This window comes from Eschrichtius robustus, chromosome 6 (genome assembly GCF_028021215.1).
Source record: "Eschrichtius robustus isolate mEscRob2 chromosome 6, mEscRob2.pri, whole genome shotgun sequence".
Taxonomy (NCBI): domain Eukaryota; kingdom Metazoa; phylum Chordata; class Mammalia; order Artiodactyla; family Eschrichtiidae; genus Eschrichtius; species Eschrichtius robustus.
This window is the reverse complement of record NC_090829.1, coordinates 130,411,242-130,483,330: the sequence shown is the minus strand read 5'-3', so window position 1 is coordinate 130,483,330 and position 72,089 is coordinate 130,411,242.

Genomic DNA, 72,089 nt, shown 5'->3' with positions numbered 1-72,089 from the left:
AGGCTCCAGATGCGCAGGCTCAGCAGTTGTGGCTCACGGGCCCAGCTGCTCCGCGGCATGTGGGATCCTCCCAGACCAGGGCTCGAACCCGTGTCCCCTGCATTGGCAGGCAGACTCCCAACCACTGCGCCACCAGGGAAGCCCAGTGGTCAAACTCTTGATTAAAAAAAAACCTGAAAAAACCCAATGGCCATCCTGAGACTGCTCTTAGTCTAGGAGTTGTTAGGAATAGAATTCCCTCACGTACACACAGATCCCTTATGGGGCTGCCGCATGAAGATGGGACACGACTAATGCTTGTCGACCATTTCGGCTGAAATTTTTCTACATAAAATGCATCATTTTATCTTCAACCTTCTTGTACTCTTTGAATCAGACTGTTTCAAATAATAACATAAGTGAACTATTAATAGTATAACCTTTTTCTTAATTCAAAAAATTTATTTATTTTATTTATTTATTTTGGCTGTGTTGGGTTTTTGTTGCTGCATGCGGGCTTTCTCTAGTTGCTGTGAGAGGGGGCTACTCTTCATTGAGGTGTGCAGGCTTCTCACTGTGGTGGCTTCTCTTGTTGAAGAGCACGGGCTCTAGGTGTGTGGGCTTCAGTAGTTGTGGCACACGGGTTCAGTAGTTGTGGCTCGTGGGCTCTAGAACACAGGCTGAGTAGTTGTAACGCACGTGCTTAGTTGCTCCTCAGCACGTGGGATCTTCCCGGACCAGGGAAACCCATATCCCCTGCATTGGCAGGTGCATTCTTAACAACTGAGCTACGAGGCAAGCCCAATAGTATAATCTTAATGTTAAGATCCCAGGCCCAATGTCTGAAGACATTCATCTCCTTTTCTCCACAACATCCATTTATATGCATTAAAATGCATATCAATAAATGGAAACAAAAATTGAAATTCAGAGGGAGAGGTCATGGAAGGCTGCAGTTTTTAAATATTTGGACTTGAGAATGACAAGCAGAGAGGAAGAAATAGGACAAGGGTATCAGTGTCCTTAGCTTCTGATTTACTTCAAATTCAGCTGACTTGGGAGTATGATCCAGTTCTTCTCAGTCTACATTTGTCCCACAAATGTTTCCTGTGTTTAAAAAAATGGGATGCATCTTGGCTGTGTATGTGTGGGGGAGGATGGTGGAGAACAACATTTCCAGAGTGTTTTCTTTTCTGCCTTTCAGTGTTTTACAATCCATGTTATGGTTATTAAGGGCTGATATGCCAATCTCATTTGTTCTCGAAGTGAACTATTTAGAATGTTCATCTTAATAGTTCAATAGATTTTTTTTGGCCACCCCACCTAGTTATTGCCCCAAGTAAGTATCCCAAGTAAACGCATATGGAATAATTGCAGACAACTGTTTTCAGCAGTCCCTTTAATCTATAAAACAGATATTTTATTCTGTCACACATTTTCTACTGACATGTATTTAAAATTTTTCATCTCTAGTGAATATTTTAATTGCTATAAAGTGAAGAATTCAAAATGGATGTATGATTTGATTTTCTCAGAGTTAAGCAAAGGCCTGTATATGACTCATTGGGTTGTTCTATTCGTTGAGAGACTTAAAATTAAGAATTTGGAGAAAAACTAGAGATTTGGATTATTTCCAGCCAAAGACTAAAAATTTTTGTTACTGTAATATATTGATTTTTGGTATATGATGTCCATAAATGGGAAAAGGAAAGAATAAAGAATCTTTAGCCCTCAATTTGAAACTGTATGGACCATTTACTACTAGGCTGATGAGAATTTTATCACCAGGATGTGGATATGCTTAGAAGGAAGCAGCTGATAAGGTTTACCAATTTCAGCCCTTCATCAACCTGTTTTCAGCCTCTGGACATTTAATTCCAATTTTCTCTACTTCAGAGGTCTCTCTAAGCTGAGACTCAGATTGAGAAGTTTCTTCTCTGGAACTTTTGCCATCTGGAACAGACTCTTTGCATTTTCATCCCTTGCTCCAAATCTCAGCTGGGATCAATCATGTCTCCCTTATTTTATGTCCCTTATCTTCCTGTGTGTGTTGAACAATTCCCACAACTAAGCAAATGACCCCAACTTGAGTCAGGCCTGTGTGCTTTGAAGGGAGCCAGTCTAGCACCAGCCTTGACCCACAGGTCCTGGGTGAAAGTGCTAGATAGTTTAGGGCTTCTCCTTGGGAAGCACTCCTCACCCCATACTTTTGGGAAGTTAGTTAATAGGACAAAATTTACTTAATAGGAATTAATGAAAAGGTTTTGTAAAACCAAGAGTTCTGCTTTGTTCCAGGCCTCCCGGGAGCCCTCTGGTTATTCAGACATTAGAGGAAGATGCATCTGCTTTACTCTGAGCCTGCCAATGGCAGTTCTGCTTCTGTCCTTTGTCACACACTCACCTCTTAGATTTCCTCTGGTTTTGAACATACTTTCAGCTTTTCCTTCCCAAGGTCATCCTGGGTCTGCTCTTGTTGTGTCTTTCTTGGCCATTCCAGGTCCCTGCACATTTCATAGGGATATTCTTGGCTTTTGCTGGTGAAGACATTCACTTCCTGCCTAGTTGCACACATATCCCTCTTCCACCTGCCTCCTGGAGCCTCAAGTCCTGAAACAGCATTTCAAAAGTGCCATCTGGCAATATTTTTCCCTCTTCTTTTTATTCTGGCTACAGATCATCAAAATTTACTGTTTATCCCATTTGCAATCCCTCTTCTCTATAGTAGTGCTTCTCCACGAATGTGCATGTGCATCACCTGGTGAGGTTGGTGAGAAGCAGATTCTGAATCTGTCGGTCTGGCCTGGGCTCCACAGTCTTCCCTGGTGGTGCAGGTGCTGCTGGTCCCGGGATCACACTAAGAGTAGCAAGGCTTTACAGTTCTTGATTTTCATTTGTTGGAGGCTTGCTAGGTTTCCAGGGCTGCCATAACAGAGTGCCACCACCTCGGTGACTCAAAACAACAGAAATGTATTCTTCCACAGATCTGGAGGGTAGAAGCCCAAAATCAAAGTGTCTACAGGGCTCTGCTCCCTCTGAAAACTGTAGAGGAGTCTTTTCCTGCTTCGTCTTAGCTTCTGGTGATTTTCTGGCAATTTCTGGTGTTCCTGGGCTTGTAGATGCATCATTCCAGTCAGATGGCCATCTTCTCTTCATGCGTCTTCACATTGTCTTCCCTCTCTCTATCTCTGTGTCTACATTTCCCTTTTTATAAGGACACCAATCATATTAGATTAGAGCCTACCTTAAGGACCTCATTTTAACTTGATTAACTTTATGAAGATTTTATTTGCAAATAAGGTTACATTCTGAGGTATGAGGGTTAGGATTTCAACATATTTTGGGGGGAGCCACCATTCAACCCATAAGAGAGGCCTACCTTCCCACCCCTAGCCAACTTTATGTTATTTTTTTCTTAAATAGAATTCACTACTTCGATCAATAACTAAAACATGAGAAACTAAGTATCTTTAATTTAGAGTGGGCCAAAAAATATGTAGATCTGGAATCACTAAGAAAGAAACAGTAGAGTAAGGATATTTAAAAAGAAAAAAAAAAGGAGCCCTGGTGCTCTGTTCTTTTAGGTTTAATAGTGGGAGAAAGCATGGACTTTTGAGTAGGCCAGTTCTAAAATTTGAATCTTGACCTGTTACTTATTGGTTCTGGATTTGGGGGGCAACCTACTTGCTTCTGCTAAACTTGTTTCCTCATAAGAAGAATGAGCATAATGACACTTGGTAAATGAAGGATGGTTGAGGAAATCAATAAGGCTTCCAAAGCACCTGGCACGTATCAATAGTAGACATTGAGTATATGTGATCATTAGTTTTGTAAAGTCTGTATTCTGAATATCCCAGCAGAACTGTCAGTGGTACCCAGCCAGGTCATCCAGTGGACCCCCCCCAGGGCTGCCAGATCAGCTTGCAGTAAGTCACTGCCTTTCTCTCTCCTCCCTAAACCACAACAGTGATTCAGAAGTGCAAAAATGAGAAAAGGACTACAGTTCATTGTGTTTCTGTGTGATTTTCCATCATGGATCTAAAATGCTGTTTTCTCCCATGTTTCTATATTTCAATGTATATCATACTTTTCCTTGTTGCATTCACTATTTTTTATAAATAATTTTCCCTAAGTGGATGCTGTATAAAGATATTTCCATCCTTTGATTATTGTTTGTGTATAAAGGTGGGCATATGAAATGTGGGTGCTTCTAAAAGGAATGTAGCAGAACTCACTTGAATAGAGGCCATTCACTTTGGTGTTTGGATGGAAAATGGCATCATCTGTCACTAGTCCGGCATGTGAACACTCGTCATTGGTCATTTATGTTAGATATAAGATTTCCGAAGTAGAGTTTGAATGAAAAATGAGAATAGTTGAGGAGGATATGCTATAGTTGCAAATTCGTTTGTTTTCTAGGTCTCTGTGAATCTTATAGTGCAAAAGCAAAAAGATCTTGCTTAGGCTAGGTTGAGGTTCCAAGTTGAATTTGGAGCAAGTATCATTCATCTCTCATGTGCCAACCGTGTTAGAAGCTTACATATCCAAACAGTAGGGTATGAGACAATGGAAAACTTTGTCCTCACGTTTCTGTTAATGTTAAGGCAGACATCATTCCTGAACTGGCCTATTATTATAGGTCCATATAAACTACAGTGAACTAAGAAGATACTTGGTGTGTGTGGGTGAGTTGAATATGCAAACATTACACATACATGTAATGTGCTTACTCCTATATTTCTGTATTGTTTTGCAATTGCCAAAGGGGGGATTTTTAAGGAATTTTTTTTAAGGAATAAGGGCAAAACTTTTTTTTGAAGATTGTTTGATTTCCCCCCTCCACCCTGCCCGGCAAAACATCTAGTAATGGTGGAGGAGTTCGAAAGACCTTAGAGGAAAGTGGCACTCCAGATGAGAGTTTACTTGAAATGAAGTGAAACTCAGTTGTTTCACAAGTGAAACAGGCTTAAAGGAACGTGCAGGGCATTCTGAATGCTTGCATCTGGTTTGATTCAAATCATCTCACATTCGTAGAGTTTCAAATGAAAATAAAGTTCATAGCAAAACAAAATGCTATTTAAACCATGCGAACTGGAGCCAGTGAAAAATTCATCCTTATAACTGCAATGTGTGAAGTTCTGGTTGGTAAGTCATTTTTCAGAGAAGGTATGCAAAATTAAACCAGATACACCTTCATGCTTGGGTTAGTTCTTGGGGTTAAATTAGGTCAACCTTTCTCATCCAGTGTCTCAGCAAACAGTTTCCTCAATTTTCTATCCTCTAACAACTATTTATGGAGCTCCTACTATGTGTGAGTTTTTGCCATAGGTGTATTGGTGTTACAGTGTTGGTGTGTGTAGCATATGATTCATGCTCTTGAGGAGTTTACACTCTAGTGGTAAAGATAAAAACACATGTTTTTATGTGGTAGAATAATTTATTGAATACTAATGAAGCTGATAAAAGAGGGGAAGGAGGTAGAATTTGTTGTTCCACTCCTTAGGCTAGAGAGCTAGAAACACATGGTTTCTAGACCCTCCTAGGACTTCTGTGTTGGGGCTAAGGAGATTATCACAGCTATGAAAAGCCTAAACTTGCTACTTTGCAGGGTTTGGGGGAGAACTTTATCATGGTCAATCACAAAGTTATCTGGATCTGGCACCTCAAATAGGCATTATCTACCTGTATTAGTCAGGGTTCTCCAGAGTATCAGAACCAACAGGAGATAATAGGAGAGAGAGAAAGAGAGACAGAGAGAGACACACACACACCACACACATGCGCATGCATGCACACACACACACACACACACACATGGATTTTAAAAAATTGGTTACATGATTGTGGAGGCTTGGCAAATCCAAAATCTGCAAAGTGGGCCAGCAGGCTAGAGAGCCAGGGAAGAGTTGCAGTCCAAATCCAAAGACAGTCTCCTGGCAGAATTCCTTCTTGATCAAGGGAGGTCAGTCTCTGTTCTATTCATGCCTTCAACTGATTGGATGAGGCCCAACCACATTACAGAGAACAATCTGCTTTAGTCAAAGCCCACCAATTTAAATGTTAATCTCCTTCAAAGCCACCTTTACAGAAACATCCAGAAGAGTGTTTGAGCACAGTTATGGGCACTATGACCAAGCCAAGTTGACACATAATTAACCATCACACTGCTCTTGATGGTCTGGAGTACACATGGTGAAATGTTGTCTCAGCAAAGATCAGACCCTATGATATACCTAGAAAGAGTCCTGTCTGGTTTCAGAAGAATATTAAGAGGTTTGGACTTATCTTTTCTGGAAGATGGCACCCACAAAAGAAAACATGGTTACCGGAGACAGTAACATAGAAGTAAAATATTAGTGAGGTTTCTCAGTGCTTAGTACATAGTAGGTACTCAATAAATACTTATTGAATTAATAACTTAATAACTCCCCTGGTTGGAATGTAGCTAGTGAGAGTTAGAAAGAATTTCTCCAAGGGGACATAGATGTTTTGAAAGGCAAAAATCGTGCCTGGCACCCAAGCTTACCTACCTGGTGCTTGGGAGAATTAGGGCAAATAGACTCAGCCAGCTTTCGAATGAGTGCTACGGTTACTATTCTTAATTCAGGATAGAGAACGGGTTCCATCTTGTTCTGGATGGGCTCTGGATCAAAAGTAAATTTTCCCTGTGGGAAGAAAATATTTGTTTAGTAAAAGAATAAATAAGACTAAAAAACTGAGGTACCTAATTGGTTCATTTTTCCATTTTCCTCTTTCAAATAGATAGATAGGTCTCTCTATGCCAAGGGGACATGCATATTTTAGAAAAGTCAGGGTCCACTTAAAATATTGTGATAGGTATCCTGAGGGGAGAATGGGGTGGGATAGAGAAGTGGGGAGACCTTTGAGAATCAGGTTGGGATAGGGAAAATGGAGAATTGTCAAGAATTAAAAGAAAATGATAATTAAGTAGTGGTCTCCAGACAGAACATGGATCCAAGCCCTTCTGGCTGGTTTTGCCCTTAGGTAGGATACACTAGAGGCTGGATCTCAACCATAGCCTGGGATAAGAGATCCACCAAACTACCACTGAGTAGAAACCACAGATGTCAGTCATGCCCATGATTGGTAGGGAGTGAGAACCTCCTTTTCCATTTTAGGAGTCCCATTAGCATCCTGGATTCTGGAGCTGCCCTGAGATGGTAGGGGTTCCAGGACTGTTTGAGATAGACTTTCTTAACATCTTTGTGGATTAGGAACTCTGGAACCGTTAAAGTTAGATCTAAAGTTTTAAAAAATATTGGATTTAAAGTTTAAAAAATTAAAGTTAAAAAATGGGTCTGTGAACTGAGATTTATAGCTACTATATTTATTAAACTAGTTAGAGAATAAAGTACTGGAGGTAGACTGAAGGACAAAAGATATCTTTGATCTGAACATCAAGGAAGACTGTGTTAAGAAATTAACATCTGAGTTCACCTTGATGACTTGGAAAAATAGGGCAACTCGTTATTGCTCATCCTCTCTGGGTAGAAAAATTAGGTCTTTTTCTGCAACCCTAGCTTATGTTCTCTCCTCCTCTGACTTCTTGGAAGCAATAGAGGCCTATAGGTCATGCAGCCTTCACCTCATGGTCTCTCATCATCCATCATGTTCACAGTGCTCTGAGGTTGTATACACCAGAGCTCCTACTTTAAGCCCTAAATACAGTTGACATATACAACCTTTGAATTTCTAAAAACACACATTCTCTTTTCTCTCTTTTATTCCTCTTCCATCTACCTTCTCCTTTTCCTTTTCATTTATCAGTTTAGCATGTCTCTATTTAAAACATATCTCTCCTCTCCAACCTCAACATCAATTTTTATTAGTGTGAACAACTAGAACCCTACAGTAGACTTAAGTCTTGGCATGGAAATGAGGCAAGAGGTACATATATTAAAAAAATTATAGTATATTATTACATATCCACATTTTAAATACACCAAATAATATTTTTCAGATCACAAAAGAGACAATTTAACAAAAAAACCATATGAGGTGGTAAGGGATTCAAATGAAACGGGAGTTTAGTGGTCACTGCTGTATTCATAACTTTGAACCATACATTTTTTTAAATTTATTTTTTTATTTTTTTGAATTATATATTTTTTATACAACAGGTTCTTATTAGCTATCTTTTTATACATATTGGTGTATATATGTCAATCTCAATCTCCCAATTCATCCCACCACCTCCCTGCCCCACTTTCCCCCCTTGGTGCCCATACGTTTGTTCCCTACATCCGTGTCTCTAGTTCTGCCTTGCAAACCGGTTCATCTGTACCATTTTTCTAGATTCCACATATATGTGTTAATATATAATATTTGTTTTTCTCTTTCTGATTTACTTCACTCTGTATGACAGTCTTTAGGTCCATCCATGTCTCTACAAATGACCCAATTTTGTTGCTTTTTAGGGCTGAGTAATATTCCATTGTATATATGTACCACATCTTATTTATCCATTCGTCTGTCGATGGGCACTTGGGTTGATTCCATGACCTGGCTATTGTAAATAGTGCTGCAATGAATATTGGGGTGCATGTGTCCTTTTGAATTATGTTTTTCTCGGGGTATGCCCAGTAGTGGGATTGCTGGATCATATGGTAATTCTCTTTTTAGTTTTTTAAGGAACCTCCATACTGTTCTCCATAGCAACTGTATCAATTTACATTCCCACCAACAGCGCAAGAGGGTTCCCTTTTCTCTACACCCTCTCCAGCATTTGTTGTTTGTAGATTTTCTGATGATGTCCATTCTAACTGGTGTGAGGTGATAACTCACTGTAGTTCTGATTTGCATTTCTCTAATAGTTAGTGATGTTGAGCAGCTTTTCATATGCTTCTTGGCCATCTGTATGTCTTCTTTGGAGAAATGTCTATTTAGGTCTTCTGTCCATTTTTGGATTGGGTTGTTTGTTTCTTTAATATTGAGCTGCATGAGCTATTTATATATTTTGGAGATTAATCCTTTTGTCCGTTGATTTGTTTGCAAATATTTTCCCCCTTTCTGAGGGTTGTCTTTTTGTCTTGTTTATGGTTTCCTTTGCTGTTCAAAAGCTTTGAAGTTTCATTAGGTCCCATTTGTTTATTTTTGTTTTTATTTCCATTACTCTAGGAGGTGGATCAAAAGAGATCTTGCTGTGATTTATGTCAAAGAGTGTTCTTCCTATGTTTTCCTCTAAAGGTTTAATGGTGTCTGGCCTTACAATTAGGTTTTTAATCCATTTTGAGTTTATTTTTATGTATGGTGTTAGGGGGTGTCCTAATTTCATTCTTTTACATGTAGCTGTCCAGTTTTCCCAGCATCACTTATTGAAGAGGCTATCTTTTCTCCATTGTATATCCTTGCCTCCTTTGTCATAGATTAGTTGACCATAGGTGTGTGAGTTTATCTCTGGGCTTTCTCTCCTGTTCCATTGATCTATATTTCTGTTTTTGTGCCAGTACCATATTGTCTTGATTACTGTAGCTTTGTAGTGTAGTCTGAAGTCAGGGATTCTGATTCCTCCAGCTCCGTTTTTTTTTTTTTTTTTTTTTCCCTCAAGATTGCTTTGGCTATTTGGGGTCTTTTGTGTCTCCATATAAATTTTAAGATTTTTTGTTCTAGTTCTATAAAAAATGCCATTGGTAATATGATAGGGATAGCATTGAATCTGTAGACTGCTTTGGGTAATATAGTTATTTTCACAATGTTGATTCTTCCAATCCAAGAACATGGTATATCTCTCCATCTGTTTGTATCATCTTTGATTTCTTTCATCAGTGTCTTATAGTTTTCTGAGTACAGGTCTTTTACCTCCTTAAGTAGGTTTATTCCTAAGTATTTTATTCTTTTTGCTGCAGTGGTGAATGGGAGTGTTTCCTTAATTTCTCTTTCTGACCTTTCGTTGTTAGTGTATAGAAATGCAAGAGATTTCTGTGCATTACTTTTGTTGTTATACAAATGTAATTTGTATCCTGCAAATTTACCAAATTCATTGATTAGCTCTAGCAGTTTTCTGGTGGCATCTTTAGGATTTTCTATGTATAGTATCATGTCATCTGCAAACAGTGACAGTTTTACTTCTTCTTTTCCAATTTGTATTCTTTTTATTTCTTTTCCTTCTCTGATTGCTGTGGCTAGGACTTCCAAAACTATGTTGAATAATAGTGGTGAGAGTGGACTTCCTTGTCTTGTTCCTGATCTTAGAGGAAATGTTTTCAGTTTTTCACCATTGAGAATGATGTTTGCTGTGGGTTTGTCATATGTGGCCTTTATTATGTTGAGGCAGTTTCCCTCTATGCCCACTTTCTGGAGAGTTTTTATCATAAATCGGTGTTGAATTTTGTCAAAAACTTTTTCTGCATCTATTGAGATGATTATATGGTTTTTATTCTTCAATCTGTTAATATGGTGTATCACATTGATTGAATTGTGTATATTGAAGAATCCTTGCATCCCTGGGATAAATCCCACTTGATCGTGGTGTATGATCCTTTTAATGTGTTGTTGGATTCTGTTTGCTCGTATTTTGTTGAGGGTTTTTGCATCTATATTTATCAGTGATATTGGTCTGTAATTTTCTTTTTTTGTAGTGTCTTTGTCTGGTTTTGGTATCAGGGTGATGGTGGCTTCATAGAATGAATTTTGGAGTGTCCCTTCCTCTGCAATTTTTTGGAAGAGTTTGAGATGGATTGGTGTTAGCTCTTCTCTAAATGTTTGATAGAATTCACGTGTGAAGCCATCTGGTAATGGACTTCTGTTTGGTGGAAGATTTTTAATTACAGTTTCAATTTCATTACTTGTGATTTTTCTGTTCATATTTTCTGTTTCTTCCTGGTTCAGTCTTGGAAGGTTATACCTTTCTAAGTGAAACATACATCTTAAAGCAGCAATAATGCACAGTTTTACTTTGAAGTGCTGATGATAGAAAGTTTATTGATTGCAACTCTTCCAAGTTCTCAAGAACCTTTGTAGACTTCCTTGTCTTCTTATCTTCAGTCACTCAAGTTTCTTGTAAAGTGTTAGGTAGAGAGCAGTTTCCTCTTTACATATATTAAAAGAAGACTTTCACATAAAGATCAAAAAGATTGTTCCTTGATTTTTTTTTAACTAGGAAATCTTTACTTTTTTTTAAACCAGCCTTAACATTAAAGAAGAATTCATTCCAATGCTTCTCAAACTTTTCCAATAAATAAAAGAGAGAACAGTCCAAAACTGATTTTACAAGGCTAGTATTACCCTAATACCAAAGCCAGGTAAGGATAGTACAAAAAAAGAAAACTACAGGTCAATATCTCTGATGAATACAGATGCAAAAATTCTCAATACAATTCTAGCAAACCAAATTTAAACACATATTAAAATTATCATGCACCATGATCAAGTTGCTTTTACCCTTGTGGTGAAAAGACGGTTTAACATATGGAAATCCAAAAATGTGATATACCACTTTAATAGAGTGAAGATTAAATTATATGACACTTTTGATAGATGCACAGAAAGCATTGACAAACATCAATACAGTGTACCCTTCCATGATAAAGCTCTCAACAAATTGGGTATAGGAGGAACATACCTTAACATCATAAAGGCCATATATGACAAACACACTGCTAACGTTGTAGTCAACCACGAAAAGCTAAAAGTTTTTTCTCTGAAATCAGGAACAAGACGAAGGTGCCCACTCTTACCACCCCTCTTCATCATAGTGCTGAAAGTCCTAGCCAGGGCAGTTAGACAAGAAAAAGAAAGAAAAGGCATCCAAATAAGAGTGGAAGAAGTAAAATAATTGTCTCTGTTTGCAGATGACAGTTATTGATATAGAAAATCTTAAAGCTCCACCAAAACACTGTTAGACTTAATAAATAAGTGAAGTTGTAGAGTACAAAATCAAAATACAAAAAAAGGTTGCAATCAGTTGCATTTCTATACATTAATTCTGAAAGAGAAATAAAACAATCCCATTTACAATAGCGTCAGAAACAATAAAACACTTAGGAATAAATTAACCAAGGAAGTGAAAAACCTATACATTGAAAACTACAGACATTGATGAAAGAAACTGAAGAAGACACAAATGAGTGGGAAGATATCCTGTGTTCATGAATCAGAAGAATTAATATTGTTAAAATGTCCATACTACTCAAAGCCATCTATAGATTCAATGCAATCCCTATCAAAATTCCAATGGTATTTTTTCACAGAAAAAATGGAACTGAAAAAGACCCCAAATAGCCAAAGCAACCTTGGGAAAGAAGAACAAAGCTATAGGCATCACACTTCCTGATTTCAAACTGTGCTACATTGCTATAGCAATCAAAACAATATGGTACTGGCATAAAAAAAGACCAATGTAACAGAATTAAGAGCCCAGAAATAAACCCACACATATATGATCAACTAATATTTGGCAAGGAAGCCAAGAATACTCAATGGAGAAAATATAATCTTTCCAATAAATGGCGTTGGGAAACCTGGATATTCACATACAAAACAATGGACCCGTATCTTACATCACCCACAAAAATTAACTTGAAATGAATTAAAGACTTAAATGTAAGACCTGAAATTGCAAAACTCCTAGAAGAAAACATAGGGAAAAATCTCCTTGACATTGGTCTTGGCAATAATTTTTTGCATATGACACCAAAACACAAGCAACAAAAGCAAAAATAAATTAGTGGGACAACGTCAAACTAAAAAGCTTTTTCATAGAAAAGAAATAATCAACAAAATGAAGAGGCAACCTATTCAATGGGAGAAAGTATTTAAAAGCCATATATAAGGTTAATATCTAATACATATAAGGAACTCATATAACTCACTAGCAAAAAATAAAAATAAAAAACAATCTGAAAAAAAATGTGCAGAGGACCTGAATAGACATTTTTCCAACGAAGACATACAAATGACCAACAGGTACATGAAAAGATGCTCAATGTCACTAATCATCAGGGAACCACAAATGAAAACCACAATGAGATATGACCTCACATCTGTTAGAATTGTTGTCATAAAAAAGACAAGAGATAAGTGTTGGCGAAGATGGGGAGAAAAGGAAATCCTTGTGTATTGTTGGAGGGAATATAAATTGGTACAACCACTATGGAAAACAGTATAGAAGTTCCTCAAGAAATTAGAAATAGAACTACTATATGATCCAGCAATCCCGCTTCTCGATTTATATTTGAAAGAAATGAAATCACTATCTTGAAGAGATATATGCACCCTCATGTTAACTGAAGAATTATTCACAATAGCCAAGACATGAAAACAAACTAAGTATCCATTGACAGATGAATGGATAAAGAAAATGAGATATATATGCGTATGTATGTGTATATATGTATACATATATATTATTCAGCCATAAACAAGAAATTCCACCGTTTGCAACAACATGGATAAAATTTGAGGGCATTATGCCAAGTGAAATAAGTCAAACAGAAAGAAAAATTCTGTATGAGCTCACTTATATATGGAATATTAAAATAATCGGCTTCTCACAGGAAGCTTGAATATTTTGGCATAATTGACTTGGGGGCTGAGCCCAAGTCCACATCAAGGCAGGACTAGGATGAGACAAGAAGGAACTGGAAAGGTCTGGGCAGCCCGAGGGCAGAATCTTGACAATTGCCCCGCCAAAAAAAAAAAAAAAAGAAAATCAGCTTCTTAATCTTTTGGTTTTACTTAAAATCTGGCACATGTCTGTTGGAGGATAGAGCAACCAGATGTTTGGACTCAACTTCTTGTCCTTCCCTTTTCTTAGATCCTGATACCTCAAGGCTTGTCTGTCTCAGTAGTTCTTCAAATATTTAATCATGCATATGTATATTTACATATATTTATGCATATATAATGTATAGTTATATCCATCTGTATAGTTATAATACTTTATTCATCTTTTCTAGTTGTTTTCAGTGGAATGGTTAGTATAATATGAGCTAGTGATATTGCCAAGTGTTACATTTCTGTTTTAAATGGTGAATATTTAAGGATACTAAATCATAAACTAAAACTTTCAAAATAGTGATACTATTGGAAAAATAATTTCAGTCCTAGGAATGGCTTATTCACAACGATGAACTCTTAAAATGGGGTTAGAAATATAAGTGTCCTTGATGATTTCATATGTCTTAGGCTTTCCTGTATGAGAGCAAAGCAGATGGCTAAAATAATTATTTAGGAAATTTCATGCAAAATGTTTAAAAGTTATCTGTAGGTTATTTGCTCACCAAAATCATATATTTTCTGTTGCTGAACTTTAACACTTAACATACAGGCCATGACTGTCCATTTAGAGGGGAGAAAAAATATATAGAGTTAATGTAAATTTTCTAAAAATGATCCAAGAACATATAGTTTCATTTCATTTTTCATGCAGTGCTGCAGTTAATTTTTTCATATATGAATACAGTATTCTAAAAGTTTGAACATCCTAGTACATAAGACTAACACAGCATATGGTTGTGGTGATCGAGATAATTAAAAATGGTAGGCATTCTGGGAACACATAGTCACAAAAGCTTTTTAAAAAGGTCAAAATGAAAACATATTTTGGAAGATGGAGATTCAAAAATCTCACTTTCCTCGAATAACATCTGTTCTTTACTTCAATAAAGACTCCTTTTCTAAAAAATAAATATTGCTCTTCAGTCAAATGGTAGAGGCTTTTATAGAATCTTCTTTTGCAGTAAGAGAGTGCCTTGAAGTGGAATGGGTGAAGGTAGGATAGGCAGAGGAGTGGGAGAGCACATCCTGTATACCTGCTTTATTATAAGATTAGTTTTTTTCTACAATGTCTGTGAATACTGGACTGAAATGCTCTATGATACCAAGGGGGACAGAACATAGAAGACAGTTCACATCTACTGAAATGATCCAATAATTACACACCATTTTTATTAAAAATTTATTTATTTATTTATTTATTTATTTATTTATTTTTCAGACAAGAGCTGTACTTAATTTGTGTATTTGGTGCCTAAATGTCCTTTCAGAAAACTAGCATAGTATATGTTCTATAGCTAATGGAAACCTATACTTACAGGTCATAATGAATATTTCCTTCTCACAGGTCAAGTACACTGAAAAATATGTTGATTTAAAAAATAAGTAAATAGGGTTGTTTGGCTTGAGGTGACCCAGCACAGGAGACAACAGGCTCTTTGGTGGGGCTAATGGCAGACTCTGGGAGGGCCCATGCGAAGGAGTACTTCCTAAAACTTGTGCTGCCAGTGTCCTTGTCCCCCCGGTGAGCCACAGACACCCCCGCCTCCGCAGGAGACCCTCCAACATGAGCAGGTTCACAGGCCAGGAACATGCAAGAATCAAGAAGGAATGTATTTCCATCCGTATGGCTGACAGGGTCTTGGTGCTCTGGCTGGGTGTCAGGCTTGTGCCTCTGAGGTGGGAAAGTCAAGTTAAGGACATTGGTACACCAGAGACCTCCCAGCTCCATGTAATATCAAACAGCAAAAGCTCTACCAGAGATCTCCATCTGAACACTAAGACACAGCTCCACTCAACGACCAGCAAGCTACAGTGCTGGACACCCTATGCCAAACAACTAGCAAGACAGGAACACAACCCCAGCCATTAGCAGAGAGGCGGCCTAAAATCATAATAAGGTCACAGACACCCCAAAACACACCACCAGACGTGGTCCTGCCCACCAGAAAGACAAGATCCAGCCTCATCCACCAGAACAGAGGTACCAGTACACTACACCAGGAACCTACACAACCCACTGAACCAAGCTTAGGCACTGGGGGCAGACACCAAAAACGACAGGAACTATGAACCTGCAGCCCGCAAAAAGGAGACCCCAAACACAGTAAGTTAAGCAAAATGAGAAGACAGAGAAATACACAGCAGATGAAGGAGCAAGGGAAAAACCCTCCAGATGAAACAAATGAAGAGGAAATAGGCAGTCTACCTGAAAAAGAATTCAGAGGAATGATAGTAAAGATGATTCAAAATCTTGGAAATAGAATGGAGAAAATACAAGAAACGTTTAACAAGGACCTAGAAGAACTAAAGAGCAAACAAACAGAGATGAACAGCACAATAAATGAAATTAAAAATTCTCTAGAAGGAATCAATAGCAGAAAAACTGAGGCAGAAGAACGGATAAGTGGCATGGAAGATAAAATAGTGGAAATAATTATAGCAGGGCAGAATAAAGAAAAAAGAATGAAAAGAACTGAGGACAGTCTCAGAGACCTCTGGGACAACATTAAAAGCACCAACATTCGAATTATAGGGGTCCCAGAAGAAGAAGAGAAAAAGAAAGGGGCTGAGAAAATATTTGAAGAGATTATAGTTGAAAACTTCCCTAATATGGGAAAGGAAATAATCAAGTCCAGGAAGCACAGAGAGTCCCATACAGGATAAATCCAAGGAGAAACAGGCCAAGACACATATAAATCAAGCTATCAAAAATTAAATACAAAGAACAAATATTAAAAGCAGCAAGGGAAAAACAACAAATAACACATAAGGGAATCCCCATAAGGTTAACAGCTGATCTTTCAGCAGAAACTGCAAGCCAGAAGGGTGCGGCAGGACATATTTAAAGTGATGAAACGGGAAAACTACAACCAAGATTACTCTACCCAGCAAGGATCTCATTCAGATTCGAGGGAGAAATTAAAAACTTTAGAGACAAGCAAAAGCTAAGAGAATTCAGCACCACCAAACCAGCTTTACAACAAATGCTAAAGAAATGTCTTTAGCATTTTCAAGAGAAAGAAAAGAACTACAATAACAATCCCAAAACAATTAAGAAAATGGTAATATGAACATGCATATAGATAATTACCTTAAATGTAAATGGATTAAATGCTCCAACCAAAGGACACAGACTGGCTGAATGGATACAAAAACAAGACCCGTATATATGCTGTCTACAAGAGACCCACTTCAGACCTAGAGACACATACAGACTGAAAGTGAGGGGATAGAAAGAGATATTTCCTGCAGATGGAAATCAGAAGAGAGCTGGAATGGCAATTCTCATATCAGACAAAATAGACTTTAAAATAAAGACCATTACAAGTGACAAAGAAGGACTCTACGTAATGATAAAAGGATCAATCCAAGAAGAAGATATAACAATTGTAAATATTTATGCACCCAACATAGGAACACCTCAACCCATAAGGCAAATGTTAACAGCCATAAAAGGGGAAATTGACAGTAACACAATAATAGTAGAGGACTTTAACACCCCACTTTCACCAATGGACAGATCATCCAAAATGAAAATAAGTAAGGAAGCACAAGCTTTAAATGATACATTAAACAAGATGGACTTAATTGATGTTTATAGGACATTCCATCCAAAAACAACAGAACACACTTTCTTCTCAAGTGCTCATGGAACATTCTCCAAGATAGATCATATCTTGTGTCACAAATCAAGCCATGGAGAACCTAGGGACAGGACAGGACTAAAGATGCAGATGTAGAGAATGGTCTTGAGGACACCGGGAGGAGGAAAGGTAAGCTGGGAAGAAGTGAGAGAGTGGCATGGACATATGTACACTACCAAATGTAAAATAGATAGCTAGCGGGAAGCAGCCACATAGCACAGGGAGGTCAGCTCGGTGCTTTGTGACCACCTAGAGGGGTGGGATAGGGAGGGTCAGAGGGAGATGCAAGAGGGAGGAGGTATGGGGGTATATGTATATGTATAGCTGATTCACTTTGTTATAAAGCAGAAAGTAACACACCATTGTAAAGCAATTATATTCCAATAAAGATGTTTTTAAAAAATAAGTAAATAAAAGGATATTCATAGATGGTTATTTTCTGTAGGCAAACTCAGTATAAATGAATCATCTCATTCTGTCTCTAGCCTTGAAGTAGTTAATACAAGTTTATGAAGGCTGTAAAAATGATTTCTGGCATATAAATGTGATTGAGTTGTGATTCAATCAACATAGCTTTAGACTATCCCCAGGCAGATGTTAACCGTCAAGCCCTAGTATTGTCAAGTGTCATGTTCTTTTACTTTTGTTAACCAAGACATAGACTTTTTATGTATTAATCATTGTATCTCTTGGCATCCAGGGAAAAAAAAAGAGCCAGAAACACAAAGCATAAAATGAATGGCAATGAAACAGAAAATTGCTAAATACAATTTGGTGGTCAAATCATGCTTTAGAGGGAACATAACTTTCAAGGAGTTATACAGCAAATTGAAACCATATCTTGTCACCGTAATTGGTAAGCATGGCTCTAACATCCCCCTGTCAAAGGTAAAAGGAAATAACAAAATTTAAAAAAAACAACACTTGTACCTTGCGATAAATAATAATAAAAATGTCAACTACACAAAAACAGGGTTTTATCATATTTGGACAAACAAGAGATGTACCATATCTTTAGTATCAAATAGTAAAATGCCTTATTAATATTTTCTGAAACAGTGTCCTGACGCCCTAAACATTCCTTCCCCCATTACTTTACCAGGCTCTTCCCTATTCATGTGAAATCTTTTCTTTCCTTCAAAGAGGCTGGAAGCTTTTCTTTGATGCTCCCAGTATATCTTGTACATACCTTTATTCATATGTTTAGCATTTTGATGTAAATTCTCAACTCTTTCCCTCATTATATTATGAACGATGAGGATTATATCTTATTTTTTTAAACATCTTTATTGGAGTATAACTGCTGTACATTGTTGTGTTAGTTTCTGCTGTATAACAAAGTGAATCAGCTATACGTATACTTATATCCCCATATCCCCTCCCTCTTGTGTCTCCCTCCCACCCTCCCTATTCCACCCCTCTAGGTGGTCACAAAGCACCCAGCTGATCTCCCTGTGCTATGCGGTTACTTCCCACTAGCTATCTATTTTACATTTGATAGTGTATATATGTCCATGTCACTTCTCTCACTTCGTCCCAGCTTACCCTTCCCCCTCCCCATGTCCTACAGTCCATTCTCTACGTCTGCGTCTTTATTCCTGTCCTGCCCCTAGGTTCTTCAGAACCATTTATTTTTTTAGATTCCATATATATGTGTTAGCATATGGTATTTGTTTTTCTCTTTCTGAATTAATTCACTCCGTATGACAGATTCTAGGTCCATCCGCCTCACTACAAATAACTCAATTTCGTTTCCTTTTATGGTTGAGTAATATTCTATTGTATATATGTGCCACATCTTCTTTATCCATTCATCTGTTGATGGACACGTAGGCTGCTTCCATGTCCTGGCTATTGTATTTAGTGCTGCAATGAACATTGTGGTACATGACTCTTTTTGAGTTACGGTTTTCTCAAGGTATAGGCCCAGGAGTGGGATTGCTGGGTCATATGGTAGTTCTATTCCTAGATTTTTAAGGAACCTCCATACTGTTCTCCATAGTAGCTGTATCAATTTACATTCCCAGCAACAGTGTAGGACGGTTCCCTTTTCTGCACACCCTCTCCAGCATTAATTGTTTGTAGATTTTTTGATGATGGCCATTCTGACCGATGTGAGGTGATACTTCGTTGTAGTTTTGATTTGCATTTCTCTAATGATTAGTGATGTTGAGCATCCTTTCATGTGTTTGTTGGCAATCTCTATATATTCTTTGGAGAAATGTCTATTTAGGTCTTCTGCCAATTTTTGAATCGGGTTGTTTGTTCTTTTGATATTGAGCTGCATGAGCTGCTTGTAAATTTTGGAGATTAATCCTTTGTCAATTGCTTCATTTGCAAATACTTTCTCCCATTCTGAGGGTGGTCTTTTCATCTTCTTTATGGTTTCCTTGCTGTGCAAAAGTTTTTAAGTTTAATTAGGTCCCATTTGTTTATTTTTATTTTTATTTCCATTTCTCTAGGAGGTGGGTCAAAAAGGATCTTGCTGTGATTTATGTCATAGAGTGTTCTGCCTATATTTTCCTACACACCATTTTTAGCTCCAAAGATTTGAATGTATTTTTATTTTTCTTTCCCACTAAGATTAGAAAGAAGCCAATCTTCTAATTTCACATGTTGGAAGAATTAGTCTTCAGAATTCTAAAACAGACTGAATAGAATCAGATGATTAGTGCCCTACATTGCTGACCTAGTTTGTCTTCTTTCTGTTTAGTTTCCTTATAATTATGAACTATCAGAACTGCGTGTGACTTCAAAAAGCAATGTTTATGATTCTGTAAATGGAATTTTAAGCTTCACATGGGTATGTGGTCATAAGATTGTATTATTTTTCAACAAATATATCCTATTTGGTGGAAAGTTTCATATTGCCCACTTTTATTGAGAAATGTTTAAGTAATTACTTTAAAAAATAGTCTGTTGAAAAATAGTTTTATTTTGTGAAGGGTCATGGGTGACTTTTTCAGTGCCTCTTTGTCTTTCACAAGAGGACTATAAAATACCTTTCCAGCCTTGTTTCCTGACACCGTTCTTCATCTGTTCTGTGCTGCAGCTGTGGACCTTCCAGCCAGCACCTGAATAAACTGTGTTTGCTCAGTCAGTTCTGACTTTGCACTTGAAGCTTCCCTTGTGTGAAGGCTCATCCCCCACTTTCCCTAATTTTTCAAGACTGAGCTCAAATTGTATCTTTATGAGAACTCCAAGGCTTTATGTAAAAAATCATTCCTATATTGTGACAATGAACACACACTGTGTTATAATTATTTGTTAATGTGTTTATTTCTCCCTATTGATGTTGAATTTATGTGGGGGCAAAGTCAGTACTATATTATTGGTCTTTGAATTACTGATATTTAATATGGTATTAGGCATGAGGGAACAATGGATACATCTTTACTGAATAAAAAAGAATGAATCTAAGCTAAAATACCAAGCACCAGCATTTCTTTCAACATAATGTACCTTATATTCCAGTTTTTCCTCTTCTTGTTATTGTTTAATTAAACATCTGGGAAGAGCAAAAGTCTATTTTTATTAATGTATGAGTCTATGAAATATCTGATACTTGATACTGTATTATTTCTAAAGATTTTAATTAACGACTATAATATATGCCTTTGAAAGAATGTCCATATTGGTGTGCCTACAAGGAGTAGTTTAATCTCTCATTCCTGTAGAGGTTTCTGGCATTTCTGAAGTGAGTGATGGCATATATTGATTCAGTCTTAGCAGACTGTGACATCAGCTCACTCAAGATGGAGCTTTTTGATGCATCAGAGGTGGATGGACGTCAAGTGTCCCTTTGATCGGATTCTCTTTCTCTTTGGAATCTTAGTGCACAACTGTATATAGGGAAAGAGGGAATTGACTGCCTTTTCTCAGCATGAAAAAGAATTTACAACCTTTTCCCCAAAGTGAGAACCAACCTCCAGTCAAAGGATTGCATTTGGAAATTATCACCACCTTGTCTGATACAATAGAAACTAATATGCTGTTCAATTCTTGTGTATAGTGTTGACTCAGAGGAATTTCACCATAGATGCAAATTACCCAGATCAAGAAATAAATATAATTTTTGCTAGCAAAGAGATTGTCTTTATAGGAAAATAATGGCTTGTTTGTGAAGAAAAATGTCGTGAGATTACTTAGAAATTTTTTTACTCATGAAATAGATACTGTCTCTTTACTAGTATATTTATTTGGTACCATTGTGCCTAGGGCATTGCTCACCAATTTATTAACTCTGGATGTTACTCAAATGCAACCTACAGCCAGATTCTTCAATTTTGAAGGAATTCTTCAGCATCATTAATATTTCTCTTAAGTTCTCCAGTATTTCAAGTAATCATGCATGTCCACCGCACAGGCAAGCAAATCTCTGAAGGTTCTATAGACTTCCAGCTGTGTTTGTTAGCACAAGAACATTCAGTTCCTAGAAGTTAAAAACATATCTCTAAGCAGCTCATAAATTCTGGCTTCAGGTTTAAACTGATGTCAGATGTCAGAGTCAATAACCCCCACAGTTGGTGTGCTCTCAATTCCATATCGTGTCATTAATTCACTTGATCTTAAAGTGTGAATCTGCTCCACAGATGGTTACCTGAGCCAGGATGACTCCTATAGTTAAGCAAGTGACCTTCAGTTCAGCTCTATATAGAGAGACATTCATTACTTTGAAGTCTGAAGGTCATTTTCTTTAAAATACTTAGAAATACTGGAAGTAGTCAAGCCTGTGGATCTCAATGTTGAGTGTGTATAGTAATCATCTGAGGGAGTTAAGATGGCATTCAAGAGATCCACCCCAAGATAATCTGGTTTATTGCATTGAGTTGTGGATACACACGCTGGTGATTATGATCCAGGTGGTCCAAAGATCATACTTTGGGAATCACTGCCTTGAGCCTTATAATCCCTCTTCTTGGTAGGTTTGTAAGCCAGTTGTAGAACAACAGGAGCTGGTAGAGATTCTTCTCAGGGGAGAAAACTTTAAGAGAAGACTATGACGACTGAGGAGCAGAGTACCAAAAAAGAAGATAGAGGGCCTAAAAATCTTCGGTTCAGTTTAAAAATAGTACCTCTTCTTTGTGTTCATGATTGATAAAGAGGAATCATTTGGGATTATAATCACGTTCTAGTGAAAAGAGACTGCTGAAATATTGATAATTAAGGGAAATGACTTTATGTTAATGAGCAGTGGGTGACTTTTTTCTTTGGTGACACTGAAGTGATGTCCCAATCACTGTACCAATCGAGTTTGTATCCCTGGATTGGACTCTCTCTATTTTATCCTCCATGCACCTCACAGAGGATGAGGATGTCAGTATGAAGACCGTAGTTGGGGTCACATTAAAAAAGGGCAACAGGGAGCAGTGTAATCCTGCTTATTAGGAAAGAGGTTGGAGCTGGACCGCTCCTTGCCCTCAGCCAAAGCTAGAAACTCAGTAGGAGACCTGCACGGTCAGGCATCAGTCTGAAGGAGTAAGTGCAAATGTACACCTTGCTATTATAGTCCAGGAGGAGGACACCACCATGTGTGAGCTCAACCCACCTTGAGGCTGAGGACTGGAGAACAGACATGAGAAAACCAAGTGAATGCTCAGATCTGTCATTTTTTGGTGTGTAATTCAACTAGCTGGTGTCTTCTATGCCTTTTCTTGTTCTATGAACTTATTTATATGTTTATTCATTCTCATTTGTTAATTCTACTAACATTTTTTAAGGGTCTACATGTGCCAGGCACTGAACTAAATGAGGGAAATGAAACATTAACTGTGGAATTTGGTCTAGTGAGGGAAACAGATGAGGACAGGTCATTACAATGTTGGATGGTAAGTGCTATAACAGGGAAATATGGGGTGCCATAAGGGCACAGAGGAAGGGAAGCTTGCTCAGAGTTGGGGATCCAGGAAGGCTTCCTAGTGGCAGGAGAATCTGAGCCCTGAAGGATGAGTATTATTTGTCAGAGAGTTGAAGAAATAGTGTTGTAGACAAAGGGAATAACTCGTGAGAGTCATGAAGAGGGAGCAAGAATGGTGTGATCACAGAACCAAAAACTCAGCACATGCATGGACCATCCTGAAACCTGGGCATAGGGATGAGACTGCAGAGGCAATTGTGGAGAAAATGGAGCCTCACTGGCTTTAGGGAATTGTATAGATGTATAAGTTCATATTTGGGTATTGTCTTCCTGTTCCTTTCTTACAAATTTATGGACAAATTGGGACTATATATTGCCCAAATTCAATACATTCCATCCATCATTTTATTTCAATTTTTTTTTTTTTTTTTTTTTTTTGCCACGCTGTGTGGCTTGCGGGATCTTAATTCCCTGGCCAGGGATGGAACCTGCTCCCTCACCAGTGAAAGGGCAGAGTCCTAACCACTGGAACACCAGGGAACTTTCCCATCAATCATTTTAGACCCCAATATAAACAAATCAAGCCATATGTTTTATTGAAATTGTTATTCTGTAGTTAACCTTAAACTTAAGTTAAAAAATATCAAAAATACTGAAGTTTTATTTAATAGGTGATAAATAACTTTCATGGACTCTGACCACATGCTGAACACCTTTCAGAATTCTTTGCAAATATTAATATATTTAATCCTTATAAATAACCCTTTATGTAGATATGATTACTATTTTCCTATCACAGGTGAGAAAACAGAAGCAACGGGAGGTTAAGTCACTTGCTCAAAGTACATTAGAGCTACCTATTGCAGGACAAGTCTAACTTCAGAATTTATCCTCTTCACTCTTATGTTTTACAGACTTTTTGTTTAAGTCTATCTATTCATTGTCTTAAACTGACTTAACCAACACAGTTTATTTCCTTACAGTTCTTTTTTTTAAAATTTATTTTTACAGAGTTTTTGATTTAAGAAATAACTGGTGCAAAGAAGCAGAGTGATAGCATTTCTCTAGTGGGTGAGAAGTATGATTAGGGCTCAAAGTGGCTGGTTTCTGATCAGAAACAGAGAGGCTACCATTTTTACAACAGAAAACGTATACAGAAGAGGCACATTTTAGACAGCTCATGGACACCACTCTCAGTCCTTGCAGCCCCACCTGTTATTTCAGGCATCGTTTTGGAGCACTGTTTTCACCAGCTGTGTGCAGATGAGATAGACTTGACAGCATCTCTCCTTGCATCTCTTGTTTCCTACTGTGGGGATTCTTAGGTGTTGCTGTGGGGGCCCTGTTGGTCTGTACACATGTGCAACCTGGAGATTCAGGGAGAAAATGCCCATGGCATCACCTTGAACCAGGGGGAGCTGGGGGACAAAAGTCTAGAGCTCAATATTTTCTCCTAATTCTAAGCTGCATTTCATAAGGCTCATCAGAAGTCCTGTTGGTTTGAGCTGGATCAGTTGTAGCAGTTGACCATCTGGATGATGCAGCCTTGTACTGGCTTTCCCTTGTTCCCTGGTTCACTTTTCCTGGCCTTCATTTCTGCTCGTTGGGGTCACATTTGCATATAAATTCCTGGCATGCAGACCTCTGTCTCACTCAGACTCTGCTTTGGAGGAACTAAGGCTAAGATGATGAGTTAGAACATTGGTCCCAATGTGAGAGTAGTTTGATAATTAATTATGGTGTAAATGGTAGAATGTGACATTGCTATTCTTATAGGAATAAAGCAATGGTGATTCCCTTTTTAGGTTTAAACGTTGGAAGATGAGAGGTGTATAAAAGTCTCCAAACTGAGCTCCAGATGCAAAACTCCGTAAGATTTTCCTCTGAAGTACAGAGATCAGAAACACTCATCAGGCAGAACTCATCATAGTAAAGTCAGACAAGCAACATTTAGCTCTGGGTTCCATCACAAAATAGTTACAAGATTTGGGAAAGGTAATAGTTTCATGGTTTAGTACCTCCCTTTTCTGACTGGAACACAGGCATGTGGATGATTGTTACTATCTGTCTTCAGTGTTTTGTACAGTGGTGTTTATAACACTCTTGCTGCTGTTTGGAATAAATCCTTGGCATAATCACATAAAGAAGTGTCTGGAATTGTGAAGATGGTGAGATTTTTATCCTACTTGCAAACTAACAAATTAGCCTGCTGCAGATTTTTGGATGCTGGTACGAGATACAAGACCCCTGGGTCAGAGATAAAGAGCAGTTTATTACTCACAGTAATAGCAGTAGCCAGAGTATCAGCATTTTTGTACTGGTACTTCAGACCCCAGTTCTCATCAGGTGATGCAAACAGGTCCAGGTGATACCTATACATGTAGTGGGTTGCATTACAGGAAATGAACTCTGAATTTAGGGAACTCAAATCTTTAATAATGGGAAGCAAGATACCTGCCCTTTGCTCTGGGCACTCGTCTTTTTTTTTTTTTTTTTTAACTTAATTTCCGCACATTTCACGTTCATAAACATTTTACTAGTATGTATGTATGTATGTATGTATGTATTTATTTATTTATTTATTTATGACTGTGTTTTGGGTCTTCTTTGCTGTGCGCAGGCTGTCTCTATTTGTGGCAACTGGGGGCTACTCTTCGTTGCGGTGTGCGGGGTTCTCATTGCGGTGGCTTCTCTTGTTGCGGAGCATGGGTTCTGGGCATGCAAGCTTCAGTAGCTGCAGCACGCATGCTCAGTAGTTGTGGTGCACGGGCTTAGTTGCTCTGAGGCATGTGGGATAGTCCCAGACCAGGGATCAAACCTGTGTCCCCTGCATTGGCAGGCGGATTCTTAACCACTGCACCACCGGGGAAGTCTCAGACATTATCTTTACTAATCTGTACAGTAATCAAACATGCCCTTTACTGTGGAGGGAAACATTATATTAATTTTCTAAGGCTGTAATCAAACCTTCCTTTGGCTCCAGAGGGAGATATCTATCTCTATTTTCCAAGGCTGCTAAGTACACAAACATCCTTGAAAATATAATCTGGATAAAGGGCAGGACATGAAGAAATTTGACCCATGGAATATTACCTCCCAGTAGCTCTTCAGAAACTTTGTGTGAAGAGTATATGGAGTATTACACTTGCATGAGACCCATGCCTGCTGCCCGGGAGGGAAGAGTTTTGGATGCCAGGAAATGGAAGTAGTCATACTGATGCTACCCTGCACAAGGTAAGGAGAATATTTTCTTATCTCATTTACACAAGCACCAAAATTATCTATTGTTTAGAATTGTTATATAAATACATATACATGTATATTTATAAGTAAATAGATGTATTAGATATATAGTCAGAGCTAAGCATAGATATATAGATATATAATTGAACTCTTTTGATCTTAGTATAAATGATACACGTGACTTATTTTATTATTGCCACTTGTATTTCAAGTAGTATTTCCTTGTATTAGATTTTGTTTGGAGAGTTATTAAAATTGTCATGATCATCAGAAAGAAAGATAGTGCAACACGACATGCTTATATTGTAATGATTTCACAAAACTTTCACTAAAGGGGCATATGAATATCATCTGGGTAATATGCACTAGAGAAAGACTATGTAGACATTTCAAGGATAATTGGACATAGGGTCTGAGCTGCCATTTATACCCAGGGCCAATCGTATTCCATTATTGGAGAGGGCATATAAATGGAGAGCTAGCTTGGGTCAGGTTCATTGTGGGTGGGCTCATTCCTCATATCCATATGGCAGTCATATCCCTGGTTCCCCAAATGTATAATTGGAGTGGTTATACTGTACCAGCCAGAAGCTCTTAGCCTGAAAGTGGAATGGGATACCTTTTTTGGTACAACTATGTCAACTTTGTGTTGGCACCTGGAAGGATGAGGTGCCATCCTCCACGGTGTATTAAATAACCTAAATCGGTGATCATAAGATGGTGTTGTTTTCCCAGCAGGTGGAATAAGAGGGTCTAGAAATAGGAATGGAGTGGCCCAGCTTGCCACCACTCCTACGACCCACTTGAGGGAAATTTTACCTTTTTCCTTTAATTTTAGGCTCTGTGTGTTTGGAGGTCTTTGATCCCAAAAGGAGAATGGTTTCACTAGGAGACAAAATAAAAATCCTATTGAACTTTAAGTTATTATGGCTGCCTGGTCATTTCAGTTCCCTCATATCAACAGAGAAGAAGGCAAGGAAAGAAGATATGTCAAGGTAGGTGACCCCAATTATCAAGTGGAAGAAAGTTTGCTGTTTCACACTGGGGCAGTTTGGCACCACTGATCCACTAGTGTGTTTCTTGGTACTCACATACTCCATTGTGATGGGGTGTAATGTACAAGTACAGCAGCCATGACCCAAGAATTACATGGTGACCAGGGACTCAGATCCCTTAGGGATGAGAGTTTAGGTCACCCCAACAGGCCAGCTACCTAGACCAACAGAGGCACAAACTGAGGATGTGGAGAATCTAGAATGAGTAGTAAAGGCAGGCACCGATGAGTATCACTTAGAGCCTTGAGAACAGCTGTGGTGGAAAGGGCTGCAGTAGTTCATTCTACTAACCTTCCTTTTGTGAGTTTCACTGGAAAATGAGACCAATTAGAATCCTGAAGAAGATGTTCCTAGATGGGGAGAACTTATTACCAGCAGCAAGTAGATTCAAGCATCTTAAATTAGGGTGGACTGTAGTGAACACTATTATGTGCCATCCAGATCACCCTCTTCAGAGCCAAGGTGCTCATTCTCCAAGCCTGAATATGTTGGCTGCTGATGGCTCTGAGCTCTGCCCTTCTCTGAGAATTGCCCTTGGTAGACAGACAATCCTTCCCTCAAGGTTATGCTTCCTTGCTGGGAGAACTCAGCACCCAATAACTAGTCAGTTGGGGGTCCAAAATCCTGACCCCCTTGACTTAGCTTGGGATAATTCTCAAGGGCCATCCTCAGCTCAGAACTCTCCATGCTGAAGTTTTGGTGTAACCGCATCACAGTTCAACTTTTCCCTCTGCAAAATCCTACTTCCATCACTCCCTTACATGTATTATTCTTGTGAAGACTTGTCAATAAACCCCCTGTGTGCAGATCTCAGTGTCTGTATTCAAGAAATCTGATTGAAGACAACCTGTACATCTATTTCCGTGTAGGACAGTTTGGGTGATTTAAATTAATAACAGCATACCACCTTTGGTTTAGTATTTACTTAGTTTGGAATGAGGGTGAGAGATTTCAGGTAAGAGAGAAAATATGTAACATAATATTTTTCCATGGTAGATGACCAAATACAGGGAAAGAAAACAGTACCTTCTCCCTTTGTAACAATTATAAAAGAAGAGATACGGTAGGGTGCCATCACTTTTCTGAGGCTCTGATGCCTACAGAAACTTGAAAGGGAAAGGCCACTCCAATTCTGGTATGGGCTACTTTGTCTTTGGCCTTGTAAAGGGCAAAATTGGGACTGCAAGAGTGAAAGTGAAAGAGTAATAGTTTGCTTCTCTCTCAATTCCCTTGTTATTGGATTTCACTCCGGGCTGGCTCGCCCAGTACTGTGAAGTTCATGAGCTGTCTTCTCATTCTGACTCAGTGTGAAGCCACACACTTTTCAGGTCACTTTAGTAGGACAGCAAAGAGGGTTAAAGTATTATTTGTAATCACCTCTTTTGTGTTCTTGCAAGTTAAGCAATGCTGGATAAAAACCCTCTTTTTACTCATTTCTGGACAATTTCAAATTGAAGCGTATTTTTACCATGAAGAGCAGACTAGAAATCCTGATACTTGACTGAATTTATTTATTATTAGACATTCTCTCACTATGGCAATGTGGTGAAGTGGCCGACAGCCCAGCACTACTCACTTTTCCCTTGCTTCCAGGAAGTAGTACAATGATGGTTAGCAGACATGGCTGTAGAAACCTTTTCTTTTAAAAATTCCTGTGATGACATTGAATTGTATGTCAAATATATACATATGTATAACCAAAAATATGGAAGCATGTATTTTTCCAGTCATATTTAATTGCATCAGCATAGAGTTCATATTGACTTCTGCAGCAATAGCTAATGAGCCATGTGTAGCAGAATCCAGATGTTTAGATTACATGCTCTGCCAAGCCATTATACAAAGGTTCAATTATGACAATGTCTTGCATCGTGTGGAAAGAAGAGCTGCATCACCAATAAGGAAATACAATTGAAGGCTGATTACATTGCTGCTATTTACAAATATGGGGGAATTTTCCTACTGACAGTGTTATTTTCAGTAGGAAGTGGTGAGGTTGGGCAAAAGGATTCATGGCTTGTGTTTCCATGAAACCCTTCTAATTGTTACTACTTATATGACAATGTGTTTGTTTCATTAACTCCAGTCACAATCTCACTCATACACACACACCACAAAATACATGAACACAATGAATGCTTTAAGAGAGATGTAAAGTGCTCAGGGGCAGGGTGATTGACACCCATTGGGACAGAGTAGGGACAGCTTCCCTAAGGGATTCCTGGGGCTAGATACTGAAAGATGGGATTTTGGCAGTTGCAGACTGGGGAGAAGGTAAGTGAACAGAATTGAATGAGCCAAAGACAGATATGAGGAAAAGGCAATGTGTTTTAAACATTTGCTGTATTCCTGTCAGTATTTACATATTTAGGCTCTTCTTTTTAGGACAGAGCAGGGATGGGACATTTCAACAAATCAAGTTGAATTCATTTAATGATATCAAGCTGTAAAACTCAGTGTTCTTTAGTGGGAGTCACTATTTTATTTGTCCCAACAGCACTAAAACATACATGCCTCCCCCACAAAGCTCCCACCTGATTTGACACAGTTGAGAAATAAGTAAGAGTGACAGGTTCATGGACATGACTGTAGGATAACATGAACATATGGCTCTCAGAGGAGTAAGGAGAGAGAATAAAGCATAGAAATGGTTTTATCAGGGAAAACCATAGAAAAGAAACAGTTCTAAGATCATGGTCACTCTTCCTGGTCCCTCAGCTGCAAACATCAGCAAAACCAGTATTGATTTTGCTCTTGCAGTTGTTAATGTTTAAGCAGAAAGCAAGACAGGGTGGTCTTACAGATGTGTGCTAAGGGTCTTTTTAAAGTCACAACTGTCAGTGATCGTTTTGTTTCTTCTCTCCTTACTGTCGTATTCACGTTTGGGACTTCAACTTTGACCTCAAGGTGAAAGTCATCTAAACCGATGTCTTCGGACATCTTTTACTGCAAAGCTCTAGTACCCCATTGCAAGCTACGAGGTGCCTCAGACTCAGCAGTGCAAATCTTAGCTCCTTGTTTCACTGCTCCCCCTGTTCACATCCTTGCATCTCCCAGCCAGACCTCCTACCTCCTGTTGATCCACCTCTTTGTGGTAGTAGTTTGCTATTTGTTCTCTGTGGTCAAAGCTTTGGCTTCATTCAATTCCTCTCTCTTTTGAACTTTAAAAATCAGTTGCTTGCATCAGTCTTTTTCATTTCATTTTCTTTACAATTGAAGTGACTCATGAGTCATCCCTTCTTTTCCATTCCAAACACTAGCGACATACTCTGGAACTTCAATTTCTCCTAGTTTGTGCTCTGCAGCAAGCTTCTTAATCGGTTCTTCCTAATCCATTTGCTCATTCCTTTACCTGTACACTTTCTAAAATGCAAATCTGATTATGACGAAGAAGTTGATAACAGTAGCTAAATAGTAGGGAAACTAAAACCTCCCACCTTGTTGGTTTGTGATGAAAATTAATCAAGATGCTATTCATAAAGAATTTAGCTTAGTTCTTGGGATATAATATATTCTGAATAAATATTGACTAGTATGTCTCTCTTTACCTTAGAAACACGATGTATATATTCCTCTTCTCAAATACACCTGATTCTCCCTCACATATGGGGCTTCTCACATCCATTCCTTTAGCTGGAACACTCCTTTGTCCCATCTTCAACAGGGTATTTCCTATTCGTTCTCCAATGTCTGTTCAACATTATATGTTTATATCCAGGTCTTCCTTGAGTAGCCAGACATGTTTAAACCACTCTGATGTGCACTCCAGCAGAACTTTGTATTTCCAATCTCAAAGTTCTTGTGTTCTGGAATAGAAAGTCTTCAAACCAAAAGGTTGATGGGCAAAGAATATGGAGCATATTTATTTTCTATAACTGATAGCATCTTTCTCAATGACCCTTATTCTAGTGAGGAATTCTAACATGCCTTTAGGTTATTTCCATTTTTTTCTATGTAACTTATTGGGTGTCATTTGATTTCTTTCGGGTTTATGTCCAGTCTTCCATATTTCTTCTCTGATCTCTGTTCCTCCTTGCAAGGACACCCACAATGGTCCTTTCTTGGGACTTGACACCTCCTTGGCTCTTACAGGCTTGGCAGACCTCTCTGAACTTTAGCCACATGTTACATTAGTGGTCCACTGCAGTCTCACCAGTTCTTAATTTTTCTGCCTTTGGAAACCTCCACATGGCACACGAAGACTTCTGAGCCACCCTCCTGCCATGCAGAAGCAGAGAGAGGTTCAAACCTTCCTTCTGCTTAGCCATTCTTGCAATACTCTGCAAGGGTGAATAAATTTACTGGGCTCCAGGAAAGAAGAGGATGTGGCATTAGAACAGTTTCATTCAGGGGAAAAATGAACTGAAAGGGATATTTGAAAACTATCCCTTTCAATCCAGGGGAGGGTGGAAAGGATAAGAAGCCAAGTAGGAAGGTCCTATTTGGGGTTCTAAGAAGAGATCACCTCATGCGATGCCTCTCACCCCAGCCTGGGTAGTTTTACCGTAGAAATAACAAGTGCACTTAGTCAGAAAGAAGATCAGTGATCACACTCCTAATCCTTTTTCTCCTCAAAGCCTTTCCTGACACTTTGCCTCCATTTTATCCTATGTATTTTTCTATTATTGTACCCATGTCATTCATTGCATTTTCAATATCTATCTCCTCTTTCTCAACCAGTAGACCTCAGTTGGAGGTTATCTTGCCTCCAAATGACAGCTGGTAATGACTGGAGACACTTTTCATTGTCATAACTCTGGGTCAGGGGTAGGGGGGTGTTATTGGCATCTAGTGACTAGAAGCCAAGGGTGACGTTAACATCCTGCAATGTGCAGGAAGGTTCCCCACAACAAAGAATTGTCTAAATATCAGTAGTGTTGGGGCTGAGAAACCTTATTCTAGACTGTAACGTCCTTAAGGCAGGAACTATGTCTTATTTATCTCATCTCTATTACCTCACGTATTGTTTAGTACACAGTAGAGACTTAATAATTGCTTTTTTAATAAGTAACTGCATGAAGAGCATGAATGAATGAAGAGCAGACATGTAATTTTTGAAACCCCCAAACCCTTTTGGTTTTGGTTCTTCTGGTTAGTATAAGATTAAGTTTGGTAGTTGAGCAGAATAAATGTTACACCTAATCTCTTTTGGATTCCAGACACTGGTAAAATTTTTAAAATTCTTATGTCTTCTGAAGGAGAGGAGGGAGATAACATGGCAGCAACCCCTTGCTTATTCCTCCTCCAAGCCACCTCCCCTAGCAAATAGATGATGTCATGACCCTGAAAGACTTTATGAGGCTGTATCAGAACACAGTATGCTGTTGGATATTTCCATCCAATGATTAAGAAGTTTGACTAGAACAGTTCTACGGGCATGCAGCATCTTCTTTCAAGAATGGGAATTGGTAGTGAATTATGGTCCACATGACGCATGTGTGCCACTGCATGGTTTGATTGTTTGAAGGGCATCTCCTGAAACAAACTCTGAATGAGAGAAATAGTGCAAAAGGGTGGATGTGTCAATGGCAGAGTTCTGGTAAGAAGTATGCAAGTGATCCAGGGACTCTGGTTTTGTAGTTTTCTAAGATGGAGTATTCAGTTATCTACACCCAGCCAAGTCCTAGCTCATGCTCACATGTGTACAGTGTTCACTCTTAACTAGCTGGTACAGTTTTTTTTTTTTTTTTTTTTTTACCATGTTGTCTTTCTGGAAATTTTAGATATTCTTCAAAATATTTGACATTCCAGTTGATCCTGTGATAAATTGACACGAGTGAAGAAAAAAGAAATGAAAAGATTAGGAATTACCATGTTTCTGATTTCCAAAATGGCCCTTTATACGAAAGAATAAACTTGGTTGCAAGAGGTCTATTTTTATGTGAGGATTACTATTTTAAGGGTAAATGTCTTATTGATATACATTAGATAATCCAAGACATATTTTTAGATGATTGCTAATAGTAGATGTATTAAAACTTGGTTGTAGAATGAAGAAATTTGCAAATATTTGTTTTACTGTATCCCTAAAAATGAATAACCACTACTTCCTTTTCATGAGAGAGCTGTATTTGGTAACATGGAGTGAAGCAATAATTTAGTCCATGAGGACTTCTGTCAGATCAATAGCAGAGGGAGAAAGAGAGCATCCAAATGGGAGGGAGCCCTGGCTTACTCACTTGCCACTTGCAAGCCACTCTGTGAGTTTTTGATCCTCAAACAATCCCAGAGGGGGCCTGAGGGAAAATATTTATCCTCCGTATTAAGGATGAGGAAAATGAAGCATAGAGAGACTGAGTCACTCACCCAAAACCACAAAAGTGGTACCTTGTGTAATTACAGATTGAGTTCCCGTCTGTGAGTGTATTCCCTTCCATCACCCCACTGCCTTTCTCATAAGCAAATAGGCTAGTGGTTCTCTACTTAACCTGCTGCCTATAACAATCACATGAGCAGCTTTCAAAGGACACTGATGTCCAAGTCCAACCCCAGAATATCTGCTATAGTTGGTCTGAGGGAGGCGGCCCAGAAGTTAGTTCTTTTTTTTTGCTCCCCAGGTGATTCTAAATTGTTACAAATGTTGAGAACCACTGGCCTAAGTCCTAATGGTCCTGCAGTTGGTTTTGTCCTTTGTATCTGAGCAAATCTGTTTATTTTGGACTTTTTCATGGTATGTTTACAAGAATTTGACAAGGAATTAAATATGCCTTAATTTGAGTGACACAGAGCAACTTGATTATTTTCCATAAGAAGGCAGGATGTTATTAAACCAGCTCTATTAAGTGGGGTTTATAATGGAAGATCATAGGGTTAATCATGAGTAAAAAAACGAAGTTTAGCTGTGTGAAAGGTAAAAAAATCTTTTCAATTTACTGCATCATATCTTTGGAATCAGTTACCAGTGGCCTGGCTCATCAGTGGAGCATTCTTGAGCCAACTGCAAAAACACATGCAGTTCACCAGGCCATGAGCTAATTAGTCCTGGCTCCAGGCCAGGTAACACTTAGATTAGAGGTCACTGTTTATCCTATTGCATTCATTTGAAAAGTGTATTCCTTATATTGGAATGCCTTTGTGTTTTCCTCTCTAGGTTAAAGTGTTTGAAAGCCATAATGTGATGTTTTGCATTTTGAAGTCTAGATCCAAGGACAATATTGTCTTCCATGAAGAATGGGTCCCTTGACTATGTCTTATTGTACATGAAATTTACATGACCCCTGAGACATCTTTAGCTCATTCTTAGAACATGCTCTTCTTTATTTTCTAAATTTCTATTCTCACTGTTATTTTTGTCTTTTTCTACATTGTTTTTCTTTTCTCCCTATCTACATCTTAGGTCTACCAAGGATTTGTGACATCACCAATGAGTCTCATCCATGCTCAGTGTGTACTGTCAAACTAAAGAGGTCAATTGTCTCTGGACTTACGTACCAAATTCTTTCTGTTTTACATTCAGTAGTTTTGTCTATTAAGGGAGTCATATACCTGTTTGCAATTTTAGAAACAAACTACGTAAAACTAAACTTAACAAAGGGTGAAGCTATGCCTCAAAACAACGGCCTATAAACTAATCTTTGAAAGAAAGTCAATTTAATGTGTCCATCTTTTAAGGAGAAACCCTAAACTAAGTGTGTCTCTCAACTACTAAAACTTTGATATCCACGTTGATGTCCATTTGATATCCACATTGGATGTATCACCTTTATTTTGCCTTCAGACCTTTTAGACTTTGTAAAAAGGTGGAAGAATTGTGCTGTGAATTCAAGGCTTCTGTTCACACTTTTCCTATAATATGATATGCCTGAAGATGATACTAAATCAGATATCAGGGAAGATAAAGAGCTATGACAGATCAAATTTTAGCTCTTCCCTCCTGTACCACTCCCACAAATATACGGTCTCTAGAATAAGGGCCAGGATTTGCATTTTTATCATTTAGATAACTCTAAGACATCCTTATTAGCTGATCCTCTACAAATAAAAATAATTTATATAAATGCAACCAGATTAAAAAAAAATTGACTCTTCATGAAACTTGAGAGGACAAACTGTCACATTGACCTCACTGTAAAGAAAATGCAGCACTACACTTTTTATTGTTTTCTAAGGAAGGGAAAACCTAGGTAATATTTTGGACTCTTCCAGCCTGGCTGAGCCCACTGAAGGCCTAACTGCCAAGGGTGCTGAGAGCAGAGAAGTCTGCCTCTAGGACATGCAATCTGTGCTTTCTTACCAATGCACATCAAGTCACAGATCCTTCTCCCCGACTAGTTTCCTCCTCTGCTTGTACATTTGTCATGACCTCCCTCATCAGCCTAGTCTTCATTTCATTCCCTCACCTTCCATCTGAAGTTTCCAGATACACCTTTATGTTTTATGCATATGGTAGGCTAGATGTATGATTTGATTAAAGTTTATATAATACAAAATCTCTTCATTGTCATGATCATTGGCTTTGTTTGTTTCTTTTTTTGAGCCTAGATCAATGGTTAGCTTTGATCACTGATTGTAAAGTTCCTGCTGAAGAAACTGTTACTGAAACACAATCTCAAAGAGTATAAAGTGCTACTGTTTCAGAATTTTTTGACAGAATTATTTCCCAGCAACGTTTTCCTGGAATTGTTCATTTTTTTATTCGTATGAGGACTCACAGTTACGGGGCATCCATGAATGATGTTACACTTTTTTTCTTTTATGCTTTAGAAACTGTTGCAAATGAGCAGTGCATTGTGACCTCATTGGCTGTACTTGATAAAATTGATGTGACGTTATGGGTGAGGAGTGAGAGGGAAGTAAGCCACCTCCATAATAGGCACACAGAGGTGTCAGATAGTTTTGTGCCTTTCGTACGTGTGGCCCCTGCTTGTGTGGTGTATAAGGAAGAAATGTAGAACACCTCACAGGATGTATGTGGTTGGCAATTGGAAATTGTGCATCCAGCAGGTGTCATCTAATGAGAAAGCTTTGTAGAGAAAGTGGTATTTAGTTTGAAAATTATAGTCTAGTTTGGATGTTGATAGGTATAGGTGCAAGAAGGGAGAGGGTAGTGAGAATAGGAAATATAGGTCAGTGAATACAAAATCAGAAAGGTGAAAAGGCCTCAGAAATTGTTCAGTTGGAGCATGGGATACAGATGAACAGGATGCTTTGAGAAATGGGATTGGGAAAATTGCTGTTGCTGACTGTGTTCCCATGCATTCTGGGAAATGATGTGCTATTTCTCTTCTACTAGAGATTTTGAAGACAATTTTTGGTGTGAAATCAAAAGCTTGAAGGAGTTCACCTGGAATTTACAGACTGGCTATCTGGTCCAGCTTCTTCTCTTCAGAGATGGAAGTGGTATTTTGTACTGATTACGAACAGAGTGCTGGATTTGGGAGATGGGGGGAAAAGAGACTCCTCGTATTGACTCTGATTTACTAGCTTTGTGAACTTGGATGAATTACCTAACTTTCCTAAGCTTCATTTTCCACATCTGTAAAACAGCAATGAAGGGGTTGTTGTGAGAGTGAGGAAAACAATGCACGCAGTGCTTAGCTTAGTGGCTGGAATATAGTAAATGTTAAAAATATCTGCTGTTATTATTACTGGTGGTGCTATTGTTATTACTCATGGCTTCAATGCTATAGTTTTTCACTCTTTCTTGCTTTGTTTTTACTGAAATTGCCTGGTTTGACTAGAGTCAGTGGTCAACTGTCTTGACCTCAGGACAATTTGGTAAATGCAAATCCAATGTGCAGAAAGTCACCTAGAAGTCAGCAGTCAGCATCCTGTAAGAATTGGCCACCTGTGCCACACTTCCTGTAGTAATTTCTGTTCTGCATCTGGCTGTATCACTCCAGCTTCCAGGTATGGGAATGGTAAGAATAACAGAGGTAGAGAGATCTCATCCCCAAACTCTCCTTTTTGAATGTTGCTGACTTCAGTATTTTCTAGAAATCTTAAACAGCTGTCAATCTCAAAGAACAAGACAAACACTTTTTTTTCTTTCCAACCATTAAAGTACTTTTATTAAGTCATCAGATGAGCACTTTCTAAGGGAAAAATAGTTTATGTGTGGTTTGGATGCTAAATATTGACTCAGCGTCAGGCCTAAGAGGGAGAAGGCCAAGTGATGCCTGCTGACACATAAGTAATAATAATGGAAAAAATAGATTGTCCCAAGTTTGTTAAATAAAGCCATACATTTGGAAAAGCACAATACACCAAACTCTTATATGTTCCTTTTTTTTTTTCAAGATTATTCTTTTCATTGCTCACCAGCATTATATTATTTTCTTCCAATACACATATTTTCCCAAGTTCCACGTTTGCCATAGTCTTCTGCCGTGTGTTCTATATTTTTGTACAGTGCTAGTCATGATTAGGTAGTATTAAGCAATACTTAGGAAAGCAAGCTGTTTGAAATGACTTTTTTGGCTAGGAATTTCACAGAGACTGTATGTAGTTGTTCTTCTTACTTTGGGGATTAATTACTTTACTAATACAAACAATGACTGCAATATAAGCTTTGAGAGACTGACTCACTGAGGAAACAAGACAGGTTTGGAAATGGATCCTTTGCCATTGACGCACATGGAGAACTCTCTGAAAAATGGTAATCTGAGAAATTTAATTGCTGCAAAACTATTCACATAAAACTGATACTATCAGGAAGTGGGCCATAATTAAATATTCTGTGATTATATGTCAGTTTCAAAGGGATTGCCTTGCACAGCCAGGTGTTTTGCTTTCTTGAAATGAAAGAAATGGGAAGTAAATCAGTTTTCAGTTATTTGGTGCCATTTTCTGTTTTCCTCCCCTGGGAAGTCATTCTGTAGATCTATAAAATGAGTTAAGGATGAGAAGATAAATTTAGGAGATGAAAAAGCAAGGTAGAAATGTTTATTTGCTCTGTACCACCTTTGTGATGTTGGAGTCCTTCACCTTTCTGCGCCTCATTTTTTTTCTTTCCTAATATGGGAAAGACTCCTATAAGCCAGTGCTCTGGGGGAGAGTTACCCAGAATCCCTTTAGGGAGCATTACAGATAGAGGCTGGGAGAGAAAAGGACCCAAGTGGATGTCAACCAGCACAAAGTCATGTTTTATGTTGGGCTTTTATTGATTTTGAGCAAAGTATTTTTTGGAAACAGTATTTTTAAATCAATGGACTGCTAGGTAATGTATAAGTCCTTTGTCGCATTAACGTCCCTTGAATCTATGTCTTTGATGACTACTTAGAAGCACCTGAGCAAGGGGAAAGGGAGAGAAATAAAAAAAGCAAAGAAATTGATTCAGTTAGTAATCCTTAAAAAAAGCCTTCTTTCATTAATTTTTTTCCTTCAAATTTTATTTACTTCTATTATCTTGAAAGCAATATGTATTAGTTGCAAAAAGGTGAAGGAAAGATTTCACAAATACTTGCAAAATTTTACAGATCTACTTCTCTTGGTAGCTTTTCACTTTTAATGATAAGTCTCTGAGATAAGCACCCAATCTTTTATTTCTGTTCTTTTTCATTACTTGGTTTTCCCAAGAAATAAGCCTGTACCTTATTTGTAACTCCTTTTCCTATGTCATTATTGGGATCATTCTATCAGCCAAAAGATCCTACTACTTAGGAAAGCATGGAAGCTAAGGGCTTATGCTCACAGATGCTTATATACATACATATAAATGTAAAAAGAATATTTATAATCCAGCAATTTCACTTCTGGGTATTTATCTGAAGAAAATGAAAACACTAATTTGAAAAGATGTATGCACTCCAATGTTCATTGCAGCATTACTTACAATAGCCAAGATATGAAAGCAACCTAACTGACCATTGATAGATGAATGGATAAAGAAGATGAGGCATATATATATATATATATATACACCACACACACACACACACAATGGAATATTACTCAGGCATAAAAAAGAATGAAATCTTGCTATTTGTGACAACATGGATGGACCTGAAGGATATTCTGCTAAGTATAATAAGTCAGACACAGAAAGACAAATACTGTATGTGGAATGATATGTGGAATCTGAAGACCAAAACAAACAAACATAAAACAGAAACAGACTCACAGATACAGAGAACAAACTAGTGGTTGCCAGAGGAGAGGGAAATGAAGGGCTGGACAAAACAGGTGAAGGGGATTAAGAGGCAGAAACTACCAGTTATAAACTAAGTAAGACACAGGGATGTAATTCACAACACAGGGAATATAGTCAATAATATTGTAATAACTTTGTATAGTGTGTAATCTACAAAAACACTGAATCACTCACAATGTGTACACCTAAAACTAGTATAATATTGTTAAGTCAACTATACTTCAATAAAAAAAGAATATTTAAACACTCACTTCCTTTCTATTAGTACGTAGTTGCAGTTGAAGGGCAGTTGGTGTGAGTGTTTGTGTGTCTGTGTGTGTTGTGGGAAGCAAAGTAGAGGAAGTGGGAGGCAATTTAGCATGCTGGAATGTCATGGAATCCCATGTTTTTTGTCGCGTAGATGATGCATTGTAGGAGTGACATTATTGTGAAACTTTTCTCAGTCCCAGTTTCCCTCAAAGTGGGTTTGGTTCAGTTTTTCCATTTCAGTGTTAAGGGCATGACAATGTATCATGATCTTGTCTAAAAACAGCCTCTCACAGATTATGATGTAGAAAAACACACTCACTCACTTAATATAAACACATAGAAAGCTTCTCCCCAGAACTTAGGCCATCAGATCTGTGTCATTGTATCCTGGGTGCCAAGTGAGAATTGACAACTGTCTACCAAAGGTTTCAAGAAAAGAAGACTTTGCTTTTATTTTAGAAAATGTCTTTTTACAATATTCAGATTATGTTCACTCCCTTGACATTATATATGCTTGTAATGATGACTGTCCACATTTCCTGTTATAACTAGTTCCACATAGCTTTCACTGTAGACTTTGTTAGTTCTTTCCCCTTGGGAACATACTCTTTCTTTGAAGTTCAAAGACCTCTATGTCATAGGCTACCTGGTTTTGCTTAACAGTTGGTCCTACTCTGATCTTGTTTCCAGTGTTCCTAAGTTAGGCTCTTTTTGTTTTGTGTCTTTTGTCCAAACTTCCACATTATACTTGGAGAGGTAATATGATGTATAGAAGAAAAATCTTGGATTTGATTTAGAAGACCTGGATTTGAGTCTTGACTATTCCCCCTCCTTGGTTGTATGATGTGGAGAAATTCACAACATTCCTCTCTTAAATTTCTTTACCTGTAAAATAAGGTAACAACTATTATCTTCTCCCCAACACTGTTGAGTTGTCATAATGAGATGCCCTATAAACTGGCCAGCAGTAGTCAAATTACTTTATTACTATCATTATTATTATTACACTTCTAATAATTGAGTTGCTCTCATTTTTCTATCCCCCAAAGTTAATTGGCTCTCTAGGAAATTTTGTGAGATCAGGATAGATCTGTGGCCTTGCTGATCTTCTCAGAACCTAGAAATCTGACCATATGAGCCCTGATAACTACGATTAAGACTTGATTCTGATGTAAGACTTGCTCAGCGTTGATGCCTTTCTGGATCTCTGTCTGCTCCAGGCTCACGTTACTCTCTGCCTGCCTAATTTTTTTTATTGGGGTTTAGTTGCTTTACAATGTTGTGTTAGTTTCTGCTGTACAACGAAGTGATTCAGCTATATGTATACATATATCCCCTCCCTCTTGGACCTCACTCCCACCCCCACATCCCACCCATCTAGGTCGCCAGAGAACACCAAACTGAGCAACCTGTGCTATATAGCAGGTTCCCACTAGCTATCTATTTTACACATGATAGTGCATATATGTCAATCCCAATCTCCCAGTTCATCTCATCCCCCCTTCCCCGTGTCCACACGTCTGTTCTCTACATCTACGTCTCTACTCCTGCCTGGCAAATAGGTTCATCTGTAATATTCTTCTAGATTCCACATATATGCATTAATATATGATATTTGTTTTTCTCTTTCTGACTTACTTCACTCTGTATGACAGTCTCTAGGTCCATCCACATCTCTACAAATGACCCAATTTCATTCCATTTTATGGCTGAGTAATATTCCATTGCATATATGTACCACATCTTCTTTATCCATTCATCTGTCGATGGACAGTTAGGTTCCTTCCATGTCCTGGCTATTGTAAATAGTGTTGCAGTGAACAGTGGGGTGCATGTGTCTTTTTGAATTATGGTTTTCTCAGGGTATATGCCCAGTAGTGGGATTGCTGAGTCATATAGTAGTTCTGTTTTTAGTTTCTTAAGGAACCTCCATACTGTTCTCCATAGTGGCTGTATCGATTTACATTCCCACCAGCAGTGCAAGAGGGTTCCCTTTTCTCCACACACTCTCCAGCATTTATTGTTTGCAGATTTTTTTTTTTTTTTTTGTATCTATTTCCTCTACTAGAATCTGAGTTCCATGGAGGAGGCAATATGCTGTATACATCCCTACCTTTGTACCTTAGCATAGCAAAGCAACTGTGGCATAGCAAATGTGCAATAAACTTTGTTTAAAAAACTTGCTTATTGTATATTGTATGGTATAATGTGCCATTTATTCCATAAATTTCTTGATGTCTACTAGTGGAATGGATTGAATTGTATCCTTCTAAAAGATATGTTGAAATCCTAACTCCCAGTATCTCAGAAATGTGAACTGATTTGGAAATAGGGTTGTTGCAGGTATAATTAGTTAAGTTTAGATGGTCATACTGGGGTAGAGTAGACAACTAATCCAAAATGTCTGATGTCCTTATAAGAAGAAGGAAATTTGGATTCAGACTCACACAGAGAGAAGAACTCTGTGTGATGATGGAGGCAGAGATTGGAGTTATACTGCCTCAAGGCAAGGAACACAAGGATCAAGAGCCAACACTAGAAGCTAGGAAGAAACAAGGGAAGATTCTCTATTAGAGGCTTCAGGGAGAGCATAGCTCCACCAACATCTTGATTTCAATCTTCTAGCCTCAAAAGCCATGAGAAGATACATTTTTGTTGTTTTAAGTCACCAGTTTGTGGTAATTTGTTACAGAATCCCTAGGAAATTGATATAGCCAGGTAATGACTAGGTTCTGGGATCAACAGCCAACAAGACACTTTATCTCCACTCTCATGGAGCTTTGCACTAGATAGCTTCTCTTTACCCCTCCAGATCCATTCTTCACCCTTCACCTTCCTGCTTCACCAGTGAGGCTGACCAGTATGGACTGTATCAAAAAGTTTCCATGTCTTCCTGATTCAAGTTGCTTTGGGCCAGTGAGGGAGACAGAGGCATGAAGGTGGGCTGTTTACTCTGCTAGCTTATGACTTGCTGGATCACTGTGGATTGACTGCTCCTGTTATATACAGTCACCTTTCTGGGCTCTGGGAACCTCACTCTACTCTTCTTTCTTTAGCTCTGAGAGTGGTGAGAGGTCCCCACTCTCATTACTCATGGGTCACTCCACTACCAGTTTTGGTTCTGTCCACATCTTTGGAAATAGTTCTTTTATTAAACTCATCTGGAATTACTCAGTTTGAGAGTGCCACTGTTTCTTGCTTAGAGTGTGGGTAGTTTAGTTACTGAAGAAGACACACAATAAACATGTAAGCATATTTTTAATTGGACAGTCCAGAAATTAATTAGTAATATTAATGTTAATTACTATTACTACTGAAGGAATAAACCAGTACATTTTGTTTTCTTTCAACAATCAGAAAGAGAATTAAACAAATAGGTTACTTTAGTGCAGAATTTGATTCATTTAACAGCACAGAGGGGGAAAACTACTTTAAAGATCACAGTGTCTAATGGTTACAGAACAAATGGGAAATTTGAGAAGAGAACATCATCATAGCGTTAATTGATTTCACGTGGTTTTGAGCTTTTCTGGCACTAGGAAGATCACTACTGTATATGGTTTACATATGACTGGTGTCTAGTGCCAGAATGCAACTCCCTTCTATCTAGTAAGTGCACTTGGCCTCGTGAGTCAGGAGTGAGATCTTGAATCTTCGGCAAATAGGACTGCCTAATTTCTATTTGTCCAAGAAGTAATGCATGCAGTTAAAAAATACTTTTTTTTTTTCAACTAAGAAACCCCAAAGTAGATTATATTTTAGGCTGAAGAATTTATATGCTTATACTTAGAAAATTGGTTATTTTGTATTCATACACATGTAATATCACTTTCCTTAATGCATATGTTCTCAATAAAAGATAAAATTTCTATTGCACTCTGAGGAAGACTCAACATGAGTTAAAAGCATTGTATGAAAACCTTCAATAGTGAAGATGAGTAGGCAGTAATAAACAATTATTTTCAAGGCAGAGTTACCTAAAATTTTTTCTTGATTTTTTACTGCTTATGGGATAAATTTCAAACTTTTTGGTTTCACTTTACCAAACTTACTTCTTGCTGTTCCCCTGAGGTCTTCTGTATATAGCCAAATGGGATGTGGTGGGTTTAGTTGAAAATAATGCAGTAGTCTCTTTCTCAATACCTAGGGTTAGATTTCTATAAACCTTATGTGAAATGAGATCATGAGAATCAAAATTCTGATGAGTATAGTTTATATTTATTAAAGTAGAACTGTAAAAACAACCACTAAGGTACCATTGTATGTACCTTCATTTCGTAATTAATAGCATTGGATGGGTACATATTGATCACTGGTAACTTTTCAGTATTTCTTCTCTCCATATTTTAAATATAATCATTATGAACTTGTTTAGTTTGATGCTGTTAACACAGAGTGAAGAAGTTTTCCTGTGTCTGTCTGCCATCTACATCTCCAAGGTCTTTCTGATTTTATGACTTGAAATTACCTTTCTTCACCATTGGTTTCACCATATTTCCACAGACATTCACATGCATGCCTGAATTGGAAAACAAGCTTGGGGTGGTCCTTATTTCTCAACCTCCATTTCCCAATGCAGGGATGAGTGGTGCTAATTTTGAACGTGATTACTGCATAACAAAGTCCCTCCCCATCCATAGCCTCAGGGATGTTTCCACCCATAAACCAAAAAGTGCAGTTGCAAGGTTTGGGATTAGCTCTCCCTCTGCTTCCTTTCTGTCTCCTACAGTTTTATTGCATTGCCTCTCTTTTTTTTTTTTCTCTGCCTCATGATTTATTGCTGATTCCTCTCCCCAACTTCTAGTTTCCTGTTTCTCTAATTATCTACAGTAGGAAGAACCTTAAATTCATGTGCACAGTGACCAAAATTCCCTGAGCACACAGTGCACAGAGTAAATCCATCTGAAGTAGAATTTCACACAAAGATAATTTGAGATTGGGCATGAGTGATTAATTGACACATTTTTTGTGGGGTCTTCTTGCCTTTGCTTGTAATCTTGCCTCTTCCCAGAACGGCCTTTTTACTCTTGGCCATCTGGGAAATGTGTATTCATCCCTTACAACTCAAGTTAGATACCACTTCCCCTGGGGAAACTTTCCCAGCCCTATCAGGCAGAATTAGTCAATTCCTCTGTAGCCACATAGCTCTTTGGTCTCGCTTGTTACAGCAAGAACGTGTTTCCTTTTCAATAGCTACTAAGTGCTTGGTACTTACCACATTGTGTTAGTACATGTTTGCCTGTCTGTCTCACTTAGTTGACTTTGAACTTTTCAAAGCAATGATATTTTTGCCTCTTTATATCTACCTCAGGGTTGAAGGTGGTGGCATCTGGGCATGGGATATGAATACATGTTTGTTGAGTAAATAATCTATAAATATTTGAAAGAGTACATTAAATGAATTAGTAAGACTATTTGGTAGATGGATGTCAGACTAATTTATTGAATATGTATACATTATATGTATATATATGTATTTTAAATAAATGTTAATTCGTATTTTTACGTGTATTCAATATATTTTTATCTTTAGGTTTTATTAGCTGGATTACAAATTCTGTGAAAATAGGAACTGATACTTATGCCCTCAGCTCCAGGTACCTTGTGCCCAGTTGGCACTTACTGCATGTTTTTCAGAATTTATGAATGAAGAATCAAAAGACAACAGTCTTCAACCTTTTTTTAAATGGAGACAAGCATATTCAATCTGATTATTTTTTCAACCCAAGCTGCATCTCTCTTAGTTCTGTATCACTTTTATAAGCGCCTGGACATGGAAAAGGTGAAAGTTTGGACAGAGAGTGGAGGTATAACTTATTCCCAGTCATTAAGAAGACTTTTGTTTGGAAAATTCCCCTCAATACATCAGAAACAAATGCTTTGAAACAAAGGTGAACCCGTGGATGGAACTGATTTGCACATTTAAAAACTACCTCATGACTGCAGGCATCAGTTGATTCTTTGGCAAACCATTGCTTTTTCTTATCCGTAAGTTGTTTGTTTTTGGAGGAAATGGGGTATTCTGTTGAGAGGAAAAATATATTTTCTCACTCTGAGTACTTGTGTTTCTCACTTCTGTTAAAATTATAGTTACTGATAAAATCCAAGCCTCTTTGGTGATGGTGATTTTTGTATGATATCTACAGATACAAATACTGCATATGTCAAAGAGACACATGCACAAACAAAACAGCACATGCTGTACTCACAGCCAGTTACACAGAATGCTCATGTGTCCATCTGTTGCTTATTAATTTTCTTCCTGCTATTTGCATCATTCTTTTGAAGAAGCTCCAGCAGTCTATTGCTTTGGCCAATTGTTTATAATGTCTATAAATCAGGGACTTGAAGCAAATGAACTGTCTAGGCTGTGTTTGCAAAATATTTGGATCTTCTGGTTTTGTTTTATTTTCCTAGCTTTAGAAAACATATAGATTAAGCTTTGATTGAAGCTTATTTTCTAATTACTCATTTTTTGGGGGGAAGGGGGAAATGGTTTACTTTATTAGCCAATTAGTAGGTTCAAATCCTGTGTTGGTGTCTTGCTCAGTTTGTTTTTAAATTCTTGCTGTAAATGTTGACAGTTTTTCTTTCTCAAGAGTCATCTGAAAAGGCAAAACAAAACCCAAAACCCTATCAAGTACATTTTTAGAAATCAGATAAAAGTGCCTGGGGAACAGATCTCTCTTCTAGCACCAGTTTTTAACATTCAGCTGTGACATTTTTAACAACGGCTATAGTTCAATGATTAAGTTCAGATTTGAGGTCTCAATAAGCTGCGTTTGGAATATGGGAATTTCTATTAGAAACCCTGGTAAAAAGGACAACTAGGGAAGGAATCCAATATTTCATGTTGATTTATTGACTATGTGCATCAACAGCATGCTTTTAATTTGCGGAGTAATATAAAAATACTCAGAATCTGTGCCTAGGTCAAATATGAGTCCATATTTTGTGTCACAGACATTATAACCAATCCTCTCCCTTTATTCCCAGTCACGGTTTTATAGAGGGACGAGGTCGACAAGAAATTAGAGCTAACAGCATGAGTGAATCAGTTACATAAAACGTTTATGAGATGATGTGAATAATGCAACTTTAAGGGGAATATTCTTGTTTTTTGGTATCTTTATTCAAAAGATTATAGGTGAATGGACGAGTTGTCTTGATACCTAAACAGGTCTACACAATGTGACTTAAGTTCAATTGACAATCTATGGGGATTTTGACTTATATCTTTCTTTTTTATGTGACCTTGGTTTTGATGTACATATATACCCAAAGAGTATGCAATTTTAGGTGAATAAACTATGTCAATGATTAAGCTACTCAGTTTAATAAGGTGCTAAATGTATTGTTTATAACAAAAGTTACTGGTTGGTACCATTTACGTCTGCAGAGAGCTAAACAGTTTACAGAAACTTTCACCTCCTTGACTCACTTTAGTGGAAGAATAGGGATTATTAGACTCATTTTGTAGATCTGGATTTCAAGGATCAGCACAATTCATTGATTCATGACCAAGGTTAAAAGAAAACCTAGATGCATTCCAAGGCTTATATCACAGTTCTTGATTTTTCAATGTCTGAAAATATACTCATTGCATAAAGTACATAAACTTATGTGGCCACCTGTTAAGAAGTAGCTTTGAAAATGGAATTTGAAAGTAATTACCACAAGAGAACAAAAGATCCTGATGTGCCTTCAGAATCCTGAAAGCAAGAAATCATTCGCTCCACAAGACATTTTGTGTACTATGCATGAACCATTTTCTTAGGAAAAATACCAAGATTTTGGCAATTTTGAGATGGTGGATTCTGCCCCTGAATGCTTCCTTTAGTCCAAATGGTCCCATTCAGTGAACAGAATCAGTCAAACTTCTTGGTTTCTTAGGAACAAACCAGTAAACTAAAATGGAATCTTTCAAACTGATGTTTCAATGAATACTAGCTCCAGGAAAGATGTCTCCAGGTATTTCAAGAACAAATTGTACAGGGTCAAACAATTTGGGAGAAGGATGTAATAGATCCCATTTTGGGAGATGTAAATAACATTAGTTCTGAAGTAAAGAAATCTGTTAAGTATTTTCCTAGTGTTTCTCAAACTTACTGGAATACACATCCACATACATATATATAAGAATATATTTTAATTATTAATTATATATTCATTAATACATATTAATAACTTGAGGAAGCAAGTTTGGGAAATTTTGGAAAAGGATTATTTTCTTTACCAATTGTTTTAGCTTTTCATTATCATAGCATTTTATAGGATTTATGAATTCTACTATGTTATAAGATTTTTAAATATTACTGTGCAACAATTAAATCAGACATTTTAAATATAAATGAGGTTCAGAGTGCAACAGAAAATCTCTTTTTTAATGTACACAATTCTGCTTATATGAGGTTATTCTACTCCTCCAAAGAAACTTCAGAGTGTGAATTTTCTGACTGAAGTCCTCAGCCTGGCAGTCTAGTTCACTACCATCTGGTCCCATCTGCCTCCTCAATTTCTTCCTTCCTTCCTCCCTCCCTCCTTCCTTCCTCCTCCCTCCCTTCCTTCCTTCAACATAGTTGAACTCAACACCACCAATCAACTGGGTATAATAGATATCTATAGACTATTTCATCCAAAATCAGCAGAATACACATATTTTTTTCTCAAGCTCGCATGGAACATTCACCAAGATAGACCACATTCTGGGCCATAAGACATACCTTAAATTTAAAAGATTAGAAAGCATACAATGTCTGCTCTCAGATCTTATTTCTTTATTACATGAACACATTTTGGAATAATAATCCTCCTTCTTTTGGTGGGATCTGAATTCTTTTAAAGCTACTTCTCCTGGGGGTCCTTGTGTCCACTAGACTCTCAAGTATCAGATGGCAGGTCCCAATGCAGCCCCAGGTCACTGTTAAGACTCAGAAGCAGAGCTACCCAGCACCTCCCAAGGGCAGCTCTTTCCTTGCTCGTCATCCAGAGGATGGCTGACTCATGGTGTTCCATGCTCTATGCCCTGGCTTTTGCTCTTGGGCCTGTGACTCAGCTCCCCCATGGTTTCTCCACTTTTAGCTTCATTTCTCTCAGCTGTGACCTGTGTTCCTGGTTTTATCTCTGGTTTCCAAGTAGAGTTTTTTTTTTTTTTTTGAGTTTTCCATTATTCTGCTCCTGACTTATTGCTGATATGTGTTTCATGCTTTGCCCTCTGTCCTTGGCCATGTGTCTGACTAACTGGAAATTGCTGATCAAGGGCTGGTGGCTATCACCTTGAGCATGCTGACTCTTACGGCCCTGGCACCACAATGACCTCGTTTGTGCTGTTACAATAGTGTGATTTCTCTTTTCTGAATTATGACCGCACATGTGCCCTGTACTCCTTCCTTGCTATTTATTATACAGTACTTTCTCTGGTGAACAAGGCCTTTACAGTGCAAAAAATTAAGCTAGGTTTAAGAGATTCCGAAGATTATGGATTATACTGAAATAGAACTCAAATCTGCAAACATTGTTAGTTTCAGTGAATTCTGGGTTCCTCCAAAGTGTTCCTGGATTCTTTATTAAATTACATAACAAGTCATTCAGTCTCTGCCCTAGGTCTCCCTAGTCGCAAGGGGGCAGATTATAAGAGGTCAGAAGATAGGAGATGAATATTTATCATTAGAGAGTAGGAAATGCTGGCATTAGAAAATGGTTACATAAGCCAAGGTCTGGTAGGGTGATGAGGATGATAAGAGATCCAGAAATGCAAATGAGAAAGGACACACGTCCCCTCCTTTACATTCTTTCTTTTCCTCTTTCCTTTTGCTCTCAATATTACACATTTTTGATGACAAAAATGGGATAACTACACTTATGTGAGAAATAAAGCATAAATGATTGTCATGTCTACACGAATGTTTCTATTTTGTTTCATGTGCTGCGTGAGTTATGTAATGATAGAGAGAGAAAGGAAAGACATGTGATTTATTAATGAGCTAATTCACATTAAAAACTATCCAAGGAAATCATGAGTACATTTGTGTTTCTTTAACATAAGTAGTAGTGAAGATAGATCTACACAGGTAAAGAAAACAGAAACTAAATGGTGAAGAGAAAGTTGTGATTGCTCTAAGCTCTGTCACCACCAATCCTGTCCCTTGATCACCTCTCACCCCCACCCTCCTCTTCCTGATCCTCTGTCAGGAAAGAAACCTGTGGCTTGTAGGGATATATCCCATACTGGATTCCTTAGGCATAGTGTACAGAGCTTTTGAACAGAGAAAATAATAGAGGCACTTGTGATTGCTGATTCCTCAAAGCCTAAGGTAATAAAAAAGAGCATGGCCTCTGGTTCACAAAATATAAGGTGTGACATAGTTTACATGCCGGACTGTAGTGGAACAAGACAAGAGTAAAAACATATATACTCCTTCTTATAGAAGTGATTTTAACAAGAATCGAAATATATTATGCCCTCCTACTTAGTATATTTTATCCCTAAAATAGGTTTCCAATCTTTCTAGTTTCTACCATTTTCTAGACTTTTGTATAGTGGACAAAATGTGAGTCATGATGGCCTAATGTATAACATTTCATTTTGCAAAAACATTTATATAGTATAATGGCTTTCAGACGTTGAGTGATCCTAGTGGGCTGTGTTCTCAGAGTATCTGCGTCTTCCTTCTGGTCATATGCCCTGACAAGCCCATTCTGCCTTGCCTCTCAACCTCCTGTGGGTCTCTTGTCCACAGGTCATACAGACCTTGCCCAAATAGTCTAGGGGTTGCCATATGTCCCTTGTAAGGCCAACTAGAGTGATTTTTTTTTTCCAGTTAACATATCAACATGTAAAGAGAAACTATCTTTTTCATTTGGGAGGATATGAAACTGGGTTTCTGGCAAGCATGTTTCCAGCTAGACGGGGAGGAGATACCTACAGAAAGAAACCAATAAAAACCAGAGTAAGGAGGTGGATGCTGAAAGGGGTCTCAGTTTCTGCATGTCCCCCTTCCATCTCATGAGTTATACCAGTGGTATTCCCAGCTACAGGAGCTGTGAATTCCTCTTTTAAGCTTGTGATAATTTGCATAGGACTTTCATTACTTGCAACAAAAAGACTCCCAATATAACGTGTGATGCTAAATTTAAGACAACATAGAGCTCAGTTCACACCACCACATTTGTGTGTGGGAGCGAGGGGGTGGGGATGTGAGGAATAACTTCTGGACTTGCCCCAACACGGACTTAAATACCAAACATTTGCACATGCACTATCATTCAGATTTGCACCCCTCTATAAACGGGGCTTGAGACACGTTTATCTTTATGCCCCAGGGACCCCAGGGCCCAACACCTCCTGGCACAGGATCAGTGTTCAGTTAATGCTTCATAAGTAAAATGAATCAAAGAATGAAAAAAGAGAGATTCCTGCAACTACAGTCTGGTGTGATGACATTGGCTTTGTGGAAAAGAGTAGATTTGAGGTACATTTTGTAATGAAACTCACTGTCTCTTCTGTTAAAATCAATCCTTTGTGGGTGTGGGTGGGGAGGCTGATAATTTACTTGTGATTTGATTCAGTCCAACAACCTTCAAGTGAAGCATATGGCTTTAATGTCGGTCAAGTGCATTTTATTTTGAAATTGTCTTAATTTTACTTAATATGGTCTTTATTAGGATTAAGGAAAAAAATACATAGATTGCTTATTGCCTGGCACATAGTAAGTACTCAAGAAATTGAAGCTATAATTGGAAAAACAAACCTATGATACAAAACAAACAATACACAAAAACTCACGGAGTTTGCTCCATTGACAAGTTGCTAATCAATCACCAAAGTTCATAATTGCACAGGTCTTGCCTCCTTAAAATATGGGATTGCACCCAAGAGAAGGTGGGCTCTACCAAACACTTCCCTACCTCCTGCTCTTCTCTCTGTTTGTATACAGCTTTGCCTCTGTTTCCAAACTCCTGAGTTTGAAGTGTGCATGTGACACAAGCAAGGTGGCTGGCTGTGTTGGAGACACAATGACGGCCATATTGTTATAGCCTATTTACTTTCCTCCATTTAGTGGTGGACTCCGATCCTAATAGTATCTATGAGCTGGGGGCAACAAAATTTCTTTAGAATTGGGTCAGCAACTATAATTTACTTCTCTTTCTTCTTCTCCTGTGACTTCTATGATGAGTAAGCCCTGAGCACCCTTGCTTTCTGATTTCTGGTTGAGCTCAGCCAATGGGAGTTTCCAATGAGAGATCTAAAGATGGTAGAAGAGAGCATGGGATGCCGATTCCCTCAGCCATCTTCCTGCTGGGCTGCAGGATAATACTTTTTTCTCACTTTTACTGCAGGCCACCAGTTTCTAGGCAAGCAGTCACTTCTATACCTATGACGGAAGCTACAGCTTTCTGGGTTCTGAAAACTGCATCCTTACTTCCCACTTCAGTTCTAGCTCCTCATTTTTCTTGCTTGGGGTGTTTCAGTGTTCTTTTTTGATTTCTTTTAACCCTACCCACTGTTTGTAAGTAGTCACTTCATTTAACTTTTCCCAGTGACCCTGTTGGAGTTTACCATTTGTTTCCTGGAACTCTGGTTGATATAGAGCTTATTACCTGCCAACACTTTTTACTTAGGGAAATGATCTCCTTTAATTATCACATCAATACCCTTTAGTGATACATGCTATCTAGGTAAAAGGATAAAGAAATTTAAACTCAGGGAGTTTTATTAACTGGTGCAAAGGCACCTATCTAACAGATAGGAGAGCCTGAATTCAAAGTCAAGTCTTTGGGATCTTAGTACAGAGACGTATCCACTACCCCACACTGGCTTTTCTTCAGCAGCTACAAGTGCTTCTACCAGTTCAGGAAAATTCAGGAGATGTATGTGCTTCTGTCCAATGCATCTGAGAGAAGATCTAATTTAGTACAACAACTCTATTTATAAAGGTCTTAAGAAGTATATACAGTTCAAGTTTCTGAACACACACACCCAGCATTACCTAAATGTTCATTTTATTATGTCTTACATCTGATTCTTAATTGTTAAAAATTCTTAATTGCACTGGAATAATTGTTAGAATAAATGTAATTGACTCACATCAAAGTGCATTTATCCACAGATCTTTACAAGCATTCATGTGTTGTGTAAGTGTAATTCTACACTTTATTTCTAAAAACTTGAATCAACTGTGACCCCACATTATTTTTTTACTTGCACATCTGAATATATAAGTGCCCCCCCAAATTACAATCACATTTGTCAGTCTCAATTGTAAATTTGGCAAAAATGTATTATTTTTTCCAGTCCTCCATTTTCCCAAAAGACTTCAGTCCAACTGGCCCCCATCAAGAATGAAATTTACATAGTCAGTCCCTTTGGCCTTTGTCTGATAAAGTTAAGCATTGCAACTTTGATGACTATTTCTCAAATACCATTATTTTATTCCACATAACAGATACTTGAACTTATCCCTTTCTTTCTGAAATTTTTCTGTTAATAAATCATTTTGCCTCATTTCATTGTGGTCTCAAACTCTCCAGTCCATCAATGAGCATTTCTGTCACTGGATTCTCTGACAACAATAATCAAGGCACAAATTTGCCACCTCCTCTGCCAGAGTTATACATGCTGAATTCCTGAAGGGAAAAATTCAACTTTTATTAGATTGTTTACCACCCCACTAATTATTTAAATTGAGTAATAGATTGTCCTGATAGTGGTCATTTCAGTCAGGAAGGTCCTGGTGGTATCCCCAGTCTTTGAACCTCCAAAGACAAAGTTAATTTCTATTCTCAGGCCACTAACAAAGCAATGTGCAATTTCAAAACCAATCAAGACACAGTTCTATGAGGAAGACCTATTTTTCATCAGAGGGAGAAAACAATTTTAGATTTTTGTTGAGAGGCTGAAGGACAGAACGCAATGGGTGATGGAAAGGAAAGAACAATCAATATGGAACCAAAGGCTCAGGTTAGGTCCTGGAACCATCTCAAACTTATAGCTTGGTTGTTTTCCCTAAGTCTCTGTTTTTGTTTCTCATCTGAATGATATAGATAATAAGGAGAGAGGAAGGTACTTACCTTCTCCAGTTCATTGGTGAAAAGACAGAATGTTGGCAAAGATGTGGATAAAAGAGAATCTTTGTACATTGTTGGTGGGAGTGTAAATTGGTGCAGCCACTGTGGAAAACAGCATGGAGGGTCCTCAAAAAAATAAAAATAGAACTACCATATCGTCCAGTAATTCCACTTCTGGGAATATAACCAAAGAAAGTGAAAACACTCATTCAAAAAGATACATATGTCTCAATGTTCATAGCAGTATTATTTACCATAACCAACAATCTAAGTGTCTATCAACAGATGAATGGATAAAGAAAATGTGGTATATATACATATATACAATGCAATACTACTCAGCCATAAAAGAATGAAATTCTGCCACTTGAAACAATGTGGAAGGACCCAGAGAGTATTATGCTTAGTGAAATGTGTCAGACAGAGAAAGACAAATACTCCATGTTATCACTTATATGTGGAATCTAAAAAATAAAACAAATGAATGTACATAAAAAAACAGAAACAGACTCACATATATAGAGAACAAATGAGTGGTTACCAGCGAGGAAAGGGAAGGGGGAAGGGCACGATAGGGGTATGGGATTAAGAGATACAAACTACCATGTATAAGATAGATAAGCAACAAGGATATATTATACAGCAAAGGGAAATATAGTCACTGAGTTATAATAACACTAAATGGAGTATAATCTATAAAAATATTGGTCTTGCTTTAATTTTAAAGCAATTGTTTATGCTCTCGGATTACTACTACATGACAGCTACCACATAATGGCACGTGAAAATGCTAAACTAAGATTAATTTTTTTTTTCTGTTTAATGGAATGAGTAAGCATGATCTAACCTAATTTTCTAACTTCTGGTGGTTTGGTTAAATAATTACCTAACACAACAGGAATACCCAATTCCTATTTGGGGGAAAACTAGTATTGTACCAGCAGAATAATTTCCAAAAATGTATCATCCTTCCAGCTTTTAAAAATTTCCTTCTTGTGTGTTAATTGCACACCATATTCATATTCATTTTCTTCCTTAGTATCATAACCCTAGTATTATTCCAGACAATGGACTCATTTCTCAACCTTCTCTGTTATGTGAGGCTATGTCACTGAGTGCTGGTCAGTGACAAGCACTCAGTGACATATAAGATGTAAGCAAAAATCGAATCCAAGAAGTCAGAGTGGCTTGGCTCAGGCACCCTTGTTTTGGAGTGGTTAGAAGTCATGACTCACTCAATATGTCTCCTAAAGACTTTGAGCTGTGTAGGAATAAAGACACATCTTAAAGTGATGTTCGGTAAATGATTGTTCACTTTCTGACTGATCAACTAATGTCGGTGTGATGAGAAGTAGGGGGAAAGCAAGAACTAGTTAGATACAATTTATTTATTATCTGGAAGTTCAGTGAAGGAATAAATGGAACATTGATTAATTTAAGCAAGTCTGGGTCTGCTGGGAGACAATTCTCCATGGGTCTCATATTTCTGCATGTCTTGCAAACAGAGACGCTGATGATCTTTTCGTCATCCCAGGTGATCTTTTCAAAGATGTCTGTAGAGCAAATAGCCTTGCAAGATAGAGAGAGCTTCTCTCTCTGGTGCAGAAGGCAGATTTGCTTACTGTTCACTTTAATATGGGCAACGTTTCCCTCTGGAGCAATGGTCGAACAGTTTGCCTGCAGCTCATTATAAAAAACATGGGGTTTAAAAAAAAAAACAAAACAAAACATGGGGTTTCATAAGCAAAGGGTTGCTCATCTATGATGCAAAATTACTGTGTGTGCAGCATCCACATGGGAAAGTGTGAAGCCCATCCTCCTTTCTGTGCCTTGAGTAATAAAGATTTTTCTCTTTGATCTATGAGTCTGGTGTCTTTTGACCGTCTCCATGAAATTGCAACAGGCTAACAACCTGTTAGTTGCAAGTCAGGTGAATTCTTATACCCTTCATTCTTGACAAAGCTTTCCCCGTCTCATACGGTAGAAGAACGTGTTAGATTTATGATGAGGGAGCCAGAGAAAGTGATGCAGAGTCAGTTATGGGTTCCGTTCACATTCTATATCTGGCAACCAATGCCTTGAGTGAACACAGGTTCTGTGATCACTCAGGGATCCCAAAGGTATCCTCAAAGCCAATACTGTTCATGAGGATAGTGACAGTTGTATTGTGTTGACCAACTCCAGTAAAAAAAACAACTCCTGCTAGAAATAAAATTTATCTGTAGAATCTTCCCACACTTTTATTTAGCAACTTTTCTGGGACTGCAACCTTAGCTCCCCACTGGACTCTGGAGATTTATTGCATCCCATCAGTGTCATGTCCATTAATGGCATGACACACGAGTTCTGGAACATCCATTCAGCAAATATGTGTCTGGTAAGTGAACATTCCCTGTCTGGGTTCCCTCTTCCCCCAAATCCCACATTGTTCTCTGACCCTCATTTCCAAAAAACTTTAAAAAATATCTGACCTTGTGAACCAATTCTTTCTTTCTTAGAAAACTGATCACCTCTAAAGAATTAGAACAGAATGAGCAAGATTTGAGACAAGCAGGAGAATCTCAACATTAAAGACTCAAAGTTTGAGAACAGACATAACTGGTATAAAAATGTGAATAATGTGACCTTTATCATCCAGGGCACGCTGCCTTGGAGGAAGGCAATCAAAGGACACAATTGTATAACATGAGAACAATTTTAGAGGTTTTGCCTTAAGAATATCTACACAAAAGGAGGCTGGACCAAGGCCTCATTCTCCCAGAACCCCTTGATCATGCATATATTCTTGACATGTTCAAGGTCTTCTTGCTGTCCCATCAGCTCCATTTTCAATTTGCTAGACTGTGACCTCTTTCAGTGGTACCGCAACTGCTGTTTTTGTGTATCAGCCTTATATTAATAAGGGCTTATTTCCCTAAGAATATTACATCTTACATCTCCTCTCTTAAGAAATCTGCACAGATTTTCCTGGGGCTATATGGGAGGACATTTGGATAGTGCTATACAGTGCCACACTCAAAAACAGGGGAGAATATACTATGGCCCACAACCTAGGAAGTGTTTTTACCTGTGAACTTGAACTTCATTAACTGAAATTAAAAGAATTCCATTTTTTTTCATTAGTAGACATATATTACCAAAAAATTATACTCAATTATTACTGTATTTTGAATTTCATCAATAAAAACTTTATGGACATTTGTTTTCTCTCTTGTTGAATAAGTAATTTATATAATATTTTTGTTTCTTGGTCCTTGAAGCCAAAACTATTTACTATCCGGCCTTTTACAGAAAATGTTTGCCTACGCTGCTCTGATATAGATCCCAGGTGGAACTGGAATCTTGCTGCCTGATTCTCTTCTACCTGGGAGTGAGGTCACTGCCTTCCATATAGTCCTGCTCCAAGCTGAGAGGTTGGGAACAGATACAGGTTGTGTTTAATGTAAACAGAACACACAGGTAAGAAACTTTAGTCTGATTCTTTAAACACAATTTTTCACCTAAAAATCTTTTCTTCATCAGCCATTGCCACCATGGTATCATAGGAGAGTTGTTGATGATTCCTGGGCTTCAGTTGCCTTACCTGTTCAAGGCCATAGTGATAAACAGGCCAGGTGGTCTGGATCCTCTCAGCATCCATAAATATATGCATTAGCTAATCTGTGTTCTAAGAAGAGGTAGAGTTAAAATAACATAATCCAATATGTTGAAATATCATATCACTATTTAAAAAATATCATTGAAATATGAAAATATTTTGACATATAATTTGTTTTTCTCCAGAGCAATTCTTTAAGTGATATAGCGATATAGAAACACTCATAAACACTGTGGGTAAAAGAAGGTGAGTTTGGCATATTTTTATTAAAACTATTCTAACATTTAATTAAACATTTCAAAAAGCCCAAACATTGGAGTTTGGAAGATGCGGACTTGTATATGTTATTCTTTCCAGGAAGTTAAATAAAATTATAAAGACTGGAAACATAGCAGCTGTTTTAAAGGAATGGCTTGCTAATGGTTTGTCCTAAGATTCCTGGCATTAAGAATATGATATGGTTTCATCCTTCTGTGACGGCATTGAAAGGACAAACGAAGCACAATTTACGTCAGGGGAAGGATTTGTGAGGGCAACAAAGACTTGTTTAACCTGCTTCTCTTTTACTGTCATAATTTCCCACAGCTGGATCTTTTACTGGCAACAAAAAACACTCATTCCCAAGGCAGGTATCTTTTCTGTCTTCATGAACTCCAATTACTCTCTCTTTATTTTCCCTTACATTTGGTACTACTAGGGCAGGCTGGTACTATTCTCTGAAGTATTCTTGCTACATTTGCATTTTTTCTTGGAAAACTGGCTTTTATCATAAGTTATAGTCACTCAGTTCTAAAAAGAAGAGACAGTGTACTGTCTTTCCCATCCTGCACCCCTGCCCTGCCCAAAGACCAAATAAATTAACACCAGAAAAGTATTAACTATAAATTATCTAAATTGTGTTACACATAAGATGACAAACTATGGACAAAACTTCTTGCTAAAAAGAGGAAGATGAAATTCTCATTTTTTATTATTTTTCTTCTGCACTGTATTTGTTTTCCATTGGTGCAAAACAAATCAGCATAAATTTAGTGGCTTACAACATCACCAGTATAATATCTCACAGTTTCTGTAGGTTAGAAATCTGGGCATGGTTTCAATGGTTTCTCTGCTCAGGGCTGCAATCAAGGTGTTGGTTGGAGTTGGGGTCCTCATCAAGTTCACTGGTTGTTGAGTTCTCAATTTGCCTTGTAGATGTTGGTCAGAAATTACTCTCAACTCTCTGGGTTTCTCCAAGTTTCTTGACACATGGCCATTTCAGGCAGCAACCATGCATCAAATCTTTCTTACACTTTGAATCTCTGACTTTTCTTTCTGCAATCAATCAGGGAAAACTGTTTGCTTTTAAAAGTCTCATGTGATTAAATCAGGCCACCTTGGTAATCCTTTATCTTAAAGTTCAATGATTTGTGTCCTTAATTACATCTGCAAAATCTCATTGCAGCAGCATGTAGGTTGGAGTTTGATTGAATAACTGGTAGACTGTGTGTGTATATCAAGGGCCTGAAACTGTGGAGAGTCATCTTAGGGTTCTGCCTACCACATGTACTATTACACATGTACATAGTACATAATAAGTGATATTTAAAGAGAGTAAAGAAATTGAGAGACTAAAGAATGTTACAGAGCAAAAATAATGGGAAAAAAACCCCAAAACCAAACCCAAACTTCTGTCATTAGTCCTTGGTTTGGCAAGTGTGGGGAAATTTTCAGTGATAAACTCTTTGGAAAAATACCTGAGTTGGAGGAGAATGTTTCTAAGAATGTCAGACTAACTGGGAAAGTGCCATGTGTAACTCTGATTAGGGACTTTTTTTGTGAGTCAATGTAATTGAGACTCCCAACCATTTTCTCCAGTCTTGACAGGGTTCTTCTCAATGCTTAAAATAGCATAGTCAAATGTTGGAGAAAAGATGGATTTTCTGACTTTAACAGTTTGGTTGTTGTTAATTTCTACAAAAGGCATAGTTTTCTGTTACAGGGCATACATTATGTCAGGGAATGAAGTTGTAAGTGCTTAGTCTTGTTGGGGAGTGCTAGGGTCCACCAGCTCAGCATCTTTCCAATATCCCTTTTATATATCTGAGCTCTTTTCTCACTTACTTTGAGATTCTTATCCCATCCTTACGCTTAGGTTTCTTCTTAAACAACTCTTCCAAGAGATGCCTCCCCTTATTCCCCCATTTGATAATTGTTAATCATCTTGCTAATTGTGTTTACTTGCTTTGTCACCTTTCCCCCTCTAGAATGTAGGCTTCCTGACAGCAGGATCTTATCTGTCTCATTGTCTGTTGTATCCCAGTGCATCTTCCCAGTCCTCTACCCCATACTTGGCACTATGAAGGGCCACCATTCTGGAGACTCTCAAAAGAAGGTGCTTTCAGAATGGCTCTCCCCTGGCAACATCAGGGGACATTTAGGACAAATTAATCTCCTAAATGAACTATTGCAAACTTACCACTTTTCTGAAAACTTTGAGGGAATGGCTTCCAATAAAATAAAATGCAGACCCATGAGAGAAATTTTGTGCATCAGATGTGAATTTGTGACACCCTTAAGTTAGCTTTCTGAAATTGAATCCTTTCTTGGGTCTTTGAATGAGGCTGATTTTCTGCTTCAATCTCATTCTTGAGCTCTCGACTAGTATAAACCTGTTCTTGGATGACATCTCCACATGGGTGGTCCTCCAACATCTCTAAAGCAACACATTGAAAATTGAAGTCATTCCCTCCTGCAAAGCTGTTCCTCTCTGTATGCCATCTCAATTAAAGGAAACACCACTGCTCAGTTTGCCATAGAAGAAGCTACCAGTCATCCTAGACCCCGTGCCCTCATTCAGCCTACACTCCCAGTCCACTGTCAAAGCTTGTCAATTATTCCAATGCTCATTGGCTCCAAATTACCTTCAGAATAAAGTTCAACCTGCTCAGCACATAAAGTGCTGCTCCCTACCTACCTCTCCAAGATTGAACTATTTGTAATTCCTCAAATACACTCTTATTCTTCTGGGCTCTGTTCATGCTATTATCACCACATGCAATGACTACTCTCTCCCTCACATGCCTAGCTCTCTCCTACTTATTCTTCTACTTATCCTTCAAAATCAAAATCAACTGTTACCTCCCCTCCTCTGGTCCCTACCACTAAATGGGTTCAGTCCCTTTTCTATGCTTCTGTAGTCCCCTGTACATATATTTCTTTTATATCATTTTTTTATGCTTACTGAGACCTGTTGTTTGGCCGTTTTACTTCCTCCGAAGAGAATAAAACTTGAGGTTAGCAATTTCGTGTTGTTCATCACTGTGTTCCTAGCTTAATGAATAGTACCACTTCTTGAATGAATGTGTGAGTGAATTAAATAGGTGAATATTGAGAATGCATGTAGTGACTGTTGAAACTGCAGGTCAGTTGTTCAGGATGCTATGAATACTTCCTTATGTTACGGAGGTAAAAAAATAAAAAGACCTTGTAGTCCAGATGTTCAAATAAAACACAGTGAAACAGGATTGCATTCCCAAGGGTATATAGTCATTAAACTTTTTAGGTTTCTTAGTTTTCTATTTGTTTATCCAAATGAATATTCCTTTTTCTTTAACTATGGAGAGTAACATGGTTTTCTTCATTTTGCAAAAGAGACCAATCATTTATAACACAGGGAGAGTCCTTTTTGACCTTGAAGATGATACGGAATGGAAAGCATGTAGATTGTCCCAAATTCCACAGGTGTGTGCCACATGAGCCTCCGTTGATGTGGTTATGAAGTGTGGCTTCACAAATCTGTATCCACAGTACCTTAATATTGAGAAATATAAACACATGTTATTAATTTAAGTAGCTTTCCATTTTGGCTTTAGAGGTTGTTAGACAAATTTCACTATGTATTTCAAGAACAAGAAGACGAGGAAAAATTAGTATAAATTGCTCAGTTGCATCACCACAGTATAAAAGACATAGGGAATTTGTTCACCATCTACTCATTTGATCAATTCAGACAACCAGGATCTACTTCTTTGACCTGAGTTAATAAGCTTGGTGGTCTACATTGATCAGATTAACTGGAAATTACTTAATCCTTATTTCAATTTATTTTGCATAAAAATGGCAATAGAAAGCACAATTAAAACAAATCTTTACATAATTAACAAAATAGGCCTTCATTAATTATTTATGAATTCTTGGCAGAGGAAGTGTCTTAGTCCTGTCGGGCTGCTATAACAAAATATCATAGATTGGGTGGCTTATAAATAACAGAAATTTATTTCTCACAGTTTTGGAGACTGGAAGTTTGAGATCAGGTTTCAGCATGATTGGGTTAGGACCCTCTTCTGGATTGAAGACTTCTCATTATATTCTCACATGGTAGGAAGGGGGTAGCTCTGTGAGATCTCTTTTATAAGGGCACTAATTCCACCAATGAGGGAATTCCACACTCATGACTTAATCATCTCCCAAAGACCCCACCTATTACACTATCACTTTGGGGGGTTAGGATTTCAAGGTATGAATTTGGGGGAGATACAAACATTCAGACTGTAGAGGTAAGCAACGAATCTGAAGTTAAGAAAGCTTGTAAATCAATCCCCTATCCATCTTTTATTAGACAACAACAAAGGACTATGTTAAGTATGTGATCTATGTGTTCTGATTTTGATAATAATAGTTTCAAATGAAAAGACACATTTTCATGATGATTCATATAAAGAAGAAATATAGATTGGTTGAGTTTTCTACCTGCATTTCTTCATAAGGGAAAAAAAGACCATGTAAAAACTATAATCATGGGAAGCCTTTTATATAGAGTCTTTTTGGCTTATGTACATAGATTTATAAAGTCATAAATGTTTTGATGAACTTGAGGTTTCTTGGGAGCCTCAAATCTTTTTTAAGGCAATTTAAAATTACATCTTATATTGGGTTTAAAGAGGTCCAATAAATAGGACTCTTATAACCTACATAAATCCTGAACCAATTGAAAAAACAAATGATTCAAAAGATGTAGACCTCTTAAAATGTCCTCATCCTCAGTTCCTTTCATTCTTTTTTCTTTATTCTGTTCTGTGGCAGTGATTTCCATCACTCTACACACTACTATATATAAAGTATATAACCAACAAGGACCTACTGTATAGCACAGGGAACTACTCTCAATATTTTGTAATAACTTACAAGGGAAAAGAATCTGAATAAGAATATATGTATGTATATATATGTGTGTGTATATATATATATATATATATATATATATATATATATATATATATATATTTACATATATATATATAACTGAATCACTGTTCTGTACACCTGAAACTAACATGACATTGTAAATCAACTATACTTAATAGTTGATTAAGTATAGTTAATAGTTAATAGTATAGTTAATAGTTAATCAATAAAAAAATCCAATAAAAGTAAAAACTTAACAAAATTTAAAAACACAGTGTACATACCTTAATTAAAAAATAGTTTATTGCTAAAAAATACCAAAACAATTATAATTCTAACATCAAAGATCAGATTGGCTGATCACAGATCACCATAACAATTATAACAATAATGAAAACGTTTGAAATAACACAAGAATTACCAAAATGTGACAAAGAGATATGAGGTGAGCAGATGTTGTTGGAAAAATGGCACTGATAGTCTTGCTTGACACAGGGTTGCTGGGAATCTTCAATGTGTAAAAAATAAGCAGTATCTGTGCAGCATAATAAAGTGAAATTCAATAAAAAGAAAATAAAACAAAACAAAAAATCTCCACAAAAGACGTTGACCAATTATTATTCTTTTGTTAAACTACTAAATCTGTTTTTGGAGAATGTGATTGCCAATAACAGCAGGACTGGAAAATCCCAAGCTTCCTCAACTGGGACAAGATCCTCTAAAACATGGAGCAAAAATGCACAGATGAGAGTGCATGCTTCTTGCAGGCCTTATACTTACAGGATGGACGGATCAGGAAGAGGCTGAGAAACTTGTGTCTAGTTTCACCTTCCAAACTCAATAGTCAGATTAAGCATGATGCTCCCTTGGGGGCTGAAAGAGGGCATAGCAGAGACACTTGGCTGATGTGCACATCAGTGGGGCATACTTCACGTGGAAGAAGTGGAGTAGTCACTCATCTTTAATGTTATATGTTCAGTTAAATTTACTCACTAATTATATCATGATACATAAAATAAAATTAGTTGTCTTAATACTTTGTTTTTGGCCATGTTGAATTTCTCTGTGTTCTGATGGCAATGAAGCACTGATGATTTCTGAAATGTGTTTCCCAAATCTTCTTCTTTTGCAAACATATTCAATTGCAACAGACCAAACACATTTCCCCAAGTGCCTACCCTGAAACTTATGCCTGAAGGGGATGGTATGATTATCAAAATTATCATCTATGACTGTGGGCATGTATTTCAAAAGCTAAGATTATGTTTTACACAAAACTTACAGATGGAAACTAAAAGCACAAATATACAGGTATGTTTATCTATGAAGATACTTGGTATTCAGTGAACTAAATATTCAAATATTTGTCAAATTTTTCCAAGTTTTGTCTGTGTGTGTGTCATGAGAACATGACTATTTGTATCACAGGCCTGAAAAGAATAATTATTTTGACAACTGAAATGTTCATCCTCACCAACATTCTATGTGCATTTTATCAAGATTTAGTAAATTGAATAGTTTTGTTTATGAGACACTATTGGATTTTAAAAATTGAATATATAAGTAATTGCACTACATGTATAACATCTAAGCCTCCTTCTTCTATGTGTTCTCTGATTGTAGATTTAGAAAACAGGAGATTTGAAGATGGAAGGTTACCAGTGAGTAGTTCATAAGGACCAGAGGTTCATCACTGAATTAACTTGGATTAATTAGAAAAATGCTTTTGTTAGTTTTAAAAAGTGTTTTTAAAGATGAAACTAACATGTAGCCATACCATTTCATTAATATGACTTGTCTTATTGAATTTCTACTGAATAAATAATTCTAAAATTGATGTTTTAGCTTAAATATGTTTTAGCCACCTCTGTAATAAACTTTCATGAATTGACCTTTCTAGGTACATTTTATTTCCTGGGTGCACAGGGTGTATATATATATATATATATATATATATATATATATATATATATATATATATATATATATATATATAGGAATCTGAATGAAAACAGTTGCAGACTGCATTTCAAAATGAAGCACTGTGCTTAATTTCTTTTATCCTTTGCCACTACACACATAGCTTTCATTATTTAAAGGGCACAGAAAAACCTACTGCTTATATGAATTAGCAGTAAACTTTTTTTTTTTTTTTTTAAGAAATACATGTTTAATCAGAAACAGAGGCTAATTCTTTTACAGGCTTGTGTTGTGGTCTCCTGACTTCCTGAAGAGGCATGAATCAAACCACTAAGCCACATCATAAAATACTTTATTTGCTTTGAGGTATCAGTTATTATTATTATGAGTGAAATGCATTCAGAAAAACAGACATGTTAAAAGGCAACTTCATCTTATGTTCCCTGAGTGTGAATTTCTGGTTGTCCTATAGAACAATGAGCTTCTAGAGACTGAGTTTATGCAGTGTAACAACAAAAATTAGACATCTAAGTCAAGCTCAGTAGTAGAAAAGTTAAGTAATCGGACACCTGGGAGTACTATTCTAGGGTGTCTTTTTTTTAACTATTATTTGAACTTGAAGTCATAGTCTGAATACATGGTATCTAGGATTGAAATAGTGCAGGACAAGCCCTTGATTTGCCTCTAAAGAATAAAGCAAGGGGACTCTGGGTCATCAGAATTTGTAATCTTCTACCTATATCCAGTTTCAATGTGTAAACAAAGTAATGGATCCTGCCTAGTCTATGTTGTTTATATTGTTGTATATATACATAATGTCTACCCTTCCTCTGGTTGAAGAGGTTGGAAAGCTATTAACTATATTTCCCAGACCTCCTTGCATCTGGGGTTTGGAAGCAATGCAGATTCACCAAACTGCCTGACTCCCTTGAGATTTGGAAGGTGTATCTAAGGCAGAAGCCATTCTCCTGCAGCTTGTAGGTATTGCTACTAGCCAGCAAACTCACAGAAATAGGAAGTCTTTTAATTTCAGTTTTCCACTGTCCATTCTGCAGCTCCCAGTGTGCCTAGAAGCAGAGACAGAGATGGCGGCATTTTTTTTATTTTTTATTTTTTTGGCCTCGTCACGCAGCATGTGGGATCTTAGTTCCCCGATCAGGGACCCAACCTGTGCCCCCTGCAGTGGAAGTGTGGAGTGTTAACCACTGGACCTCCAGGGAAGTCCCAAAGATGGTGGCACAGTGATCATGTCTTCCAATCTTGGAATCACAGCTGCCGATAGCCATTCCCCAGCTTCTTGGATGTGGAGAGGCCACTGGAGCAATGTCATTTGTGCTTCCTCCTTCCAGCACAGCTCCAGTGGCAGCTTTAGTGGGTTCATTTTGATTGTTCTTGAAGTCATTCCAGGATGCCAAGCCTAGAAGCTGTTTCTTGAGCCTTTCTGACAATTTTGTAAGCACCAGATTCCCTACTTTAAATCTGTCCCAGTTTAAAACACTTAGGGTAGTTCCTCTGTCCTGCACAGAATTCCTCCTAATGCATTAGGTAAGCAAATAAAGAAGTGAATGTTTGGAATATAAAGTTCTATTTCACTTTTAATAGTGCTCAATAGTATTACTTTAAAGTTATACCTCCACTTTCATCTTCACTAAATAATGAAAGACCAGTATGCCCAAATCCCAATTTACAATCCGATAAATTAGAGAGTAAATTTTCACAGTAAAATATATTTTTTCCTAACAATATACAATAAGGGTTAATTTATATTTGACTATTTAAGATATAAATCACTGATGTCTTTAAAATAGCCTTAAAAAGCAGATACAAAATTTCAAGTTCCAGGTATATTGTGGTGAGAGAAAGATGCAGCTGTACCTTTAAAAAAATAAAGAATAGAATAACACTCAATGAATATAATAATAATAACAGTGCAGTGTTGTGTTTTTTCCTGTCTGGATAGTCAAAGGATTTATGAAGTCTGGGTGAGCAGACAGTTCTATAGACATAAGTTCTCCATGGAAAACTCCTTGGATCCTGTTCAAGGCCAGTGCTGTCTGAGCTCCATTTAAGTGATGGCTCAAAACAATAGCCAGCCATGGAGAAAAGCACTGGCTTGGACACCAAGAACCCAGACTAACTCAAGGAAGGTCTCATGAGGATCACTGGCCCTAAAATAAATTGAATATTCTTTGTCTTCTGGTTTGGTTTCCATGGGAATTTGTGTTTTTGGGGGAAGCCTGTCTCTTCCTGGCCAAATTATTTGGACAGTTCAGTCAGTTCAGCCATTCAGAGAGTTCAGCTGACTGGATGTTTTGTCTTTCTGTCTGGCACGAAGTGCTGGTAGGATTGGCTGGGTGAAAAGTATTGTCATGTCTGAGTCAGTGCATTTTTTGGTGATGCTGGGCAAATTTGGCTCACTGTTGGTTGATGGGAAGAGATGGCATGAGCAAAGAAAATTGAGTGAATAGATAGGTCATGGGTGAATTTGAATATTTCTTAATCCAAATTCCTTGTAGTTATTTAATGATAAGCCTGTAATCTTTCTTGTCCTCCCCACCCCTGCCACCCCTGAGAGCAGGCAAATGATTCACCAGATTGGTATGGGTGCCTTCATCATGTTTACATTGCTATCATAGAAGTGGAGAAAGGACAGACAATAGTAAGATTTTCTTTACTGAAAAAGTGGTTTATTATGCATTTCTAGGACATTTCAAGTCAATTCAGTTTAATTTACAAAAATATATTGTACACAAAATCAGTGCAGCTTAAAGGGACCGACATGGGGCATTAGTACAGGCACGACAGGTGTCTCTACCCTTAGGGTCTGGAGTGGTGGTTCTCAATCGTGGCTGTGTGGTAGGATCACTTCAGAGGTTTTTTAAAAAATACTCCTGCTTGGGCTCCCCTGCAGACCACTTAAATCAGAATATCTGTGGCTTGAGCTCAGGTGCTAGTGTGTTTTAAAGTTCTTCAAGTGTTTCTAATATGTAATCAGAGTTAAGAACTATGTTTAGTGGAATAGAAATACAGCATGTGATGAATGCTGAAATTTATGGCTTAAATTAGGTTGGTATCGAGCTTTTTAGCACACTAACATTATTTTTTTCTTGAGACCATCTTTTACAAACACACAGCATCTATTAGCCCTCACACAAAGTCCCCTTTAGAATTTGTCACCATGGCAATTTGCACTTATCCTTCCATAATACATGTAACCACATTTGACATTACAGGTCATTATCTGTGTTCCTCGGTAGTGTGGAACCACAGTGAGAGTAGATTGTGTTGCTCTATTACCTAACACAGTGCTAGGCACATAGTAGATGGTCAACAACTATTTTTTAATTGAATGAATAAATGATTTTGCTAAGTAAGTTACTAAGTAATGATTTTGCTAAGTAAGTTACTGGACTCATGTAATCTATTATTCATTACTAATGAGGTTCTCACCTATATTCTAGGTCATGGATCTGTCCTGAAGATGTTATCAAGAGCATAAGAAACAGATCTGCTATGAAAGTTCAGACTTAGAACTAGTACTTAAAGTTACTTTTGTGCGTTATCCTTCAGGCAGGCTGGCCTCTCCCACAATGGGGAAACTAAGAAAGTTTTTGTGTCTGGAGTTTTGTTTTTTACTATTTGATTTTCATTGAAAATTTTTAAATTATTCCTTTTCATTTTTCCAATACCAAAGTGGAAAATATTACCTCAATTATATGCCAAGTCAAAGTGTCTTCTTAATGAAACTTTCATTGTTCCATTATCAAACTGCCTTTCTCATTCTCCTTTTGGCACTATTCTAAAATTTGATTTGTGCTAAAAACTCATTTCTTTCTCATTGGTTACTAGGACACAGCATTCTGTGAGCTGTGTGCCTCTTCATAGCTGAAGGCAAAAAGCTAGCTAACTCAGAATCAGGAAATAATTAGCAAATTCACACATTATCCTTCTGTTTAGACTACATCCAAAGGCTTCATGTTAACGGATACTTTCTCTTTTGATCGAAGGGGTTCCCATTTTTTAAAAAAAAATGTAGTTAGAATTTGGCTTAATGTTCAAAATATCAAACTCCCCAAATCCCACAATCTGTTTAAAAAAAAACAAACATCTCTGTTGAAGACAGAGTAGGCTATTAGCTAAAGAAACAATTTGTTTGAAGTTTAAACAGAAGATAATCATTTCCAGGCACAAATACACACACACACACACGTATATATATATATATATATATATATATACACACACATATATATGACAATAGAAATATCAGATCCATGACAATTAATAATACATATGCAGATGTGTAACTGGCTAAAAATAAGGAAAATCAAATTTATTAGAGACAGACATGTATATCCAAGCAGGCTTGATATGTGTGTGGCTTTGCCAAGTTGAAAACTGGTTAATAATAGTCTATATTCTATTAATTCAAAAAGTCTCCCAAAATGGAGGCACTATGATCAACTGTATAGACACCTGCTCTGGAAACAGAGGGAGTCAAAACAGGGCTGGCATCCAGGGAGCCCACGAGTGTCCTACGACTCACTGTGAAATCAAAGATGAAGGTGATATTTCAAGGGGAAGGAGAAAACATTCTCTAACATAAAAAACAGTCACTTTTACACTGCATACCTCCCCAGTATATAGTCTTTAAGGAAGACAACAAAATTGAAATTCTTAGTTGCTAACCCTACTTAAATGTTCCTAATATATTATGAAGGAATTGGATTATCTAGAAAATTCCCCCCATAGAATTCTATGATTTTTCTTTTTTTTTTAACATCTTTATTGGAGTATAATTGCTTTACAACGGTGTGTTAGTTTCTGCTTTATAACAGAGTGAATCAGTTATACATATACATATGATTTCTTAAGCATATTTCCTATTATAAGACAGCTTGGCATACTGGAGAAGAACCCAGACTCTGGAGCTGGAGTGCCCAGGTTCAAGTCCTTCTTCTGGCTTTAAAACTATAATCAGACCTCACTTTTTAAGGCTTTAGCCTCCCCATCTGTAAAATGAGGATAATGAGGGTTTTTCTGAGGACTGAATTAATATTTACGAAGACTCAGAAGAGTTGGGCATATAGTAAGGACAGTATGTGTGAGTATTTTATTAGATAAACAAATGATTGGAGATTCGTAATATATACCTCCCTGACTCAGAGAAACATCTGAAAATCCTCTTGATTTTGGACAGAGCCAGCCTGTGGTCGGGCCAGGGCAGCTCAGAGAGCACAGAGATGCCTTTCATACTTTCCCAGAAGAAATATTTCCTGGAAGCAAGAATTACATGGTTTGCTCTCTAGCGTGACATCAATAAAAAGCTAAGCCTTGATAAGGAGCGTCCCATAACTGTGGCAAATGTAAAGATGGAAGGAATAAGGCACTTTCAAAAATGCCTTCGAACATCCTATTCCTGTGCTCTTTCTTGCTGCCCACTCCTTACCTGCTTAGGTTCACCCTCTGTGAAAATTCTCCTATTCACCCCTCCCTCACAGATGGAGCCAGCCCCTCTCCGCCTCTGGCACCACAGCAGTCTGCAGTTCATCCCTCTTAAAGCCAGACTCATCACATGGCATCAGGGTCATCTGGTGTCAGGAGATGTGAACTCAAAACAACCCCTCTTCCGAGCCCTGGTTGTTTCCCTCTCCAACTTCCTGAATAGATATTCCAAGCCTTCACCAATCCCAGTTCCCCGCCATCTCTGTTTCTGCTTTCACCAGAAAATAAAGGCTTGATTGTCTTTAACATAATGGCTCCTCTTCCTCACACTCAACTGCACTTGCCCCTTTGTGAACACTATCTTAGCAAAGATGTTGTATCACTATCCCTGTTAATACCACCCTTTGGTGTTCTACCTCATATTTCTTGGCACTGCCTTGGGGAACTTGTTCCAAAAATGATGGCTTCTTTTCTGTATCTTCTACTTCTTATTCCCCATTGATGTTGTCTTCAGTTTTGATAAAGATTTCTTTTTTCACCTTCTAGAGGAAATGGTTCCTAGACTCAGTTTCCCCATCTAGCTACTGTCCAGATGTCTCTATTCTTTCTCTTCTATTGACATTATTCACTATTGTACTTTGGCCTTACACCCACCATTCTGCTGACATCTTTCTAGAAAACCTCATCAATGCCCTCCTAGGTGTTATATTCGGTGGGAAATTTTGTTTCTCTTCTTCCCTGACCTTCTTTATGATATTAGTCTTGTTTACCACTTCCTTCTCCAACTTTTATTTTTACGTGAATTGTTTTCTACTTCTCTGGTCTTCTCAGTGTTCTTTGCAGCTTTATTTTCATTTGTCCATACCTTAAATGTTAGGATTTGCCAACCCTTTGTTCTTAGTCTTCTTTTCATGTTATTCCACAAGGGTAATTTTATCCCCTTCCATACTCTTGTCTACATTCAGTTGCTCATAACTCTCAAATTTCTTTCTCTAACTAGCTCCCTCAGTTGAGCTCCAAAGAAAAACATTTTGTTCCTAGCTGGATATCCCCACCTGTTGGCCCCTTACTAAACTAATCTTCTCACCTGAAACTTACTCTTCTACCATCTTTTTGTGATCCTAGACATTACCCTCACTAGCCCCCCTCTACCTTACATCCAGCATCCATTCAATCCATCATCACATTCTGTAAACATGCCTCCTAATTGCCTTCTTTCCTACCAACTCGTGTCATCTCCTGCCTCAACTCTTGTATATTTCTCTCTGCTGTTAGTCCCATTCTTCGCTGGTCAGTTCTCCACTTTGTGTCAGATTACCCACAGGATAGAGTAAAACTTATTCAGTTGAACTTCACTAACCTGTGTACATGCATCTTTCAATGTAATCCCTTAACACTTCCACTAAAACTCCTTCACACATGTGGGCACACACACATCCACATTACTGAATTACTCATGTTAGCTGAGTAGAAGCTCTCTTTCCTTTCTGTTGCTTAGTTGCTGCTTTCTCTGCCCAGAACGTCGTTTCGCCTCTGCCCAGCAAATACACACTCACTCAAGTTGCCATTTTTTAAAGTTTTTTTTCCAGTGACTTTTCCCCTCAGTTCTTATGGCAGATCTGGTGTGTCTTCTCCTAGGATCACACAGCACTCCACACGTAACTCCATAATAGCAATGATCTCATCACATTGTAATTGTTGTTCACATGTGTGCTCTCCATTCTACTTTAAGCGACTTGAAGGTCCATGAGCCTTCATCTCTGTTTCCTCAGCTTTGGCCAGAAACACAACTAGGTGAGAGGAAAACTGGTGGAGTAATTTGTAATATTTTAGAGATGGCAGGAACTTCTTTGGGAGGAAGGGGAAAAAGAAAACAACTCAGAAAATTTTGTTGTGTATAAGGTCAAAGAGTGATTTCTCCCACATCATTTCTTCCATAGTGCAAGGCTGGTGCAGGGAGGAATGCCTAACACATAAGGGGGATTCAAACCACCGTGTAGGGGAAGAAGTAGAAGCTACAATTTTTCTTTATCAGAAAAAA